At 49.0% G+C, this 71,565-nt stretch overlaps 2 long non-coding RNA genes across 2 annotated transcripts in view; both read left to right on the top strand.

Moving 5' to 3' along the window:
* LOC134470685 (uncharacterized) overlaps positions 1-3,925 on the top strand; it is a 6,089-nt gene extending 2,164 nt beyond the window's left edge. The window contains exons 1-2 of the long non-coding RNA XR_010039743.1: positions 1-2,663; positions 3,179-3,925. The exon at positions 1-2,663 is cut by the window's left edge and continues 2,164 nt beyond it. This is a non-coding gene — a long non-coding RNA (uncharacterized LOC134470685). The remainder of the gene's footprint in view (positions 2,664-3,178) is intronic.
* Positions 3,926-18,925: 15,000 nt separating this feature from the next.
* On the top strand, positions 18,926-30,459 carry LOC134470798 (uncharacterized). The gene is made up of 2 exons (XR_010039962.1): positions 18,926-19,064; positions 30,184-30,459. It is a non-coding gene; the product is annotated as an uncharacterized LOC134470798 (long non-coding RNA).
* Positions 30,460-71,565: the final 41,106 nt, after the last annotated feature.

Below are 71,565 nucleotides of genomic sequence, written 5' to 3'. Positions count from 1 at the left end.
TGCCATGTTTGAAGGGATGAGGTCTTAGGGGAGCACCTTGCATGGTGATGGCAGTGCAAGGGCTATGCCCCCCCTCCAGTGTCACAACTGGCAGCGACCAGACGCATGAGGTGGGAGGATGGAGGAGAAACAACCCCAGCCTCGCCTGTCACCCCACAGGGCTGTGCCTTCCAGCCGGGCGCTCGACCCTGGAAAAAATTGACTGTGTTTCCGCCTGACTGGTTGAGAGTTACAGGCTGCGGGCTGGGGAGGAGGGGCAGGGTGGCGGGCAGCTGCCTCCTCATCAGGATGGATTTTTCTGCTTCTCTGCTTGTAGGAAGAGCAGGAACAGGCTACGGGAGGCTGCTCAAGGATCGCTGTTCAGGCGAGGGCATGTCAAGGGCTGGCTTTGTGATGGAGGACGGGAGGGAGTGGGGAGAGACGGGTGAGAGGCCGTGGGCAGGCGAAGGCCTCCAGCTGCAGGGCACCCAGAGCCTGCGGCATGAGAAAGGGTTTGCCTCCCCTTCATCTTCCCCTTTTCTCTTTCTTTTCCTTCCTCCCTCTCTCCTTCCTTCCCTCCTGCTTATCCACCCATCATCCACGTGTTCACCCACCAGCAGCCCCTTCCTTCCATCCTCTCATCCATCCACCTACCCATCTTTAACTGATTCACCCACACACTCCCATCCCATCCTTTCCTGACACCCAAGGCAGTCATTTCTTGGGGATCTGCCTGAGTCAGGCATGGCACTGGACCCTGCTGATGACCAAGTCCAGATCCTGCTCTCCTGGAACCTGCAGTCCTGAGGGACGTGATGGCTCCGCAGAAAGAACTCATTGTCCTCTCTCTGGGTGGCTCAACATTCTTGGGGAGCATCATGGTGTGTGGCAAAGTTGGAGACACTTGGTGGTGGCGGGGAGCAAAGGGACAGCTCTGGGAACAGGCACCTGCAGGGACAGAGACATGGAGAGCTGCGGGTCTGAGGCTGGCTAGGAATGCATTTGGCCTAAGGCTGGGTGCGAGTCTCTTCGAGGCCAAGGTGTGGACACTTAATGGAACCAGGGAAGTGGGATTGGTCTGGACCTTCCGGGGCCTTGAACATCAACTCCAAGACTTTGGACTCTTCTCTGGATTGAATGGGGTTTTCTTTTTATTTATTTGTATATGTCTGGACCACACGGTGTCTATAGTCACCTTTGAGGGTGGTTATGTATACCTCGATTCTTTTTATCCCCTTTCCCACTCCCTCCCTTCCTCCGTCTCTAGAGCCCCTTTTCTATTATTATCTTAGTGCTGTTATCATTATTTCCAGTTCATGTTTGTGACACACAAAGATTCCATTCGCGGAGAGTCACGTACGTGACGCATCTTGGGTCTTTTTATATCCCCTTCCCTTCCTCCTCCTCCCACCCTCAGACTCGGTCCCTGCCCATCCTAAGTGGCGTTTTCTTATTCAAGCAATAGGAACCACTTTTCATATCAAGTTATATATAGAACTCCAAAGTGCAATGAAATACAGCAGAGGAGCTGACGCAGAGGCGCATTCCAGAACATTGTGTGCCGAAGTCTTCTCACATCTTCCCCCCACTGTGATGTAGCTGGAAACACGGGCACAGCACCTCAGGCTCCCAGAAAACCCACCCTGAAAATGAAGGGAGGTTATAAAAGAGTTCTCTTTTGGAGAGACCCATCCGCAGCAGGTCCCAACTCTTGCAGGACAAAGAATCAGAGTGCTTGTGGAGGAGTAAAAGTGGCTTTTACTACAAATTAGAGTGATAGCTTTGATTCCAGAATGTCCTGCCCCGTCTCCAGGGCTTTGCCAGGCCACCATCAGTTCCATCTGAACCACATGCATGCCTGTGATTCCCTAGCGTGGGCTGACTCAGCTCACCCTCGTCCTAGTCCTTCCCAGCATCTGCATCGGCCTCCTCCTCTCTGGAGTGCCAGCCTGCAGCCCACTGCACCAGGGCCTCCCTCCCCTGCCACCCTCCTTCCAGCGGGGAGTCTTCCCTGTTTCTGAGTCTGACCCTGAGAGCTGAGATCCAGCCCCAGTCAGTCCACAGTGGAATTTGTCCCGAGCCATCCTACCAAGCCTTGTGGACCCTCCAGTTCATGGATGTCCATCCTCATTCTCTGGATTCAGCAGGTTCGCATGTGTGGAGATCAGAGTAGAGGCAGGTAGGACTGTGGAGCAGAAACCAGAGCATGAACCCCAGCACACAGCAGGTGCTCAGAGCATGTTGACAGCAAGACAGCAACAACTACATCGGAGTCTCCAGGAGGTGCCTAAGAAGGGACGCGGAGCTGGGTTTGGGAGGTGGTGGCTGAGGACAGTCTGAAGCGGTCTCCTGAGCCTCAGGACACACTGCTGCCAGGCTGCTTTGGCCGGCATGCCGAAGAAGGTGGTGCAGGACAATATGTGTGCACAGCCTCTGAATATGCACCCTCGTTCCCACTGTTTACATCATTAATTTGCACGGCCCCATTTGCATGTGCTCTTCCAACTCATACTTTTTACGATGCAATTACTACTCAGAGATGAATCTTTTATGAGTTTCTTTTTAATGTCTCCAGGGTCCTGTATTCTTGAGGAAATCTTGTGGAGGACAGCTAATTTCTCTTAGAGGGAGGATTTCAAGCCCAGGCGTCCTCCAGGGCTCCACCTGCAGGGCTCCTCTTCCAGGTATCCTTCTTTGTGGATGCAGTATACAAGGCGAAGTGGGAGACAGGGCCCTTAGGCGTCAGGCAGCAAAGTGGGTTGGTGGTTAAAAACACTAACTGTGGGCTCAGGGAGGTAGTCCAGATTCAGATTCCTACCCCAGCACTCAGGAGCTGTGCAGACCTGAGCAAGGGACTGGACTTCTCTGATCCCCAGGACCTCACCTCCTGAAAGGGATCAACAGCCAGGAAGTGACTCTCTTACACTTGTCTGGAGAGTAGAGTGGGGTTTTCTGTGCAGACTGCCAGCAGGATTAGCCCTCAGGGAAAACCTGCCCTTAGTCCTGATATTCCATACCTTAAGACAGCTGCTGGCCGCTGTCCTGGGCACACGCACTGCATTGACCTCCTGAGTCACCGCTTCCTGTGATGAGGAGAAAGGTGAAGGTGACGATTGTCCCTCAGGGAGCTGCGGAGTGTGGTGCCCTGAGCTTTGATTTACACTACATTTTCTTGCCTCTTTTCTCCATGATTGCACAGGGCTGAGCCGTGCTGTCTAGTTCATCTTTGAAGAGGAGCAGGAGGAGGCGGGCAGGGGCCCAAGGAAGCGACTCACACAGGGAGAGGTCACCGCAGCCCAGATGTGGGTGTGGCCTTGGCGTTTCCCAGTTCTCTAGACTCTGGGGTGGAAGATGTTTTGTGCCATTCCCCAGAGGGTAGCATTTGAGGTCCAGACAGAGGAGGGATGGATCTGAGTCCCACGGACCCTCACGGTGCCCAGAAGAGTCGGTGCCTTTTCCTCTGCTTGCATCACTGTGACACCCCCCCCTTCATTCCTCCTGTGCCAGGTCAAATGGCCCATTTTCAGAGAATTTTTCTCTGGATGCCCAAGAAAGCCTGAATTTCCCATTCAAAATACTCTCCCAACTTCTTGCAATGACCTTTTCTTTCTTCCCATAATTGATATTTTATTTTTTCTCTCTCTCCCTCTGCATCTTCTCTCTCTCTCTCTCTCTCTCTCTCTCTCTCTCTCTCTCTCTCTCTTTCTCTCCCAATCATATGTATGCCTATTTTTTCTTATTATCATTTTCACAGGTAATATTTGTACATATTTATGATATACAACATGATATCTTGAGATAACATGAAATCAAGCTAGTGGATTTATGTAATACTTCAATAGGAATCACTTATTTGTAGTGAAAACACTTGAATCTATTCTCTTAGCAATTTACAAGAATAAGATACACTGTTATTAACTACAGTCTGAAAAATAAATCTTTTGAATTTATTTTTCTTGTACAACAGAATGTAAAGACAGATGAGTGGAAAAGTGGAAAAGAAAAAGGAAAAAAGAGGAAGTTGTGAACTAATGGATGGATGGATGGATGGATGGGTGGGTGGTTGGATGGATGGATGGATGGATGGATGGGAGGGTGGATGGATGGATGGATGGATGGGAGGGTGGGTGGTTGGATGGATGGATGGATGGATGGATGGGAGGGTGGGTGGTTGGATGGATGGATGGATGGATGGATGGATGGATGGGAGGGTGGGTGGTTGGATGGATGGATGGATGGATGGATGGGAGGGTGGATGGATGGATGGATGGGAGGGTGGGTGGTTGGATGGATGGATGGATGGATGGGAGGGTGGATGGATGGATGGATGGGAGGGTGGGTGGTTGGATGGATGGATGGATGGATGGATGGATGGGAGGGTGGGTGGTTGGATGGATGGATGGATGGATGGATGGGAGGGTGGATGGATGGATGGATGGATGGGAGGGTGGGTGGTTGGATGGATGGATGGATGGGAGGGTGGATGGATGGATGGATGGGAGGGTGGGTGGTTGGATGGATGGATGGATGGATGGATGGATGGATGGGAGGGTGGGTGGATGGATGGATGGATGGATGGATGGATGGATGGATGGGAGGGTGGGTGGATGGATGAATGGGAGGGTGGGTGAGTGGATGGATGGGTGGATGGATGGGTGGGTAGGTGGATGAATGGATGGATGGGTAGATGGATGGTGGGATGGATGGATGGATGGATGGATGGATGGAGGGATGGAGGGATGGATAGATGAGTTAGCTGTAGAACCCAGGCTATGTCCCTTGATCTCCTGCCCTCTCTGTTCCCTGAAGCCCTTGCCCCTTTGATAGTTTCAGGAAGGTGGTTCCCAGTGGAGTGTCTCTGCCCCCAGGTAAAGCCACCACCGTGGTCATGAACACACACTGCTCTCTCCATGAACAACAGCAGGCTCCTCACTAAGCTGTTTGCTAGATTCTCACAGTGGCAGTTTCCCAAGGCCTGTGGATGCTGGGTGGAGCTGCACCATATTCTAGAAACTTCTATTTCTGTTCTATATAAACAAAGCAGGAAAAAAAAGCTGGTTTTGCCAAAGACACATGCTGGCCTGTGAATCATCTCTATCCAAGCAAGACGAGAAAACCTCCCAGGACCCGGCCTCCAACTGCACCTCCAGCCAACACAACTGCACCCCTCCCTTCCACCAGCACCCCGCTGATCTCTACATACCTGGTCTCACACTCAAACCTCAGGGTTCAGGCCAGAAATGTACAATAAAAAGTGGGTCAGCATATGGCTACACAACATACCTTTCTTGTCTACACCAGGAATCTGGATTTTGATGTGAAATCTCTCAAGTGTTAAATGTTAGAAGCCAACTCAGATTTTGTTTTTAAAATGCGGTACAAACTGCCAATTCATGGAGGATGGGCTTTGGTCTGGGGGCGCTGATGTAACCTCTGCTGGATGTTCTCCGGCAAGTCTGCAATAGTTCTGGGCCTTCTGAGCTCCTCCCTTGGATGGGGCCCCTCCTCGTGACTCTGCAACCCTGAGATGCCACAGAGTGGAGACAGAGCTGTTCCAATGTGCTATCTCTGCTTTTAATTAGAGCCTTGGTCATGCAGATCCAGTCATGGGGATACATGTCAGTCACTTGATGATGAGGCCATTTGCGTCTTTTTTTTCTTCTCTTTCTGTCCACTTGGATCCTGGGGTTATAAGCTCAGGCTCTGCTTTCAAGCTAGCCAAGTTCGAATCCTGTCTGGGTCACTTACGAGGTGATCTTGGACAAAGGATTTAGTTTCTCTTCAGCCTTACTTTGCTCACATGTGGAATGGGACTTGTGTTGCTCTCTCGCAGGATGGAGAAGAATGAACCGGCATAGCAATTGTTTAGAGCAATCCAGCTCCTCCTTCACCCTTTGATGTACGCGGCTACTCATGGTCACTCATTTGCTTGTGCTTGTTAACACACCCATTTGGTGTCAAGCTTTGTACTAGAAGTAAAACACAGCCTAGCCCCAGGAAGAATTCCAGTAAATTCTTTGAGATGCCCAAACTAAAAGACAGAAAGGGCAGATGATTCCCTAGCTCGCACAGCTGGTCAGGGCTTGAGATGCAATTCCAACCAATGGTGTGTGCCATTTCTACTGGAGCTGATGTTTCCCCAGGGATGAGAGGAGAGGATTCTCTTTGCTTGGAGGCTTCTCATGACAAGGAAGGAGTTGTCCTCTGTATCCGGTGTTGACTGTTTGCAAGTGGGCCCTGGAAGAAAGGAGCTTGAACACACTTGTGACCCAGTCCTGGTGCTCAGCACGAAGCCCTTGTTTATAGACACCTCTGACTTATATCCTGCTTTGGACCAAGCCATGTACACCAGAACCATGTGTGTCTCTGTGCATTGTGTTGGTCAGTGGTGCTGCTGAAGGTCACACATCTCACGTTCCCAGGCGCTCAGCCTCTATGGGGTACTGTACTCTCGCCCTGCCAAGAGTGACCAGTAAGTAGGTGGCCAACATTAACTACTGAGCACTTACTCTATGCCGGGCCCTGTTCTATGGGCTTTACACTCTGGGACTTCTCTTTGTCTCCACAGTCATCCTAGAGAGGAGATGCCATGGTGCTCACTCACTCCTTTCAGATAGGGACACTGAGGCCAGAGAATGGAAAGAACTTGCTGGAGGTCACAGCAAGAGTCATTGCCAGATACAGGCAGACTCAAAGGAGGAAGCCTCAGCATCTCTGGCATCTCCCACCTCACGCCACACACCTCTGCCCACTTATCCCGCTGCCCTCATGTGCTGTGAGACCCTGAGTGACCACATTCCCTCTGCCAGCTTCACATCTGAACTAAAGATCCCTGTTGCAGCAACCCTCTCAAAGGATGAGGACCAGAACACCCAAGCGATACGCTCCTGCTCTGGGCAGGTGGTACAGTGATTCCCTCAGGACAGACTCGCCCACTGGCTGCTGCATGACCTGGGGCCAGTCCTTTCCCTTCTGGGCTTCAGCAACTCTAGGATTTAATCCCATGAGTTCCAGGAAACTTCTAGGCTCAGACATTCAATAGAAAACTGAAAAGCCCCCCCACTCCCCAAGCACCTCCCTTAGGGAGTTCTTTGCTCCTGTTCTTGGAAACCTAGCAGCAAAGACACCATCTCTCCTGACTAATTTATATCCAGAGAAACCTCAGGAACAGTTCTGTTTCCATAGTAATGATGGAAGCATCTGCTGGATTAAGGGAATAGAGGAGAAGTCTATGCTGTAGGTTTACATGTGCTGTGTCACCTCTAGTCCCTCAAGCTTTCTTGCTGGAGATGGTGGCTCTCAGCAGATAAGAAAGGCACCTTCAGCTCAAAGGAGCTGGTTCTATAGCACAAGGTCACTCCTGGCACCGGCACAAGGAGACATCCCTGCCTCACTGGAGCGCTCACAGTCCACCCTCTCATGGGGCATAACCTGCACACACCCTGTGGGTTAGGAGCGGTCTCTCCATTCCCAGCTGGAAAGATCTCCAGCCTTGGCCACCAGCATGGAAATACTCTGAACCCAGATGGTGAGAAAGATGAAAGAGGAGAAAAGGAAACTAAAGAATGTTTTGATTCTTGAACTCTTCGCCACAAGGCGTCCTCTGCCAGGTACATGACTTCACTACCAGGTGACCGGAACCACCTGGCTGCCGGTGGGCCCTGGCAGCCCGGCCATCATGTGACACACACAGCCTGCTGGCTGTTTTAGTGCAGCCTGGACCTCTGCTCCCAGCACAGAGGAGCCCGGCCCCCAGCTGCACCCCACTCAGTCCCTCATTCACTCAGTCACTGGCGTGTCTGCTCACACAATCATTAATTCACTCATTCATTCCTTCCCTTATGCTTGGACTCATTCACACACTCATTGGTTCACTCATTCACTAATTTATTCATTTGCTAACTCATACATTAACTCACACGTTCATTCATTCACTCACTCCCAAGCACTCATTCACTACTGATTTACCCATTCATGTTTAAATACTGAGCAACCCTAGGTGCCTACCCCTCTCCCCAGCACCAGAAATATAGGAATGAGTAAAACATTTGTTGTTTTGAAGAACCTACCATCTAGCAGGGTAAATGACATTAACCTAGGAAGTCCCCAGTCAGTGATTCAGCAGTGATTGTGGTAAGTTTTAGAGAAGGTGGTGAAACATCTGATCACACATGATAGGGGTGCAGACCCCAACTACAGTGTAGCCCCTGCTTTTACTCTCTGTATTGCCAACCAGAGATGTGCGGGCGCTTCCGCTCCTGCAGCGCTAAAACAGTGCTTGGGCACCCATCAGCCACGTCTGGATCCTTGAGGCGCAGGCTGGGAGCAGTGAGACCAGGCTCAGATCTTCAAGCTGGTTCCAGCGTGGGTTCCGGCTCTCTGTCGGCTGTGTGCCCTTGTGCAAGTTAACAGGCAGTGTCCCAGGTGGAATGAACCAGTCAGGGCGATCTGACTGTGGACCAGAGTACATGAGTGAGGCCCTTAGCATGGTCAGCTCAAGGAGTGGGCAGTAGGTGTCTCCCACTATGATGGTGTCACTCCACAGAGCCTCTGAGGAGGGGACCACAGGTCCCAGTACCACCCACACCAGCCTGAACTTCAACCCAGCTGAATAGGGGTCTCTGACCCCAGTGCAGTGCTATTTCCAAGCAGAGACAAACCTTCGATACATTGAAGGAATCACCTTCTGTCTCCTCCTGCCAGCCATCAGCCTGTGTCTTGGACACCCAGATCAAGCCACGGGAAGCGAAGGCCCACGGCCGGTGCTGCACAGGAAACCTTCCCAGGCCTCTGACTCTGGGTGGGGGACATCCAGCACCGGCCTCCCTCCCCACAGCAGGAGCTCTAACTTCCCCTCATCTCTCCCTGGCTCCTGGCTTCATTATCAACCCCAGGATTAACTCAGATCCCTGCATTTATCCCCATCTGTCCCAGATTCGTCACCAAGACACTGCCGATGTTAATTTGGTAGGTTTTTGCTGGGAAGGATCACTGCTGAGTTAGAGTTGTTGCTCAGAGCGGGAGGGGCTCCAGCTCTTTTGGGTTTAAAACAAGGAAGAAAAGAAGCCCCTCCCCCCCACCAACCACACACACACACACACACACACACACACACACACACACGCACATGAAAGCCCCCAGACCCCTAAACCAGGCAGCTTGAGGGCCTGTGGGCAGATAACCTTCCACCCTGGCTTCAGCATCAGAGAAATTCCTTTTAAATGACTCTGCAGACTTCCCCACCCACTGAGCTCCCCTCTTTGGCTAACAGATGGGCTCAGCTAACCATTCCCAGCTTTCCGATGAAGCAGTGTCAGGCAGTGCGGCCCCTCAGAAAGTCATGCTTGGATAATAAATTCCAAGGCACCCCTGCCATCTGCAAGCTGCCAATCACGGGGGTGCTGGGCACTCCAGGGCTCTCAGCCTGCTGCTGCTAAGGTGCTGGGGTGGACTTCCGCGGGTGGGGACCCTGTCGCCCCGGCCCTGATTCTTACCCCAGCTGCCTTATCCCAGCTGGAACAACGGGGCCATGGATCCTGCCCTACCCCTCCTCCTACGCACAGCATCTTCTGGGATGCAGGGCACCGCACTCAGGGCGCACTGCGATTCAGGGATTACTCATGAGCTTCTGAGGCAGACGGTGCAAGCTGATCTGCTGCCGTGTCTGGCTCAGCAGTGTTCCAGTGGAGAAAGGCCTGGCTTTCCCCATAAGATCCCTATCTGGTCCTAATTTGTTTCTTTTTCTTTCTTTTTTCTTTTTTTCTGTGGTGCTGGAGACTGAACCCAGGGCCTGGCATACGCTAGGCCAGCACCCTGTCACTCAGCCATAGTCCCAACCATTTCCTTATCTGAAGGTGGGAGTTTGGGACATTCCCTCTGTGATAGTTTGTGTGAGGATGAAAGCAAAATGCATGACACTGTGCCTGGTCCAAGGATTTAAATGACAGCTGCTGTCATCACCGCCATCAACATTGTTACTATTATTAGTATCCTTGTTACCATTTACGATGCTATTTTTAGGCTGACAAATGGACTTCATGATGCTTTGTAAGACTCCCGTGTTGAAGACGTGATAAAATGTATGCAAATGTCTTAACCTGGCACAGAGCAGGCATTTGGGAAATGTTAGTCATTTCTGTCAATCTCTGACTCATAAATTCATTCATTCATGCATGCAAGAGACTTTTGATTTTTCTCTTTCTATTTTATGTTGGCTCTCCACAGAACATGTAGTCATTTGATGTAGGCTTTTTTCGAGCACCTTTGTGTGCCAGGTGCTGTGTTAGGGCTTGTCTTAGTCACTTTCCCAGTGCTGACACAGAGCATCAAATACACACTACTGAAGGGAGCAGGGTTTTATTTTGGCTCATCCTTTCAGTCCATGACCTACCGGCTTCCAGCAAAAAGCAGGATGGCAGAGGAGCATGATGGGAAACAGGTGCTCAGAACCATGGCAGCCAGGAAGTGAAAGAGAAGAGGAACCAGGTATGAGACCCATCCTTTCCAGTCCACGGCCCCAGGGGCCCACCTCCAGCCAGGCTCAGCTCCCAATAGCACATCCAGCTAGGAGCCCATCAGTGGATGAACCACCAGTGAGGACAGCACCCATGATCCTGTCACCTGCTGCACATGTGAGACCTTGGGTGCATCTTAGATGTAAACCACAGCAGGGCTACAGTGACAAGCAGGGAGCGCGGAATTGCTGAACTGATAAGATACTTGCAACTCATTGTGATGAGGCCAGGGCAGAGCCAGGGGACACCCTCAGCCAGGCTGGCAGAGCCCTGGTGATTTCCCACATCAGTGCTTCCTCCGGTCGGAACTCTGCCGTTGCCTGTGTGACGGCTCCTGAATCTCCCTCACCCTCTGTCTCTGCCTCCCTCACACTACCAGCTCCACAAGGCAAGTAGGGAGGGCATCTCTGTCTGTCCTCTTGCACCCTCCTTCCCAGTGCCCAGACAGGTGTCAGCGTTTCCCGCAAGCCAGATCCATTCTGGCTCCCTTGACCAGGAGATGGGGAACCTGGGATGAGATGGCGGCAGAAGGAGCTGGTCTTCTGAGTCACACAAAGGACCTTGTGTTTTGCCTTGAAGACAACGTGAAGCCTGTGGAAAGTTCTTTAATGGGATAAGATAAAGGAAAATGAAACAGGTCAGTGACGGTGCTATTGCAAAGCTTGAGCTAGGCATTCTGCTGTCCAGTTATGAGCAGCGTGATGCACACCCACACCTTGCCCCAGCTCTCTGAGAGCAAAGACACTGACCGCAGGGATATGACTATGGGTGGACAGGTCTGCACCTGGAGTGTCACACAGAGCATGCAGCCAGGCCTCCCACTGGACACTCCCCCCAGTGGTTCTGCTAGGATCAAAGGAGCAACATTTCCTGTTCATTGAAGGCTCAGAGGCCCAGAGTTTGCAAGGTGGGCAGTGTATACATGCAAAAGGGACCCCTTCTTGCCTGCCATGTAGAACCTGGTGGAGCCTCAGTTTCCCTTTCTGTGAATGAGGATCCAGTTAGAACAGTTATGAAGAGTAAGGTGCTCACCATAGACTAAAGACACTGTATCAGAAGAGTTGAGGAGAAGGATCAGGAAGCAGAGAAGAGGGAGGAGGAGGAAGAAGAAGGAGAGGAAGAAGTGGAGGAGAAGGAGGAAGAAGAGAAGGAGGAGGAGGAAAAGGATGCGATATGGGAGCTGGCAGAGGCAGAGGATGAGGTAAACGAAGGCTCCAGTGATGGCGTGTAACTGGCCCAGTGTTACACAGGAAATCACTCGCAGATCTAGGATTGGAGGGGAAATAGCAGGAACCCACTCACGTGCTCAATCTTTTTGGACTGCAATCCTTAAACTGTACCAAAGCACACTGGATCCCTGGGTGCATTCACAAGATGTTTTAAACAGCCATGGTTAGTCAGTGATATTTGACTGTGGAGAACACATGAACTGCTAATGTTGTGCACAGTTTCAGCATTAGATCACACTACATTCCTTCTGGTGACCTCGTATCTTTTGACTCTGAGTTTCCAGCTGCTGTGATAAAAAGGAAAAGACTGTGCCAAAATCAATGGCGACCAAGAAATGAGGGTGGTGGGGATAAATGGGATGCAGAGTCAGATGCTCACACTCCACTGCAAAAGAGTCACTGATACAAAGTGCATCAGTGACACAGCACAGGAGTGTTGCTGATGCTGCAGCTCCAGAGGCTTCACGGAGCCCAACGGGCACACACAGTTCAACCGGAAGTGATGACACTTCTTTAAGAAGAAAATCACAAGTGTGATTCTTTGACCAACCTACCACAGGGGTGTTATTTTTGCAAATCTACTATGACCTGAGTGCCTATTAATTTGTTTGCACATAAACACCTAGTCAGCAGCACAGTAGGGATCACTTTGGGTGGAACAGTGCTGGATTAAAGGTGCTGGAACCCTGCAGGTTTAGAAGCTCTGCTCCATGATCAGGGGTCCCCATGGGAAGGAAGGCGGCTCTGAGTCTGCAGCCACAATGGAGTTGTTTGAGAGAGCAGGCTGATGTCTTGCAAAGAGGAAAAAAGAAGGAAACTAGATGGATGTCTCAGGTGGTCATAAGTCACTGTTTATTTACATCAGTGGATGGTGACGTCTAGAGTCTTGTCCTCTGGCTTTATCCAGCAAGAGGGAACACTCCTTTATCCAGCTAGCACATGCTTAGCATGCACTCGGTGTCTGATGCTGAGCTGGGACAGTGACAAATGAGGCAGCCCTGTCTACACACGTAGGAGAGGAAAGATGGGAGGGAGACGGTGTGAAGGTACTGTTCTTATTTTTATTAATAAATCTCTGAGAACTGTAGGTTCAGAGAGGTTAATAATCCATAATCACACAGCATTGAAAGAGGTTAGATCTTGACTCCTGGCCGAGACAATAGCCTGTTGAGGCAGGAGGAAGGAGGAGAAGCAGGAAAAAAGAAGTGAAAATGATTAGGATGTGAAAATGATCAGGATGATTCCCCAAGGTGAACACAACTGTTAGGTATAACAAATGGAAACCAAAAAATTAGCTTTGAAAAGAGCCTTACTTGTAGATTATCAATAATGCTTAAGATTTAATAATAAAAACACAATTCAATTTAAAAATAAGCAGAAGGTTTGAATTGACATTTCCCTAAAGCACATGCACAAATGGCCATCAAGAACAGAAAAGGCCTCAGTTCTTAGTTACTAGGAAAATGCTTACCAAAAGCACAGTGAGGTATCTTTAGCCCAGCTAAGGTCATTATAATTAAAAGTTAGACAATAACAGCCAGGGATTTAGCTCAGCCGCATAAGCGCCTGCCTTGCAAGCAGTGGCCATGAGTTTGATCTCCGGTACAAGAAAAAAGTTAGACAATAATAAGTGTTGGTGAGGCAAAGGAAAAATTGAGAGCGTCACACATTGCCAGTGGGAATGTGAAATGGTACAGCCCTGGGAACACCATTTGGGAGTCCCCCCAAATACCCACTGTGGAATGCCTGCATGACTCAATGATTCCATTCTTAAGGTCCACATCCAAGAGCATCGGGGTGTGGCTGTCCTACAACTTTCACAAGAATGAACATGGCAGCGTGACTTGCCATAGCCCTAACGTGGAAACTATTCAAATGCCCGTCTGCTGGCGCGTGGATGAACAGGATGTAGTGATGATCGCCCTCCGTCAGTACACATGGGATGAACGAATGAGTGCTGCTCCTTCTAGAACTTACGTGGCATCTGGGGCTAGATGAGAGGTTCCCCGAGAAACGTCCTAAAACAGTAGCAAGCTCAGGTTGCAGATTCTGCAAGATCCTCAGTCCTGCATTCAGGTACCCCCACCCCATAGGGCCAGGAAACCAGAGACCTCCTGGGTGTCCCGTGTGATGGGAGGCGCTCATCTTGGTTTCTACAGCTCCTATATCTGCAGCCGGCCTGCAGTCAGCAGTTACTAGTGGCTCACACTGATGACCTATTGGAATGGCGTCACACATGGGAAGCGCTCCATTATGTAAACAGTACAGTCATTGCCACATTGCTAATGGAAAATCGAGGCGCCAGGAGGCTCGGGGACCGCTCCAAGGACTGGAAGATAGTGACTTCTAGAGTGAGAACTGAAAAAGGCAAGTTGGCTGAGAGCTGGAGTCAAAGGTCTCTGCTCACAAAGTTTATCCATGCACTTCTTTAATTTCAGGTTATGTATTGGGCTCTGTGGGTTCTCTGTGCAAAGTTCCTTGGTGTCCCCTTTCCAGGGCACCGCAGCCCACCTTCCAAGTGCCAGTGTGTCTGTCTCTCTTCCCAAGGGTTTTCCGGGCCTTGGGGCTTTGTCCACCAGACATGGAGAAATGAAAATCCAGAGGGTTTATGAGTCTCCACCTGCTGTATAAACCCCAGCTCCCTTTCCCATTCACTTTTCTGTTGGGCCAGAATCTCCCCAGTGATCTAGGGTGGCAATATCCTTGATAATGTGACACATGTTGATCATTTCCAGTGTGTCTCCCACCCATCCTTAGGTGGGGGCTTCCTAGGATTGCCCCCAGTCTATGTCTCGCAGCTGCTTCTGGGTAACCCAGACTCATACGGCACTGGGCTCTGGGAGAGGCTGGGGAGCACACTGGTGAGCTTTGATCTGCCAGGGCTCCCTGGCTCATGGGACTCCCAGGCAAGAGTAACACGCTGTGATGGGTAAGCACAGATGGCAAGCCAGCCTGTCCCTAAAGTCCTGCCCAGAAACGGAGTCCGCTTCTCTTTCTCCTTTTCAACCCAAACCCGATGAATCCCTTTTGACACCAAGATTGGTTGGGCAGCTCCACCCCTGGCTTTGCCACCTTCATGTGATAAAAGCAGATTCAGAAGCCAGGGTGACACCCAGAAGCCACTGGGAGTGAGAAATGGAAATGGGAGGGCTTCTCCCAACTCACCATCCTGCACAGCCCTCCTGCTCCCCACACCCCAGCTCCAGGCTAAAGCAATTAAGTCATTTACTGCCAGGACCTGGAGGTGGCAGTAACATATAATCACAAACATAAACAGTTTTATATGGTAATTATGAATTCTGCCTGTTTTTATCAGTGCAACCCAGACTGAAGATTATTTTCTGCTTGATATCATTCTAATTTTGATCCATCCTCCCCACCTCCACCCAACTTCAGAAGGATTAAGATGGGGCTACGGGTAATAATTTGGGATATGACAGAATTAAGGTGTCTATTTTCAGGGCTGTCGATTTGCCGCTTCACTCAAAAGTTCAGTTAAACAACAACAGGGTCCCAGCCCACCGTCCTGTGGTCTGGTTCTGGCCCTGCCACTCTCACGTCCTGTCTGGGTTTCAATTACTGCCTTTCCACTAGTCTTCCTGACTCTGGGGTCCACCTTCCAAACTGGTTGTGCCAGAGTTGCCCTTTTCAAAGCCACCAATCGACTACCCACTCTTTCATCTCCTGGTGGTTGTTATCTTTCCAAAGGGCTCCACCATCTTCCCAATGGCTTATACTCAAACCTAGGAGACTTCTCGTTCTTCGAATGAAGTCCTATTCCACCTGCTTCCCAAGGACACTCAGGAGTATCCCCAGTTCTCTATCCATGCCCTGGCAACCTGGTTCAAACCACTGCCTTTCACCTCAAGAGCAAGAGATGGACCCTCACTGGCTACTCATGTCCACCCCACCTGTTCTGTGAATCTCCTGGGGAAATGTAAAAGAAATGCCTCCTTCTGAACTAGGAAGTTAGCATTAGGCCAGAGAACGACTTGGCGAGTCAGCTTGGCTGCAAATGGCTTTCTAATCGCTTGCTTGCAGAGTGGTGGGCGGCTTCTGGGCAGCTGTACTAGCACGGTTGCCACCTCCTGCTTACCAAGCTCTGTTTTTATGGGGCTCTAAGTTACACAGAAAAAAGCAAAAGCAAGGACCAGAATCCCCGGGAAGAATGATGTGTTTATGAGCACTGCCTCCCTATCCTCACCGGGAATTCGCTGGTCTCAGCAAACGCAGCAATGGATGGCTCTGTTTTGCTGCAGTGTGTGCACAGCCTCCGGTACCTGGTGAGAAACCCTGCTGCGGTTACACAGTGCCCCGTGACAAGGCGCTGTTCCTTCAGCTGGCCTTGGAGGACTGGGCTCCCTACGGCACCCCACTCACCTGCACTCCACCAACAGAAGCCAGATCTGTTAAGACATAAATCATGCAGCGCCTTTCCATTGCACTTCGGAGAAACACTGGTGTCTCTTGCTGTGACCCTGCCTGTGTGCCCTGCCATCTCTGTGCCCCCTGCAAGCTCTCATCCTGTGCAGGCAGCCCTGGCGTGCTCTGCTCCTGGCAAGCTGGCCTGGTTCTGGTTCTCAAGTGAGGTCAGCTTTCTCCTATCTCAGTGTCCTAATCAAACGTCCCTGGCCCTGCCTCCAGCATCGTCGCCCTAACTCTTGCAGAGATAATTGCATGTGTGTTTCACCCAAATGCTGGTTCCTGGACAAACCCCAGACTACTCCCACCCAACCAAGCTCCTCCCAGCTCATCCCTGACCATCGCTGTTGACCTTTTTGCCCTCGTTCTTATTTGAAGTAATTTCATGTGCATGTATATTTTCTTATTTACAGACTGTCTATTCCTGCTACAATGCACATTCCACAAAGACAAGGATTTTGCCTGATTTATTTTCTACTCTATCTCCAGGGTCTCCTCACAGAGGATCTGGCACACAGTAGGTGTTCAAGAAACAATTCTAAGTAGGTGGGTAAATAGCATCTTTCATCATTGCTTGGAAGGCCTTTGGTGAGAAGTTACCAATCCCCTTCCTCCTGTGACTCCAATTATATATTTATGAGGTAATCAGCAATTGAAAAGTTCCCCGTAATAGTAACTGGAGCTTAACATACAAATAAACTGAACACCATTAAAGACGTTTTGTGGCCACTGGGGTGGATCAAGTGAACTAATCGCCCAACACACAGCAATTAAGTCAATTAACCATTTAGACATATGCTGAGCCATTTCCCGGCTTGAGTTTCCCAGGGCATCTGTGAAATTTGTGCAACTTATTTATGGCGTCGGCTTCTGGTCGCCATGACTGACTGGACTGATTGGGACCCAGGACAGCAGGCTGGTGAATAAGGAAAGTGTCCCAGGCAGAGGTGTGACAGAGGCTTTCCTCTCTGACACCTCTTCCTCCTCTCCCCGGAGGAGCCACGTGGATGGGAGAGGTGATTTTTCTCACTGTCGATTAGCTCCCTAAGCACCTCTGGGGCTGTGTTTAATACCTGTGTGATTCACTCAGGGAAGGATGAAAAGGAATCAGAAGGCCCTGGGTGCAAATCCTGACTTTACCAAGAAGTAACCAAGGGGAAACGTGCTCATCTGGAAAACAGGAGGGCGGAGCCTGTCTCCTTGGTTAAGGGCAACAGTTACTGGTTACAAAGAGTGTAAAGTCTTTAAAGCGTGCTCAGCCCAGGGAAAGTGTCAAATAAATGGTAGTTCTGATTTAAAGTCCAAAATGAGGGGGTAGAAGGCATGGGTACTGGAGTCAGGCCTCTTCCCCGCCTCCCCTCACCCTTACGCAACTGACTTCCCCTCCGTGGGCCTCAGTGTGCTCATCTGAGAAGTGGTCCCAAAGCCAGGAGAGTTCTCTCATCAGACAGCAACCGACAGAGGTGGAGCCCAGATGTCTGATTCCGGGTCTCTGATTCTGATTTAGAGCTGCTTCCGCCTTGCTCTGCTGTGGAGCTTTATAAATATCCCTTTGAGGAGGTACACGCCCCCGGGGGTCATCGGCATGTAGAGAAGAGGTGTTTTCTACTCATTCTGAGCACTACGTATAGCCTTTCACATACACTATGTGATTTAAACCTTACAGAGAAACTCTGGGGGGGGGCTCTCTTACTTCCAAGGAAAGAGCTCAGAAAGGGAAAGTGCCTGGCTCAGGGAACACTGCCCAGAAGTGACAGAATGGGGATTTGAAAAGCTCTGCCTACGTCCAGTGCTTTGACATCTCTGAGCTTCTTACTCCTGACGACGTATGCTGCGCTCTTCTCCACATGGAACAGCAGTTTGCAAGGAAAGGAAAGCATCTCAATTGCAAGCTGAATCTCTGGCTTGCAGGGAGGGGTCCTCTCACCCTGCTGCCTCCAGGGCCAGCTGTCCCCCTCTCCTGCTCTCCCTTCCAGCCTGCGGCTCCCGGAAGGCAGCAGGTCTCTGACTGAGGACGGAGAAGGGCCAGATGGAACAGGCCCTGAGAGAGAGATGGAGCCTCACTCAGCATCAGAGCATGGGGCGCCACGCCGGACCAGCCAACCACGTCCCATCCCGGTCCTTCCCACTGGGGCTCCAGGAAGCAGTGCAAGCTGACTTCCCTTAACCAGAGCCACACTCTGTTTGTGGCTGCGAGTGTGGCGGGGTTGCCGGAACAGTTTGTTTCTGGCAGCCATCAACACCAGCCAGGGCCAGAGAGGGGAAGTAATGTACTCCCAGCTGAGAACCTGCTCAGGTTCCAGCCAGGATGGGGCCCTGCCCTGGGCCACTGGGCCACTGCTGGGCAGAGCAGAGGGCGTCTTCCCACCTCCTCCTGCTGGACAGTGCTTTGCAGATTGCAAAACTCCTCAGTGGGATGCAACACAGCTTACTCAGCATGGTCACACTAATTCTGACACATATGCAAATACGCAATTCACCGGTGTGAATGTCTCTACATATCTACCGATCTATCTTTGTGCAGGTTCTCAGAGTCTAGGGACCACAAGTTAAAGATGTGCAAAGAGTCATTCACTAGCTGTTTCAATGCAACATGATTTTAAGGCTGTGATTATGAAACTTTGGTGTTTGTAGAAATTGCCTGGGAACTTGACTAAAAATGCAGATTGCTGGACCCATCAGAGCTTGCATAACTCAGAAATGTAGATGTTAAAAATCACCACTAACTCGTATATTGTATGTGGGTTAATTGCATGCTATGTAAATTGTGCTTCGATTAAAAATTAAAGGATGGCGACTCTGCTGCTAGTGGGCCCCAGATTATCCCCTGCCGAGCAGGGACTAGAAGAGTTTCAAGACCTACTCAGCACGGAGCACTAGGAAATGCTACCTAGAGGAGAAGCTACATGGAGACTTCCAGGTGGGCACGGCAGGGAAGGGTGTTCTGAGCCGCAGCTCACAGTCTGGCACAGAGACAAGGCGGGGAAGGAGGGAACCATGAGGGTTGGCTGGGAGAGTGGGAGGATCCGGGTCACATACAGGCTCTGCCTCCAGACCAAGCACTGGGCATCACCCTGAGCGTCCTGCACGTCCTGGAGGGCTGTGACGGGAGCTGTGCGTAGAAATAGTCACAGCCTACCTCGTAGGGGGTGACTGTGAGGCAGAGAAGCTGTTTCTATGGAAACAAACAGCCCTGTGTTACATAACGCAAGATGCAGAAATTGTTTTTAAAAAGATCATTTCCATAATATCACCCTTCTTTTCAGGCCTTAATACCATACATATTTTAATTTGCTACATAAATTGGACCACAATATAGGCATATTCTAGGAATCACTGCTCTCTCTTGATGATTTAATGTGGACACTTTCAAGAACAGCACTGCCACGGGTTACACTGCCTCACTCTTTAATGGCTGTATAGTATTCTGTCATATTAGGGTGAAGTTGTAGCCATTTTGATAACCACTTTTTTCTCTTTTGGTACCAAGGATCAAACTCACAGCCTTGCACCTGCCAGGGCAGTTGCTTACACTGCTAAGCTAAACCCTTGGCCCTTCCACTGCCTTCAGGATGGGTAATTAAGTCATCTCCAATTTCTTTCTGTTAGAGTTAATGATGTTGTAATGTTCTCCTTAAAAAATATTTTTTAATCACATATATAAATGTTGATGGATTTCCTTTTTTTTTTTTTTTTTGTCTTTTTTCTTTTTATCGATACCAGGGATCGAACTCACGACTGCCTGCTTGCAAGACAGGCGCTTATGCCACTGAGCTAAATCCCCAGCCTCTTGTTGATGGATTTCTGAAAACAGACTTTTTAGGTCAAAGGACGCGTTTAGAATAAAAAATTAGTGAACAAATTAAAGGCACAGCAGAAAAGCTGAGCAATCTGACAGCTCTTCCAAAAGAATAATACAATCAGTTGTTCAAGTTATAAAAAGTCAAATTGTGATGGGTCCTGTTAAGCCCTTGTTAAGGTGGAGAGGAGAATCCATGTGTTTATAATCGGGCTGGCAGGGAACTGACTTGGGGAAACTGTATTAAAACTGCATCTCTCAACTTTCACCCAAAGACACAACATAACAAATGGCTGCACACTTTCAAGGCAAAGAACAGAAATCATTTATTCTTATGCTCTCTGAACGTGGTAGTCAAACTGTCCAGTTGTATACCTGCTTTGCTGAGTCTTCGTAAGCAAGACATGGTCATCAAGCAAAAGTTTGCTGATCTGATGGTTTTATGCTGTACCTGTTTGAATGTGTTGTGCATTATCTTCATTGCCAGTGAAATTTAGCTTATGCTGTGTGCTTCTCTGACCTCTTCTTTATGTTAATGCTCACATATAGTTTTATTCTTTACTTATTATTTTTTATTTGCTTGATTTTTATTCTTTCCTTTCTTAATAGTATCCAAGAGCTCTTTCTTTATCATGTCTATTAACCTTTGTCCAGTGAAAAGGAAGAAAATCTTTTTTCCCAGTGTATTGTCTTTTGTATTTATTATTTTTATATTTTGTCTTTCATTTTAAAATCTGCAAATATTTTCATTTTATTTAGTCTAGGAAACTTTTTTTATAGAGCATTACTTTGTCTTTATACTAGAAACATTCTCAACGTGACAGGACATAAAATTCTGCAGTACAGTGTCACCTGAGGGTCATAGAGTTTTAGGGTTCACAGTTAGCACTAGCAAATTGGTTTCACTGCAGGACTGTAACGCAATGATTTAACTCTGCTTTCTTTCTTTAATAGTTAAGCAATAGTCCCAATGCTACTTGTGGGATAATCTTTTCCCAACTCAGTTGAAATGCTGCCTTTATTGCATGCCGATTTTTACAAATCCTTGAATCTGCTCCTAGACTGCCTTATTTTTGAATAATAAGCAAAAAGGCCTCTAATCTTTCCCCAGATTACATTTCCTGGAAGTAAATCCTTCTGAGGAAGAGCCTTCCTGAATTTCTATCCATACAGCTACCCATCCACCCACCTATTCATCTAACCATCCTTCCACCCATTCATCTATCCATGCACCCACTCACCCTCCACTCTTCCATCCATCCATCCATCCATCCATCCATCCATCCGTTCATCTACATGCTCATTCACCCCTCCCCACATTCACACTAGTATCAAAGACTTGTGTGACGTTTTGGGTTAATGATACAAAATTAGCTTATTCTATGTGCTTTCTGCACTGGGCACTGAGCTATACAAATCACCCAATGAGGAAACTGTAGCCCAGAGGGAGTAATTAACCTGAGGGTAAACTGAGGCTCAGAACAGGCATTCCCTATGTAATAAGCTCCAAAGGAGACACTCAAACTCAAATCAGCCTAATGCTAGTTCTAACTTTAACTCTGCTGTTTCTTGTGCATCTACCATGTGCCAGAAAGTATGTTAGGCAGTGCCGATTCCCTGGTGTCCTAGCTCCTGTCCCTGCCTAGAGGAGATGGGGGAGGCAGGTCACTGAACAGACTGTTAGAAGCCAGTGTAACTACCGCTAAAATAAGATGGTGAGGTGCAAAATCTGGCAAGGATTTCCCTAGGGAAGCACAGGTTTCCAGTCTCTGTCACACCAGAAAATTAAAAGACCCCTTTCCAGGTGACACCTACAAGTCCAGAATCAGAATTTTTCAGCCCCGCCAGCTCTACACTTCCAGTCTGGCTGGTAACTGTGCCAGGGATGGAGAACTCTGGACAGACTTCTTTCGAGAAGAGCAGGCAATAAGAGAGGAAGGGAAAGAAAATCAACACCCTTCAAATCGGCCTTCTGGGCCTCCTAGCTCCCGAAAACCTTACCATCTGTCCACATAAGCATGTTCCAGAGTTTTAAGAACCTTCTTTTCATGAACTCCATGAAAGTTAACCTGGCCTCACGATATATGGGGGAAATCTGCTATAAATAGAGGTAAATAGAGATTGTAAAGATAAATAACAATACCAGCACGTGAGGAGTGATAATGTACTCTATTTATGGCCTGACACTAAAAAGGGATGGCCGGCGACACGGCGTCTTTAATGACTCACTTTTGCACTGGCAGCCCGCACACCCTGTTAGAGCACTAAAGATTCAGTGACACAAAAAGCTTACAGATAATTAAATATTGATTTTTGTTTTCTAATCCTATATAAAAATTGTCCTGCGTCCCCCAGTGGTGGTTTAATCTCAGCAGGACACAGGAGAGGCCAGGGTGTCTTTTAACCCCTTTGCACTCTTTCTATGTGATGGAGGAGTGTCCGTCTCAAGTGTCCGTTTGTCCCTCAGAGGAGGCAGGGTGTCCAGGGCGCCACCTGTGTTTAATGACACCCCAGAGTCTGGGCACAAGGGACCCTGCGTTTTGCACCACACTGGCAGTTAGTTTCCCGCTGGTCGTGTGGGACGCTCAGCCTGAGGAAGCGAAGGAGAGCTTTCCGGCCCTCGGCTCCCCGCTGCTGCCTGGCACACTCGCTCCCTCTCCTGCCCGGATTCTTGCCAGGGCTGCCAGGAACTTCAAGTCTGGGAAGTGGGCCAGGGAGAAAATTGTGATGAGAACAGCTCTTCTCCCACCCTCTGCTCCCTTCTCTCTCTCTCTCTCTTTCTTAAAAAAAAAAGCACCTCATTGTCATTTTGCGTCTGGAGTGCAGCAAGGGACATCTGGCAGGGTGGCAGTTTCAGGCTGGCCAGCTGGGAGGGCGCAGAGAGTGTGGAGAGGAGAGAAGGCCAGATTTGGAGAGTCAGGCTCTGCCAGCCGTTTGATGTGGGGTTTTAAGCCTGTGAAATACACGTCTGTGCCTCAGTCTTCCCATCTGCAAAATGAAGATATCCATTGTGAGCTTCTGCCTCTTCCTTTCGCCTGCCAGGACTAAGCCATAAACGTAAACCATGAGTGATCGCAAAAGTCTAAGTATAGAGCAGATGCTGGCCCACCTGTGCTTACTAATGGATCTGCATACCTGAACCCGTTTAGACCCCATCACAAGGCCACGAGGCAGACATAATTATTAAGATCTCCATTTTACAGATGGGGAAATGGAGGCAGAGAGGAGTTGAATAACTTGGTCAAGGTTGCACAGCCAGACTACAGCAGAATGGGAGTTTAAATGCCATGCCCTGAAGGCTTGGTCTCAGCCACTATACTGAGTCATCTCTATTTCTAAGGTGCTGGCTTTTTCAGGAAATACAAACAGTGCATGCAACTAAAAGTGCCCCGTGTTTTACATTTTGCTTTTAACTGGTGAATAGTAGTTGTATATATTTAAGGGATAGCATGCAATATTTTGATACGTATTCATACAATGGGGTGATTGGATCTCAAACTAATAGCACCGCCTGCATCTCACACACCTCTCATTTGTCCAATTGCACTGAGTTTGAGATGAGTCGGTTGCCAGTGCTGCATTAAATGCCATTTCTGCACTAAAGCACAGATTTGCAGCACACATTAGCCTGGTAATAACGGGCTGCCATCTCCACATGGCAAAGGTCGGCTGGAGTGGTGCCACCTCATTCCGCCTGTCCCCACACTCCCACGGACCAGCTCCTTTTGCTTTGCTGCAACTGTTCACAGACCTCACACACATCACCCCCCTAGGAAGTCAGCTCCGCTTTCCACCGCAATAGTGACAGCTCCTGAGGGGACAGAAAGCTTTACAGTGGTGTCCCGGGGTCCCTCTGTGGACGGATCACACGTGGACAGAACAACCCCTTCTCCTGGTGAAGGGGTGAGATGGGATCCTGAGATAGGTCAGCTTCCAAACAGGGCTCAGCTTGGAGCCCTGAAGTCCTTTCTAAAACTAGCCTTCCCTCTTCCTTCACTTTGGTAATTTTATGTTTACAGAATAACAAGTTTGAAAAAAAGCTAGAGTTATAAAATCCTGTATTTTGTAATATAATTCTAAGACCCCATAGTTCTAGTGTCTCTTACTGCCAAAACTCAGACTCTTGATGATAAAGATTTTCTGATCCTCAAGTGTCACCAAAGGCAATTCCTCCCAGGAAAATGTGGTGCGATGAATGGAGAACGCTCAAAGCTGTGGCTCCCAGCTGCTAAGGGCTCCTGATGCCCTGATTTGGCTCCAGAAAGTCAGAGAGGAGCTGATCAGCAGTTAACGAAACAGAGACAAACAGCGCGCTTGGATTGCTTGCTGTCCTGTCGCCAGGGGAGGCTGGGATTTTCTCTGGACCATTTAATGTGGTGTGACTGTCTTTTCATTTTCTAATGAAATCAATGCCACCAAATCGGAGACGAGGAAGTCTGCATTGCAGTTTTACACAAAGCTAGTATTGAACACCCAGAGGCAAGTGACAGATCTTAGGAGCTCCATGCTTGTTATGAGAGTGTAACAGAGCCATGGAGCCCCTCAACACCCCTAACAGGTTGTACTTCCTGAGATGAAGGTGAAGTCTGAGGAGATTAAAAACAGTTTGTCCTATAAGGCAAGCAGGCTGCACGGATTTAGAATGGCTCAGAGTAGTCAGGTCAAAGAGGTATGTGTTCTGAGTTTGAACTTACGTTAGAAGACATTCTTCCCAAGTTTTTGAACCCAGCATAAATGGGCCACAAAAGCTGGTGCATTAGTGTTTTTTTCATTTCTATGCCAAAGGACCTGAGGCTGGGTAGTTATATAAGGAAAAGAGGGTTATTTAGCTCACAGTTCTGGAGGCTCAAGGGTCTTCATCTGGTGGGAGTCTTTTTGCTGGCAATATCCTGAGGTGGCAAAGACAGGGAGTGCACTGTGTGTCTTCTGGTTTTTCTCTTTTTACAAAGCCTCCAGGGTTCAGTCTTTACCTTGTCTAATCTTCATGGCTTTGGAGATGGGATCAAATATCAGCACATGAAGTCTTGGGAGGGGACTCATGCCACCTTCGAGCTACAGCAGCCAAGGACGCGTGCAGGGGGAGGGTGGCCGGGCCTGGGAGAGAGGGGGGTTGTCCCAGGGATTCGGGAGCAGACAGTCTGCATAACACACCTGAGGGAACAAATCTCACAGATAAGTCAGTGCACACATGTCACCGCTCGGTGATAACATTTGATGATTGTATCTGTAAACAGGGACATCTCACTGCATGTAAAAATGGGAATCCTGACACCAGGAAGTCACAGCCAGCACAGAAAACATGAGTGAGAAATCACAGCTTTTTGTCATTCTTTGTTGTGGGGGACTCTTCCTGTAAGGCAGATCTGTCAAAGGCCAGTGTGTGTGTGTGTGTGTGTGTGTGTGTGTGTGTAAGGCTTGCTATGGCGCTGTTGGAGGGTGGTGAAACCTTTAATAGATAAGGCCTGCTGGGAGACCTTGGGTCCCGGCAGTGTGACTCTGAAGGGACCAATGAGTGCCCAGCCCCTGCCACTCCGCTAGTGATACTGCTGTGCTGTGCTGCCTCTTACCTGCCCAGAGGCAATAGGGCCACACAACCTCCAAAACTCTGGGCCAAAACAAACCCTTCCTCCTTACAAATCAATAATCTCAGGAGTTTCTCTCCAGTGACAGCAAGCTGACCTCTAACACCATCCTGTAAGTTGTAGCAGGTCAGCCTGCCTGCTGCGATCTCTGACCTCTGCCTACCTGTGGCAAACAGCATCCCACCCCCAGTTCTGACTTTCAAAAGTGTCTCCAGCCATTTGTCACAAGTCCTCAGAGGGTAAACTCAAGACTAATCTGGAACATAAACAAAGAGGAGCTGAAGTTGGAAAAGAAAACTTCAGGTGGGGTCACCCTCAGATCCTGTGTGCGACTACAGCCGTGTCTAGATAAGGATTTCCATCACAGCCTTCATGGGGACAAGATTAGCAATTCATGTCAGAGTGCTGCTGTGCGCCATTCAGAGTCTGCTTTGTGTAATCGTGCTGAAATTACCAGTGCATTCTCCTTCTTGAGAAGGGATTCAGCCATTCTCAAAGAATACTTTGTGTTGATTTCATTAAATTTCAGTTAAAAGATTCCCCTAGGTCTTAGCACATCTGAGATGCAAGATGGTTCTTTTGAACAAAAACAAACATAAAGTGGGCCACAAAGGAGATTGCACTAACTGAATTTATTTGTCTCTGAAGATTCTATATGGCAAGGTAGTAGGATGCCTGATATATGATAAACAATAAACATGAGATAAATGATCAGATTGTTCTCACAGGTCATAGCTCAGGTATGGAACTTGCTCTTCAGGGAAGGATTGGAAAATTGGTTCCATCTCACCTGCCGACTCAGCAGTGTGAATGGTACAGTTCTGTCTCTATTTATTTATTTATTGGTACTGGAGATCAAACTCATGACTGTGTGCTTGCAAGGCAGGCACTTGTGCCGCTGAGCTAAATCCCCAGCCCAACGGTACAATTCCAAAGCATTTTGTCCAGAAGGGTTCTGAGGTGTGTCCATGCTCCAAGATTGCCAGATGCCTGCTCTGGGTGGGGCCAAAAGGGCAGGTGGTCACCCTTTCCAGGCAGTGACCTGGTCAATCGGAGCATCAGAGAGATGGGGGCTGGATTAGAAGAGATGAGACCCAGAGTAAGAGGCAGAAACCACACGAGGTGTTTTAACAGGGGGAATTTAATACAGTGAACCTGAAGTACCTGATGGTACTGATGAAACAGGAAAGGTAAAAGGAGAAACTGAGGACATACAGAGCCCAAAACTGCAGGAAACAGCTACTTTGGGGGGCTGAGAGAGCAAATGAGAAATGCAGGAGAAAATTTGGACAAGAAGTCTGGAGTGCTCCCGAGCTGGAAGACAGAGTGGAGTCCAGGGGCAGGAGTGTGCAGAGGAGCACCGGGAAGAGCCTGGTCACCCTTGTGAGGACAATCTGCCCTGAAACCACTGTCCCTGGAAGGCTGAAACGCACTGCTGGGGATGCCGCCTAACTGCGCAGAGGAAGCAGGGGCAAGCCTCCCTGGAGGCTGCTGCAAGACTCCCTCTAGCGCCCCCTAGGAACGGAGGCTCGCATGCAGTAGAGACCCAGGGCACCGAATCCCGCTTCCAGCCTCAGCCCCAGAAGGAAAGCCTAGAAACCTGCACGATGAGGAGGGCTCCCAGAGATGTGCCACCTCACCCATGTGACAAGGGCAGAGCGGGACAAAGGCCACCCCCTCCTAACCCGAGGCCCCAGTCTCAGGGCTTCCACTCACAAGGCTTGCAAGCTGCTTTGAGAATCCGAGGATGGTTTCCACCTTACTCTTTTGCAGGACACTTTCCCTTCTCCCGATGCTTAGAGTCCCCTCTTTACTTCCCAGTGCCAGGAGTGGACCTTCAAGCAAACACTATTTCCTCCCTCTGCACTGGGTTGTTCCCACCATTCCTGGCATCGTAATGATCCTGGGTTTGCAATGATTTGCTTTGCAAGTTGCTTACGAGGTCCCCAGTGCAAGTACTTGGATGTGACCAGGGCTCAGCAGGCAAGCGAGGTAGTGCAAGAGAATCCGAGTGCTTGTGAAGGGTGGCAGGCCTGCCCACGTCTCCGGGCCCTGCATCCCAACGGCCTCCACAAGCAGCCCAGACTTCAGCTGCACAACGAGCCACGTGACTCTGCATCTGTCTCTTTATTCGGCGAGGGGTCTCTCTCCCGAGGGAGCGGTCTTTCTCTTCTGTCACTTCTGAGGCCGCGCAGAGTGAATGCACTGTCTCTCCATGGCACTGGCTAAAACTGTTCATGCACGAGCTATGTCCTGCTCTCCCACCTGAACCAGCAGTTGTGAAGAAACCTCAAATATTTTACCCAGGGAAAAAAAAGCAGAGTGATTTCTTGCAAAGTGAGTTTTGTCTCCTCTTTAGAGCTTTATTTGCACCGAACCATACAAACCCTTTTGTGAAGGCAGAGCCAGTGAAAACCCTGGGAATGAAAGTGGGGCTTGATTTTATGCTAATATATGTAAAGAACGTGATGATAGAGTCATAGGTAACACAATGAACTTAACTTTTTTCTCCTTTTTTATTGAATTATAATGACTGGTTTCCATAGCAATTATTGCATCACCTCGTACATTACCAGAAAGATCTACTGCACTATTTTCCAGTCATCCTTGTAAACATTTCTACTTTTTTACGATGTTCCAGGAGAAAACACAAGCCCTTTCGGCTTGGCAGCAATTGGGGAGCATATTTCAGGAGATTAATAAAGCCGACCGGGGTGTTTTTATTTTCTAGGTTCGGCAGTTGGTTTTCCATCTACACCCTCACCGGCTCCTTGTCAGGCAGACAAAGACGCGAGGAGGCAGGAGGCGAGGGGCAGCGCCAGGAGGGAGGCGGGACGCGGGAGGCGGGGCCTGCAGCCCGTGCTTGAGTCTCAGGCTTCTGGAATAGTTTGGAGAGCAATTCTCTTGGGGACAATGGTTTCTTTACACCAGGCTTGAGCTCAGAGGGAGAACGGGGGACTTAGAACTCTCCAAGTGTCAGGCAGGGGGACTCACAGAGCTGTGTCCTCTGTTGCCTGGACACTGTGTATTCTAGAATCCTGCTGCTCCCTGGGTCCTTGAGAATGGGTGGTGAGGTGGAAATGTGGGTGTCCTTCACCCGGAATCCCCACTTCTATCCGTGGTTTGCAGTGACAAGCATTTCCTTTTGCTTCCCACGGGCTTTAGATAGTGACAGGTATTTGCAAATCGTTTTCCAAGTAGGAGGGGAGGAGAGGGTGACAGAGCCTGGTGTGGACACCATGAGAGCCCATTATCTGGCACCAGACTCACCCCACCGCACCTTTGGGTCAGGAGGAGATGTCATTGTCATTGGCTCTGGGAGAACAGAGACCCTGAATCAGGCTGGGGGAGCTCCACGCAGGGGTTTCCGAGTTACCAGCCAGGAAGAGAAGTGGGATGCGCCTGTCCTGGGCTGGATAAGGAATTGCACTGCTCCCGTGTTGCTTTTGACCCTGAGGGACCCACAAGAGGAAGATGACCAGGCCTGGTGCAGAGGATCTGGGGTTTGGAAGCTCAGTCTCCAAAATCAGAACACTCGATCCCATTCTGTGTCTGAGGGTGAATAATTTACCCTCCTGCCTCAATTTTCCAATCTCCAAAATAAAATTCTGAACCCACTCAGAGGAGTTTATGAGGATTAGATATGATGCAGGTCAGGCTTAAGAGCTTACACCTCTATGGGGCTTTAGTGCAGACTCACTGGTCTTGCTGGGGTGACTTTGAACAAGCTGATTGATGCCCGGGAGCCCTGGCTTCCTCAGCTGTAAAGAGACAAATGTACACTGGCTGATCCAGTAGGTTCCTGCTAGCTGTGAAATTCAAGGGTTATTGGATTCTAAAGGCATAGATGGAGATGGAGGAAGAGCAGAAAGGGGAGGGGAGAGAGAAAGAGGGGGTGAGGGAGAGAGAGGGAGGGAGAGCCAGGAGAGCCAGAGCAAGAGCAAGAGCCAGAGAGAGAGAGAGAGAGAGAGAGAGAGAGAGAGAGAGAGAGAGAGAGAGAGAGACTATGTAAGAGCAAATGCCTAAAGCAGAAGGAAGAGGTCCCTAAGTGACAAGAAGCTCTGAGTTCACCAAAATGCTTAACCAAGATAAGAAGGATGTAACTGATGTTGGAAAGATTGTTATGAGATTAATAAAAGTGATTAAGGGATTAAGACTTCTCAGAAGAGATCGTGAAGGGACCACCGACGGGAAAATCCTGTCTCCCCTTCTGTACTCAGACTCCCTTCCTGATTTTTAAGTCCTTGGTCACGCAGACATTGAACAAAACAGTCTCAGCAGATGCTCAAATAGAATCCTGGCTTAAACCCATCTCTGACACGGGGGAGGGCTCTGTGCCACACACATGCTTGCACATACACACACGACCTCACTCACTGTCACACGCAGTCTCTCTCTGGGAGTGCCCAGGGGAGTTATGGTTCCCCTGAGCCTGGGTTTGGGGTGGGGTGCACTGACCAGCCCTGTGGGACGTAGGACTCCCGAATAGAGTCCACTGTGAGCCCTAAGAGAAGGGGAGTGTGGGGGAGACGGGCATGTGCTCACTGGCAAAGTCCTGGGGCAGAGCCTCGGGAGCTGAGTCTCGGGGCTTTCTCCTGTTGGGGGGACACAGATCCTCCTCATATCTCACACCAGACTCTCCCCATTGCACCCCACAGAAGAGTTGAGCTCCTTCCTGACAAGGTTGGAACACGCGGTGGAGGGCAAAGCACTTCTCAGGGAATCACCAGGGATCCCTGCAAAACGCTTTCCAGAGACCCCACTGAAGAGCTGCACCAACCTCACTTGCTGCCAGAAACCTGCCTGGGGTTGGAGCACTGTGGTGACCCCGCAGGGCCGCAAACTCAGAGCCAGTTGCTCATTTCTAGGTTCAATGGTGACTTTTCTCCCTCCCGGTGGATCTGCAAGGATAAAATAAAAAATATATGAAAATAGCTTGGCGTACTGGTTAGCATATGGGAGGTGCCAAAAAAAACCCTTAAAAGCCAAAAGCAAAGAGACTCTTCCCTCTAACTCACACCTCTAACTGGTTACTTTTGATACGGTTGCCCTTTACTTTTGCCTTTTGTATTCTACGCTTGACACTCCATAAGGCACCGTGTGGCAGCCGGATGACCTGTCGGCACCCAAGGACCTCATCTCCTGGCACCACATTTTCCCAGGATGCATGGGGACTGCACCGAGTGGCCACAGAACATGGAGAACATGACAATGGGCCATTTAAGCGATTTCCATCGCCCCCTGTCTGTCTCTGTCTCTCTCTTGTCAGAACAGGTCTGGGGAGAAGCTCACATAACATAGAACTGAAGCCAACAGCTGCCCAAATGCGCTCGAGTCCCTTGACCCCAGTCAAGTCCTCAGAGGCCGCAGCTTCAGCCAGTTGCTGAATTGCAACTTCATGAGTACAGGAGCCACAGCCATCTAACATGGCCACTGCTAGAAATCTAACCCTCAGAAACTGAGATACTGCAAGGTTGCTCTTGGAGAATGCTAAACACCAGGGCTATTTGTTATGCAGCATTGGTAACAGTGCAAGGGGGAGAGCCGGTTTAAAATGAGCCTTTCTGGAGTCAAAGGTAATGGAGCTGCCATGCTGTAGATGAAGTTAGGTGGTACAACTGTGATTCCCTGGTTCATTTTACAAGGATAATTTCAACTACAGCTCCTCCTTCCACCCCAAATACCTCTGCCTTGTTTTGAGATGAACACACGTGCAGTAAGTGCTGAGCTCCATGGCACAGGTCAGGACCCTGAGGCCTCCTCAGAGTCACACACCAACCCCAGCGCATTGATAATCAGGCCCCACAACATGCATGCATGCATTCCCCACTCGCTGGGAAGTTTATACCAGACTCTGCTCTGGGGGGATCCCCACTGCCCTGGTTGAGAGAAGCAGCCTCAGGCAAACCTGGCCTCCAAGGACTCATGGGAAAAATTATTGTGCACCAGTTCTGGAACTGTTGTATCTCTAGCAAGGTTCACACACAGGAGGCTAGCCATGAAGTTTCCCACTCTGAGGGAGATGTTGAACACCCTTCTAGGGTAGACGAAACCTCTCAGGTTTTTAGGTTGTCTGCATGAGCCCAGTACTGGTGGGGTACTGAGAAGAACTAAGGAGGCCTGGAAGGGACGAAGAGACTCCCCGTGCCTGCAGGTGAGCACTCAGTTCCCCAGCCCCCAGGAGCCACAGCCAGCCCCCACCACCAGCCGGGCAGCCTTTGTTGGGGTGGAGGTGACCATCATATTGCTGGTGCTGGCAGCTGCCCACCAATTGGGTGGGACAGTTCATGCTAGTTCACCTTTCCTGACTGGTTCCCAGGAAGGACCAGAGGGGAGGCACCCTAGCCACTGCCCCAAGATAGGTGAGTGCACGCGATATGGGCCAGGGCAGAGACCTGACCCTGGCAGGGTGGGGTGAGCTGAGAAAATATGGCCAGGGACAGCAGGAAGGGACGGAGAAAGGGAAGGCAGGGAGGGAATCTCCTTAGAAATGGGGGCGCTCTGCCCTCTGCCTATACAACGAAGCCACCTGGCCTGGCCTGGAGGGTCATGGGCACCTCTACCCTTGGCAGCTCAGGCTGCTCCCTGTACTGGTGGCTGAGCTCTGGGACCCTGGCTTCCCTCTTCAGCCTAGTGAAGGTGGGGTCCCGCCCTTTGTCAGCCCCTAAATCTTCTAAGTGACCTGGGCTTTGCTGCAGTAAAATGATCCTGGGACTGGATGATTCTCTGCAGTTGAGGAGAGCTGCCCCATGCACTGGAGGAGGCTCAGCTTGGCAGTACATTGGCATTGCCCATTAGATGCCAGCAGCATATGAAAGAGGGCCGTCCAGCAGGTCTGGGTTGGCAGCAGAGCTAAAGAGTGCATAGAATGTGTCAGACTTGGCTTCTAAGCCTGAGAGAATTGCAGTGAAGCTGTGTGATGTGGGCCAGGTTACTCCACCTCTCTGAGCATGTTATGACTTTTCCATAATGAAGATTAAACAGTGGAAACAACTGACTTCCCATTTCAGTGGGGAGAACAAAGCACAATGTTATCAGCAGCTGTATAATCACAGCTTGGGGTCCTCGGTGAGTGCTCACTAATAATAATGGCAAAAACTTAAGAACCCTTTGATTCTCCTAACTTTCCGGCAAGAGGATGTTGTTGCTACTTGGAATTAAAGATAAGGAAATTGGGGACAAAGGGACTTGTCCAAGGGGGCTCAGCACTGACCTAACTCAGGACCACCCGACTGCTCCTCTGCAGGGCAATACCTAGCCCTTCCCCCCAGAGAAAGCTGGGAAGTGGGACACATTGTCCCCAGGGGCCACCCTGGAACTCTGACCTTGGCACTTCACGTCTCCCATATTCACAGCTGTGTCTGAGCAATGCAGAATCGGGCAGCAAGGAGGTCGATTGCTCCCGGACTGCAAAAACAAAGTCCTCACCAAGCACCCGGAAGTCCCTGGCACCAGCTCCTCTGGGAAGCAGCAAATGCCCTGAGACAGGGCAGCCGGGCCAGAGTCCTGCCACTTAGAGGGAGATTTAGGGGGCGACAAGTGGGGAAGCCAGACATCCTGGCTGCTGAATTTACTGAGCTTTTCATCGAGGTCGGCAGGAGGGCCTTCTGTGCAGAGTGCTGTCGGCAGCTCAGATCGCAGGGCTGGTGACAGTGTCCAGGGTCTCCCTCACGATGGTCTGGGCAGGCAGAGCTGACTGGTTCATCTGAGAGCCTGAGGTGATTCATGGTTATTACCCGGCGGGATTCCAAAGCGTGGCTGTCCGCCAGGGATCTGACTTTGAAAGTAAGCAGAGCAGGGAGTGCCTGCCCAGATGTTGGCCGAGAGCTTGCCAGGTACCAGGTACCAGGATCCCAGTGAATACTAAGCAGGTGTGACATGGGCATGCATCTGTCCCGCAGGGAGGAAGTCTCAGAGACAGGCTGAAGACAGGTTTGCATGCTTGGACAGCTAAATCCTCTCAATCTGAAGAGTCAGAGTGTCGTGCGGGGGTGCAGAAAGGCAGCCAGTTTGCATGGGCCCAAGACTCACCCAAGCGCCCAGTGTGCTCACCCACAGAATCAGTCTGTTGCTATAGGGGCTGCCAGGATTGTTGATGGCATCCACCGAGATAATGCATGCAGATCCTTAGCAATGTCCTATGCATGCAGCAGCTTTTCACTAAATGCCAGCAGTTGCTATGATCTCTGTTTTGAAGGAACTAACAAAAGGAAAACACAGGTAAGGATTTTCCCAGAATCTGACCGTTAAAATAATTCATTTATCCATTTAGGCATCAAATATCTATGAGCAATAGCTCTAAGCTAAGCTCTAGCCTGAGGGGTAAGGAGAGAAGTAAACCATGAATGTGATCGACTTCATGACATGAGGAATGAATTGCCTAAGTAGATCAGTCAACTATGATACAAAGTGCTAGAAGAGTGAAGGAGTATGTGTGTGTGCGTGTGTGCGTGTGTGTGTGTGTGTGTGTGTGTGTGTGTGTGTATCTGTCTGTCTCTCTCCCATTCAACAGGACATGCATGAGCCAAGGTCCTGAGGCAGGAAGGGATTTGGTGTACGACAATCATTCAAAGAAGGCCAGAATGACAAAGCTAAGAAATCGGCTGGCCTTTGAAAAGCAGGCAGAGGCTAAGCCCCCAGGTGGTATCTGCAACTCTGCCCCATTGCAAACCTGCTCTCCTGACACCCACAGAGTGCATCACCATTCCCCAATGCCAGTGCATCACTCACCTCTGTGATCATGGCACCCTCAGATAAGTGTCAGCTCAAATGTCAGAGTAAGACCAAAGATATTCAGAGATGGGAGTCACTTCATGTGTTAAATAGCAGTGCTGGGTCTATAACACGGCAGCTGATTAAGGCTGTGTGCTTCAGGGGAGGGGTGCAGCTCTGCGGTAGAACAAATACCTGGCATGGGGCTCTGGGTTCCATCTCCAGCACCAAAACCAAACCAAGCCTGTGTGAGCGTGGGGCTGAGTGGAGGATGAAGGATGAGGGGTTACACGGCCTCCTGCAGATGCCTGCAGTAGGCATCAGGGGTGTAGCTGCATGTTCCATCCCAACAGCAGTAACTAGGCACATGGGGATTAGAAAATAGAGATGCAATGAGGAAAATATCATGGCCCCACTTTCCAGGGATACAAATATTGTTTGCTATATATATAATTATTTTTACCAATGCGGGATGGAAACACCCACCAGGCTTTCCGTCCTGCATTTTCAGTCTCCTGTCTCCTCTCTAGGTGCCTTTATCTAACACCTAGTTCTCCTTGCCCACAAACACCCCTCCGAGTTGGTGCCGCAGCATGCCCCCAGGATGCGTCTTATTTATTCCCTGCTGCGTTGCTGGGGGACTCCTGTCCCCCTCTCCCCCGAAGGCTGGACATTGGTCCAGACGCTGGGTGGAGCCAAAGTCACCGGTGGCTGTGAAGGGTGGACTTTGCCTCTTCGCTTCTCTGTCTTGCTATATGTACTCTCAGTTTCTGCACAGCCCACCTGGCTTCTGTGCAGTGACACTGCTCAGCTCAGGGTGACATTGCTGTGACTTCAATTCTTGTCCCCATCAAGACCCATGTGAAAATTTCATTCCCAAATTTACATGCTGGTAGTGTCTGGAGGTGGGGGCTTTGGGAGGTGATTAGCGTTAGATGATGTCACAGGGAGGCCCCCTTGACGTCACGAGTGGTTTTCTAATAGGAGGAATAAGAAGCCGAGCTGCCACACCTGTCCCCTCTCCTTGTGGTGCCCTCTGCCTTGCTATCTTACAGCACAAGGCCTCTGCCAGGTCCTGGCATCATGCTCTTGGTCTTTCAGCCTCCATAAATAAACCTCTACTCATTACAAACCTTCCAGCCTCAGGTATTTTGTTACAGCAACAGAAATCAGACTAAGACAGATATCCAACACATGCTTACATGTTTCCCCTTAAGACAACCAAGTGACATACATGAAAGTCTATTTTCCTCCCAAACAGACACCTAATGGTTTGAACACCAAAGAGTAATCTGACTTCAACCAGTTATTTACCTGCAAGGCAGCTGAATGCTGGCTTCTTAATCTGATGTTATTCCTTCTGCATCGGTAGCTGGCATTCTCTAGGGAAGGAGGGAGGCGGCTGCTCTGTGGGACAGGAGCTGCTGTGCAATGCAGTCAGAATAACTCCTGGCTTTTTACCAGTGCACCGACTGGAGCATGACCTCACTTCACTGCCAGGGTGGGGTGTTTACAACTAAAGGCTGAACGTCCCGAGATGAGCTCCCCGGTGGTGTTCTTGTGGGGACTTCTGAGGCAAGTGCTCTGAGGAGGAGGTGAATAGAAGGGGGAGGAGAGTTAAAGGGGCAGAGATCTCAGGACCTGTAAAGTCCTTTCTCCTCCTCCTCCTCCTCCTCCCTCCTCCTCCTCCTCCTCCTCCTCCTCTTCCTCCTCTTCTTCTTCTTCTTCTTCTTCTTCTTCTTCTTCTTCTTCTTCTTCTTCTTCTTCTTCTTCTTCTTCTTCTCCTCCTCCTTCTTCTTTTCACACAGAGTCTCACTATGTAGCCCACCCAGGCTGGCCTTGAACTCATGGATCCTCCTGCCTCAGCCTCCTGAGTGCTGGGATTACAGACTTGTGCCACCATGCCTGGCTCCCATTCTTTTTACTGGCTGATGTGAAAATATCCGAGAGATCATTGCCATCCAACCAGAAATCCGTGCATAGAGCTTCCTGGGGTCTTAGAAGAACAAAGAAGCAGATCCTGTACACCTTGAACTGTGCAGTGGGGGTTCCTGGGTGTTTCTGCTGCAGATCCACGCATAGCACTTTGAGTAGCACAATCCAGCATTCGAAGCCATCCTCCTCTAAACCGTGGCACGGTCTTCCCAGACCCACATCATCCGGCTCCACGCACCATTGCAGCCGTGGAATCAGTGCTTCATGGTGCACTTAATGAATGAAAACCACAGCTAAGCCATTTGGACAGGGAGGAGAGCTCAGTGACGAGCACCCACCGAGCATGCGCAGATCCCCAGAACTACAAACAAAATAAAATTTTGAAGGTTGATACCCATTTTATAAGGATCTGCTAATTTTTGCTCACATGTGCACATCGAATGCTGCAGACGGAAAGAAGTGAGAACCTGAGCACCCGCCCACATGTGACCCTGAAGCCCTTCAGGTGAAGACGGCTTCTCGGGTTCCCTCAGACACAAGCTTCTCCCACTTCCCTTCTGCAGGAAGCTTGGCGTCTCCTCCCTGGAGATGCTCGCACTGAGCCCGAGTCTTACGTCCATGAACATTTGCCTTACAAGAGAAAATAACAAGCCTGCTTCTGCTGGGCCTTTGCTACTTGAATCACTTCACAAGCATTTTCAGAGGAGATTTTCAGGGAATCCCAAAGGAACCCCAAAGTCATCTTTGGAAAACAGAAGATGGAGTCAGGGGGGCGTCAGGCTGTGGCGTGGGCACTGGGTGCCAGTCTTGGTTGGCCACTTTCTGCGGGTAACTTCACAGTCTCCCCTGCTACCTGACCCCCCTGCCTTTCTTTTGTCATTCAACAACTCCCACTGTGCGCCAGACCCAACAGAAGGGGTTGCAGGGAAGAAACAGGAGTAGTGGCGATCCACTCCAGAGGGAGATGCAATGGCCAGATGTGCTCTTTGGTCTTCTGGACAATGGAACTCAATTTTGATTGCTCTGACCAGGGACCAAGATGGGCAGTAGAGGGGTACAGAGGGAGAAAGTGGAGGTGTCAAACAGATAAGGTGGATGAGCCAAGCATGGGGGAATGAAAGCCTTACAAGGCGGGCACAGACCCCATTCGGCATCTTCCAGGACCCGTGGAGGGAGCCTCCACCCTGCTCCTCCGTGCTCAGTGCCCGGGATAATGGCCACGTGTTAGCAGCACTGATGGCCCCAGGGTGGGTACAGTCACCAGGGAGTCAGCAAGTGGACTGAGATTGTCCCCTCGATTCCTTCCCGCGGGGACACTGCATGCAAGCTGCTGTCTCAGGACTCGTCAGGGACCTCCCCCCAAACACAGCCCGTTCTCCAGGCTCTGCTGACCGCTCCCTCCTTTGTCCTTCCAGCCTGGGGCAGAATCCTCCACGCTGCCACTCTCGCTGTGGTCCCTTATCAAAGTCTCCTAAGTGCTCCCATCTGGGGCTTCCCTCTTACAGCATCCAAGTCACAGAGCAGGTGGCGACTTATCTTAAGGATAGCAGACTTTCTCTGAGATCTCCAGGGACAGAGGCATCATCCAATTTGCATTTTTATAACTTTTTGTGTGGACATAATTTCACCTCTACTGTGAAGTTGCCACAGGACTGTTATAGGTTGAGTTATGCCCCTCCCCTTATAGGTATTGAAGCCATAACCCAGAACCTTGAAATGTGACCTTTCAAATTGTCCCCTACATCTGATCGTTCAGCTTAAGATTTTTTGATTTTACAATGGTGTGAAAGTGATATGCATTTTGTAGAGGCCATACTTTGATTTTTTGACCTCAGATGTTTTCCCCAGCTAGCAATATGTGTCAGGATTTGTTCCCTTGATGCTTGGCAAAGGCACCAAGCTCCAGCACCTAGTACTAAGGGAAGTAATTGATGCTCTGTGGGGGACTGTGTTACCAAGGGGTACTTGGTAGGTCAGACATACCCAACTACTCTCAGTTAGGGTATTTTCAATTTATTCTGGCTTCTTGAGACAACCCTGTTACAAGAGTTAACCTTGATAATCAATGTGATTTGTTTGAGAGACACCTAGATTACTAAAGTGTACTTCTTGGTGTGCCCAGGTGGGTCATGGGGCATAACCTTGATGGCAATATCTGGTCCCTAGTGTGACTGGGGTCTGATAGAAAGAGGAACTGTGGTGGACACGGTAGCACATGTCTATAATCCCAGAACTCTGGGGGCTGAGTCAGGAAGATGGCAAGTTTGAGTCCAACCTGGGCACTTGGTGACTTAGTGAAACCCTATCTTAAAATTAAAAACAAATAAAAGAAAGTCTGAGGCTGTAGCTCAGAGTGAAAGATTGGAGTTCAATGCCTAGAGAGTGAGACAGAGAGTCAGAGACAGGGAGAGACAAATGGAAACACACACAGAGAGAGATAGAGACAGAGAGGAAGAGAGGAAATACGGGAAGAGAGACGGGCAGTGAAGGAAGGGGTGTGAGCTCACACTGGGAGGATACCGTGATCCTGGTGTGACACTGGGGCCTTCGGATGCTAGCGGGGGTAAGGAAGGATCTTCCTTGCATGTAAGGGGTGCACACTCCTGCTGGCCCCATGTTTTGACTACCAGCCTCCAGAGCTGTGATGCAATCCGCTTCCCTTGTTCTGTTATTTGCTCTTGGTTTCTCTGAGCAGCCTCTGGGACTGTGTGTTTCTCAGATTCACCAATTATAATCATTTTGTCACATTTCTTAATCATTTCTTGCTCAAACTGATCATTAATCAGACACACTCTGTATATCTATTAAATCAGACCAGGGCTTTTCTGGAGTTCCTGGTTAGAATGCAATGATGATGTTTCTTTTCTGCAGTGACTGTTCTGGTTTGCCTGGCAGATTCCTGGTTCTGACACCGAAAACCCCACACAGCTGAGGTGGTTGGTCACGTCCTATTGAATGCTGTGTGTTTCATCGAAGTACAGGAGGGATCTCATGCATGGAGCCATGGTAGCGTGGCCCGTAGCAGGGAGTCCACCCTTCCCGTCACCCCTTAGCTGGACCCACAGGTCCTGTCCGACTCCCCCTTTGGTCCCAGCATCGTCCTTTGTAACTATTTCCTCCCCCACAGTTTTCAGTCCAAGCCGAGTTCAAGATCACACATGGCGTCTGCTGTCAGGTATCCTGAGTTATTTCTGAGAATCCAACTGAGTTTCCTAGACCAGTTTCTTGGTTCAGAAGCAAATCCTCAGTTTCTCAGTCTCTGTCTCTGAAGTTTTTAGTGACCTCAGGAATGGATGACAGACTACTGCCTAAAGCAGAACCTGTGTTCCTAACAAATAAATAGATGCATAAAAGAGAAGGCTTGGCTGTTCTCTGAGCAGGCAGCCAACTGATAGACGTGGAGAAAACAAAGAGTTAGAAAATTAACATTTTTCAGCCACAATGGTGTTAGCGACTATCAGCAATGAATGCTAAAGCCAGGGAATCAAAAAGCAGGGAAGCTGAGGATGTGAGGTTTTACGATTTTCCTGGTAGGGATGTGGATTGGGGCTCAGGCCAGAGTACAGCTTACTCACTTTCACTGATCCTGTGTCATCAGAGACCAACTCCAGGAGGCAGGGCACTATTTCGCTTACTGCTTTGACCGCAGCACATAGACATGGACATGAGACATAGTAGTTGCTCAATAAACACTTGAGAATTGTGTGGAAGGGATGGGCTGGCAAAAGACTAAAAGGTTCCCCTGGCCCTGATTTTCTTTCCACATGGGAGGATTTATCTCTGGATCAGGACCCCCAGCAAATATGACTGTGAGGTTCCACCTTTAAATGTTAACAGTGTAATAAACATGAATCACTGAAAAGCACTTTTAAATAAGGTTAATGGAGCCGAGTTTATTTCATTTTGTTCCATAGTTAACTAGATCTAAATAATTTCCAGCTCCACATTTATGGACGCCCATTTTAAGATTATTTTTCTGTGGCCCTGTGAGGTGAGGGCTATGTTTCTTCTCTTGGTTTTATATACTGACATGGAGCAGAATGCACACCAAGGGCCAGCTGCAGAGGGGCTGCCGTCCCAGGGGGAGTTCCCAGTGCCCAGGCCCACTGTGCAAGGCATGCCCGGTGGCCACTCCATCCCACACTGCACCATCCTTTCCCAGTCCTGCAAGTGAGTCCAGTCACTAAACCATAAGCCTGGTCCTAGAATGCTTCAGGTGAGCAGAAGAGTCAGGGACAGCTGGCCAGCCAGCGTGGCTCCCACAGTGTCACTGCTATCATTCTGGAGTTAGGGACTAGACCAGCCCACACCCCTTCCTTGTTCTGTGTAGCATGCAGACCTGAGTGCTTAATTGATGCTTGCGTAAAATGCCATAAATCATAGAATCTTAAGGCTGCGAGAAAGCTCTCAGATTAGCGCCACACAGGGAACAGCGAGGCCTGAACCGAAATGAAAACGAGAGATTTAAGAAAAGGGGCAGCAGGCTGACCGTGCCCAGGGCAGTGAGGCCCGATTTATAGGTCTGGCCTCATTTAATACTCTGTGACCTGGCAGAGTCAGGGCTGGCATGCCCACTGGACATGGGAGGGAGCAGACACAGAGCTGGACTGACCCGGGCCCTAGCTGGGATTTGCAGCTGGACCTGACTCACCTGACTCAGGGTTTGTGATCTGTCCACTGGACCCCCCAGCGGAGCCAGCCATTGGCAGGCTAGTGACTGAGATGCCGTCTGTCCGTCTGTGAAGACTGGAAGTGCAGAGAAGCATCCGTGCTGTCTGTTAGGGTGCAGACCTAGGATGCCCTCCCCAGAGTCTTACACACTTGGAGGTGGGATTCCTGAAGGGTGACTGGATTGTGGGGTGCTGTATTCATGGGTGGATTTATCCACTGATGACTTCAGAGCTGAATGTGTTGTTAGGATCTGGGGCCTGGTCAGAGGTGGGCACTGGGGTTTGACCTGGCCTAATGTGTCTCTCCCAGGCCCCTCCCCTCTTTCTCTGTTTCCTGGCCCCGTGATGTGAGGAACTCTCCCGTGCCATTCCTTTCTGCCTTGGAGCCAGCTAATTATGGACCGAATCCTCTAAAACCATGAGCCAAAATAAACTTCTCTAAATTGTGGGTGGTGGGTATTGTGTCCCAGTAAGACACCATCCTTGGTCTGCAGGCTTCGGGCAATGAGAAATATGAGAGTGGATGCAGAAGTGGTCTGCTAATAAAGAGAAATGAAGTACACTAATAGAATCACCCACTCCTCAGCGCCTTCCAGAGGCCCGGGCAGGCAGAGTCCTGGCTTTGATCTTAGGAATGATCAGAACAGAGAAAAGCTATCTGGGCCTGAAGTTTGGGCAGACCTAGGTTCAAAGCCTACCTCTTCCACTTGGTCAGAGCGTGGCTGTGGGCAGGTAGCTCTCTGAGCCTCCTGCCTTCCTTTGTAAATGTTCACAAATGTAGGTCAAGAGCAAGATTCAGGAACCAGACTGGGTTGGAACAGGCTGTGCACAATGTGTAGGGCTCTGCACAGTGCCGGGGTGCTGTCACCACAGTTATCTTTGTTGAGATAGAGCACATGTGATACTGACTATATCCTCCGCCTCGTGTCTGAACCCTGCGTCTTTGCTCTTTCATTCTTCTTCATTGCTGTATAAAATTCCAGTCTTCCACATTTTCCTGTCTTTACACATTTGAGTTATTACTAAGTTTCAGTTCTTTTCACTAAACCTCATGTGGGTCTTCTTGAGCACATCTTTAGTGGTCCTGCATGTTTATTTCTCTTGGGTGTGCAAAGACCCTCAGTATCTGGGGGTCTCTCAGACATCCAGATCAGAGGATGCAAAAATCTTATATGAAGTAGCATGCTATTTTCATATAGCCACATACTAAATCACCTCTAGATACTTCCTAAGATCTAATCCAATACCAATGCTACAGAAATAGTTGCTGTATTGTTTAGAGAATAACAATAGCGATATAGTGTGTACATGCTAGGTACAGACACAATGTTTTAAACTATATTCAGGGGTGCGTGCTTGAATATGTGGAAGCAGAACTGTGGGCGTGGAGAACAGACCATGTACTCAGCACTAATCACCGAGTCCTGGCTGAGCTGTGTGTCTTGCTTTAGCAAATGTTCCAGCCGGTGTTTTAGACTCTGCCACAGCTTTTTCGTCTGTGAAACAGTGCCTGCCACCTACGGCTGCTTGTGAGGTTTGCATGTGATCAACTATGTAAAGTGGGAAGAAAAAAACAAGATCCAGCATAGTATCTACAGCCAAATACCATTCATAGAAAGTTTAAAAACCTGCGTGAGCAACACGACATAATGTTTATGGATACATAATCGTGTAATAAACATTTAAAAACATCGATTGGCATAATAAACTCCGCGTTGAGGCTCCCGGTGGGAGGGTGGGGGAACCGCGGTGGGGGCTGGCATGGGAGGCTCAGCTCTGTCTGTAATGTCTTGTTGGGGAAGAAAAATCTGGAGGAAACAGACCATAAGGTTAAGATTTGTCAAAGCTGGTGTTTATGATATGTTTCCTATTCTTGTCTGTCTGTTTGAAACATTTTCCATTAAAAGATAAAGATTACTAAATATATATCAACCTACAAAATATTAATACTATGTAACGATTTGCATACTGCTAGGATACAATATGCAAATGAGCACCAGCTATTGTTATTATGAATATTGATTGCCTATTGTGAGCTGGATGCTTTCTCCTGGGGTGCTGGGGTGCTGGGTAGATCTCTTCTGGGAAACCAGGCCTCATCCAGCCAGTGCAGACCCACGTCGCACCTTGGTGCTGCACCTTCGTAGGTGGCCAGGAAATGTGAGCTTTTCCACTTCCTTAGAACGGCCGGAAGTCACCAAGCCTGGGGGATTTGGCTAAGCACGTCGACCCTTCTAGGTGTCCAGTTGCAACCGCACCAGGAGACAAAGAGACCCGGGAAAGGCTGGCATTGCAGGGAGAGGAGGATTGCGCCACCGAGAACCTGGCTGGGTGAATTATTCCGTTTCTCCCGACACCCGTGCAGGGTACCCAGCAGCCAGGCTGCTCCTGACAACACGCTCGGCTTTAACAAATGGGGCTCGAGTGCTATTTATTTTCCAAACGGGGTTGAATTTCGACTCATTGTGGGAATACAGTTAGGAAAAATAATGACCAGGAAACGCACATACACACATGGCTGCGCACAGCACACGCGCAGTAGCACACACAATACAAAAACAGCAACCAACCTGGGGGGGGGGTGGAAAAGATAAACAAAAGGAGCCCTTTGTGTCAGTCCCAGGCTGCTTGTGCGTGTGTGTGAGTGCGTGTGTGTGTGTGTGTGTGTGTGTGTGTGTGTGTGTGTGTGTCTGCTGAGGGAAAAGATTGAGTTGCAAGCAGACAGGAGTGCCTTGCTTAGGAGCTGAGAGGGATTCCCTGACCCCAGCCTTAATTCAGTTACCAAGATGATGCTTCTTTTGCGTTGCACAAACTGACTGGGCAGAATCAACATGCGTTTTATTTTCATAGTGCCTTGGGTAAGAGCCAGGGATCCTGAGCCACTGTAACACAGAGTCCCTGGCCTGGTGTGGATGTGGGGTGGGAGGCTGTCTCTGGGCCCTGGTGAGGTGACAGGGGCAGGGACAGAGCAATCGTGCCACTATTTCTCCATCACGGGCTAGGTCTGCAGTGACATGAATGTCCAGGGCTCCAGTAGCTCAGCATTATAAAGAGAGCAATAGCTGACTGCTAGGGCCAGAAGAGGGGATGGAGGGCACAGGCAGAGGGAGTCCCCTGCCGCGGTCTGCTTCCCGGGCTGAATTTCTCCTGTGAGACCTTGGGGCTGCCAAGGGTGCTCCTTGTACAGCAAATGGCATTAGGAGCCTCTGGGTTGGAAACAGAGGTGCTGCTTCTAACCTGGGGGCGGGTCCCTGCAGAAGCTCAGTTTGTTCATCTGCAAAGTGGAGCAAGCCATCTGTCCTAGGTTTAAAGTGACAATGACAATCCAGAATGCCTGGACTGGTGCCTGGGCATACTGGCCGGTCTAAGTTTTAAAGGGGAAAAGAATTAGACCTTTTGAAGGCAGGAGCACAGTAGACAAAGCTCAGACTGGAAGACTGAAGGGTTGTGGCCGGTGGAGGCTCTGAGAGGGAGCACGGATGAGGGGAAAGATGCTATGTGATCTCCTGAGAGCATCTGCCTCGTTACAGGAGCCTTAGTGCTTTTTCTTGGGCCACATTTGGTTCTTCAGAAGCTGTTTTCATGTGTTCATTCTGCCTGCTCAGTTTCCAATCTTCCCTCTTTTTGCCAAAGACACACTAATTTTCACCCAGAAAAAATAATCTCCTGTGCTCCTAACTGGGCCGTACTCTGGCTGCCGTGGCCTGACAATCCCTGGAATCCGTCCTCTGGCCTCAGTGACCTAGAGAGACAGGCATGTGATGTATGCTGGAAATGACACGTGAGCAAGGACTTCAACTGTGGGACTAGTCAGTGGTGATGGCTAAACTCTTTTTGCTACCATGAGGCAAGGTCTTGTGCAAAAATGAAACCAGCACGAATACATCACAGTGAAGAAAGACAGAGTTCCATGAACACTGCTTGGAACACCTAGATCCAGCCATGCCTGAAACTGACATTGGACTCCACAGCACTGTGATCAAATGCATCCTGTCTCTCCAGTGGATGTGTATGCTGCCGTCCCTTGAGTCTGAAAGGACCCTGATGCATCCCAGTTTGATACTGACAATGCGTCACTCAGAAAAGCCAGGAAGGCAGCCTGTGTGAGGCCACAGGACTGCACAGGGAGCAGAGCCAGGCTCCACTCAGAGCTCCCTAATCTCAACCACCTGGCCCTTCTGCTGTTGACATCAGCTCCAGAGAGATGCCGGGCTGTTTTCCTGTGTCTGGGAGATTTAAGGAAGTAGCAGCCCCACTAAGAGAATAACCAGTTGGCGACCCTGCTGCCGCCACAGCCGTTGTACCCTGAGACTCTTCCAGCCCCACTGGCTCCCAAGGTGCTGGCTGCTGACTGTGGCCATGGCCGTGTGGCACGGGCTGATGAACGCCCCTTGTGCTTCCTTGGAACCCTCTTCATCTGCCTCTGCACCCTCATCTGCCACTGCTACAGGCCATCTGGGTTTTCTGTTTTTGATGTCATTTTCCTTTTAAATAGTTTCCAGTTCCCAAGAAGCGCCAAAGTAGTCAGAAGGGTCTCGCCCAGGTTCCCCTAGTGATGGTATCTTACGGAGACAGAAGGAAATGATCAGCGCCAGGAGAAACACCCCTCAGCAAAGCACTGGGAGCTTGACTACAACCTAATTTGGCTTTCACTGGTTTTACATGACTTATCATTTTTTCTTTTTTTTCTCAGTTTTTGCATAGAGATTGAATCCAGTGCCTCTGCAGGGAGCTACATCTTCAGCCCTTTTAGTGTATTTATTTATTGCAATTTGATACAGGGTCTCTCTAAGTTGCTGAATTACTCAGGCTGAGCTCAAAATTTTGACCCCCTGGACTCTCTCATTGGTTCTCTGTCCCTATACACTGCACCACTTTGGAAAACTTATACGAATAAAATGCATGTGCATAATCTTTTGAGATTCTCTCTCACCCAGTGTAGTTTCTTTGAGATCTGCCTAAAGGTCGTGTGTATCAATGGTTTGTTCCATCTTGTAACGGAGTGGTGTCCACACACGGAGCTGCACCTGTGTGGTTAACCATTTCCCTGTGCAGGGATCGTAGGTTATTCCCTATTTGAGACAATCATGGGTAAAACTGCATGTACAAGTTTTCATGTATAAGAAATTGTCAGCCTTTATTCCAGAGAAGTGTTCCAGAGCATCCCCCAGCAGTGAACTATGGGATGCAAGACCTTCTCACCCATCTTCTCTTCTTGAGGGACTCCATGTTTGGAGAATGTTCCAGAATCACAAAAAACACAATCACACTTCAGTGAGAATTTTGTTTGTTTTGTTTTTTAAAGCAGTCCATGAAAGGTGTGGCAATATATTGTTTGTTTATTTTCATAGAGTGAGGGATTGAACCCAGGGTCTCATACATGCAAGGCAAGAACTCTACTACTGAACCAAATCCCAGCCCCAGTAAGAGTTCTTAAAAAACAAACATGAAATAAACCTTGAATTTGCATTGAGAGAACGTCATGATCTCTAGTTGCAGCCATCTTGTCACAGGATGGGCTCTCTCCCTTTTCATGACTGAGTAGTATCCCGCTGTGTGCGTGCGTCACCTTCCCCTTACATTACGGCAAGGCAGGCTGATTTCACGCCCGGCAGCCTGACTCAAGCTGCCATGACCGTGTGAGTGCAGACGTCTCCGCCACACACTGACGTCATTTCCTGCATATGATGTCATCTCCAACTAGGAGTGCGGTTGTATCTGTCAAAAAAAAAAAAAAAAAATAACAGTGATGCCAGCAAAGAGCTTCCTGTTCCCAGGCAATGCTACGGTTCCCTGGTTAGAAACACTGGGCCAGTCAAGACCGCGGGGGATGTTTGAGCACAGTGTAGAGATGAACAAACCCCTCCTGCTGCCTGGGCCCCGCTGGAGCTGAGTTCATTTTCACGGCTCCTTTCCACCCGTCCTCCCAGACTCCCGCAGTGCTTAGTCCCTCTTTAAGAAGATGGTGATGTGACACCGAACAAAACCAAACAAAAGCCTGAATCCACCCAAGACTGGCCTGCTTTTCTCCCTCCAGCGCCTCCTCAGTGAGCCCTCCCAGGGAGACCGAGCTGTCTCCTAGTCCTGCCTGCAGGTTGAGAGCTTATCAACGCCTGGCACAGTGCATTGTGGGTGCAGGCTGGCCCCCCACTCCCCCTCCTCCCCACTCCCCTCTCCGTAGGAACCCGTGCACCAGGGGGAGCACTCAGCACTCTGAGCCTGGGCCTGGAGCTACAGGACGCTCTGAGGAGAAAGCTCACTCTGGCAGCCTGGGGATGCACGGAGACACCCTGTGTCCTCAGACCTGAAACTTCCTTCTGCAACCGATCCTGTGGGTGGTGTGACCTTCCTGGTCCCAGCCCGCTGGTAACTGTCATTTGTATTTTACACACACATACAGACACACACACACACATGCACATGTATTATGTATAGTACTTATATATGTGGACTTACTACATATATTTTATGTTATATACAGGTATATAACATATACACTAAATAATATGTATATGGTATAATCTAAATTATTAATATATTTTATATATAACACATTATTAAATATTTATGTATTTACATATTATGTGTTTGCACATGTATACATTATAGTATATAGCACATACAGTATAAAAAGTACACACAATATAGTATATTAAATACTATATATCATTGTTCTTTCATATGAGATATTTACATATTTGGTGTATTTTATTAAATATATCAGCACATAGAGCTGTATACATATATATGTTATATACATACACACAGAGTTCATACCATGGGAGATTAACTTACGACTCTTCATAGATAACAAAATCTGTGGGTGCTCAAGTCTCTCATAACAATAGCCCAGGGTTTGTGTACACCCCATGCACCACCTCCTGTATGTGTACAATCATTTCTAAGTTACTTATTGTACAAAGTACAATACCTATCATTTCATTTATTGAGACTTTTTAAAAAGTATGTTTGGTCCAGAATTGGCTGAATCCATGGGTACAGAACTCATAGATATAGAAGATCAGCTATGTGTGGGTCTGTCCATTATCTATCTATCTATCTATCTATCTATCTATCATCTATCTATTTATTATCTATCTGATCCATCTCAGGGTTGGACTAATTGGTATAGTTTTGATCTTCAGATATTTTTCCACTTTCAAAAGTTCAGGTCCATCCACTCTCCCATGTTGTTCTGGCGTGACTCGTAGCCAGAGTTGCTATTATTTTTTGTCTTATAGATGAGTTGGAGGAGGCAAGGACAGAGAGTGGGCAGGCTGGCTTCCAGAAAGTGGCAGAGCCGGTGTTCTGACCCAGCACATATGGCTCTGGCTTTGTGCAACTTCCAGCATCTATTGGACTTTATTTTCCCGATCATCAGAGAAAGCGACTGGCTTTAGATTCCCTCTATGACTCCTCCGCTTTGTAACTTTTGACGTTTCTGTCTCAGGGTCAGATATTTGTAAAATCTAGCTCGATAAAGGGCCCTGACTCTTGCAGCTAAAAACAAACAGGATCAAGGATGACTTTGTCTCGAAGGAGACACCAGCCCTGACTCAGTCCTTCACATGCTGAGTGTAGCTGAGGGAATCTCAGGGCACAGACAGGAGGGGAGGGGAGAAGCAGGACCCCGGGCAGTTTGTTGACAGTCGCTTTATTGATCTAGAGGAAAAAGATCACAATTAATAATAAAGATCCCAAAAGAAAGGGCCCTCACAAAGCAAAGCCAGCAGGCAGCCCACTGTCTGCAAGATCCTTCCTAACATCTAGCAGAAATGGCTGCACACCCTCTGTCCATATGCATCTACAGTCTGCTCACTTGGCAACACCTCCGCGACTGACTGTGGCTTGACTTAGACCCTCAAAAGGGTTCTTCTTCCCTGCCCATAGATAGGCACCCGTGTGTTCGTGCTCTTAGAATCTTTCAGTGACTAAATACTCTGTAGGTTTTGGACCTTACACCCCCATGATGGGTCATTCTTTAGCTTCCAAATGCTTGCTGTTCTGATCAGCCCAAAATTGAGAATAGTTTTGAATGAAAGACATTGTAGCTGTGAACATGTAATGCAGATATGGTGATACATATCGATATCTATATAGGTGTTTGTGTTAGTTCTCACTGGTATGATAAAATATCTGAGATTGGGTGGTTTATAGAGAAGTTTAGTTGGGCATAGTAGTGCATATACCTGTAATCCTTGAACTCTGGAAAGCTGAGGCAGGAGGATCACAAGTTCAAGCCCAGTATTGGGCAATTTAGCAATTTAGTGAGATCTTGTCTCAAAATAAAGAATGAAAAGGGCTGGGTACGTAGCCCCGTGCAGAGGCCCTGGGTTAGAACCTTAGTATTGAGAAAGAAAAAAAGTTGACTCTCAGTGCTAGAAGCTTGGGAGTCCTAGGCATGGTGCCACATCTGGGGAGGCCTCTGCAGCAGCCTGGCATGGCAGAGGGCATCACTCTGCAAGACACAGTGAGCTTGCCCTCTGGGGCCCCTCCTCCTTGTCTCACAGGCCATCGTGCCCATCCTCGTGCCTTAGCCACCCTGAGTCACCTTCTCAAGGTCCTCCAGGCCACACATGTGACCATCAGCATAGTCTCAGGATTTGGTTTTCAACACGTGAAGACTCATTCCGAATGCAGTAACATTTGAGGAGGAGTTTAACCCCTGCTCTCAGGTATTATTTTATGATGATCGTTGGTTTGGGGGCCCCTTAATGAGACAGTGGGACATGGAGGTGGGGGTAGAGGCTGTGTTTTCTCTCTCTCTGGAGCCAGTGGCAGGCACCGCCTAGTTTCTCAGGGGTTGTTACCTCCCTTCTCTCTCCCATTCCAGCCTCTTTTAGGCGATAACAGAGAGGCAGCTCTCCTTGAATAATTCATTCAAAAATTCAAACAAGGACTTCACACCTCCCGTGTGCCAGATTCTATGCCAGGCAGTTGGGCGGCAGCCATGGTGATGGCAGGGACCTTCCTTCCAAAGGGCTGGCAGGCCAGGGAGGCTGCTCAGGTTCCCACCAGCGCAGCAGGGGGCAGGGCTGTGAAAAGCACACAGAGACCACATGCAATTGGGCGCTGCTGTTTGGAGGAGACTGGGGAAAAGGATATGACCAGGGAACACTTTCTGGTGGAGGAGCCATCAAAGTTGGGACCAAGAGGGGAACCTCTGAGTCATTTGCACCGGGGGAGGGAATCAGGATGGAGTATCCAGAAGGCTGGGCCAGGAGCAGTGTGGGGACAACAGGACTCATCTGTTCACGCTGTCTGGATGATCTGCAGGTACCTGGGACGGTGTGGGTCATACGCTCTCCTGTCTCTTTCAGGAAGAGACAAAGCTCACATCTCTGCTAGAAACACCTCTTGGTTTCTAAGTATGACCGAAAAACCTGATATAAAAACTGAAGAAAAGAACAACCACCATCAAAAAAGATCCCAGACCCTCTGCCTACCCCAAAATGACCCTTGTCTACACTGATGGCAACCAGGTGACAGAATCCTGCCCCCAGGGCCCTACTTGGTCAGCTCTTCCCTTGACCCTCTCCAGGAATACGTGACCTTAAAAGACACTCTCCAAATGCTTAAGCTTCAGAAAAGAGACCCCCTCCCTTCCACGTGGCTGGGTTTATTTTTAAAACTAGGCTTCCTTGTCTGCCTTCAACTGGATGGGTGGAGAAAATAATTAGAATTGATTTCTCCGCACCCACCCTGCAACAGAATGGGCAATGACATTAGTCTCTACACACAAGAGAAGAGAAGGAGAAAAAGAAAGAAACTTCCCTCCAATCCCTGTCTGATTCCACGGGTCGTCTTCTCCCTTCTTGGACTGTTTCGGTGGCGTCTTTTGATTACAACATTGGTTTGAAGAGACACTAATTGTAGCCTGCTTACAATGCTTGTAATTATGCGTATTACATTTTGATTCATTTCCATATGTCAACACCACCACGAGATGGGGGGGGGGTTGAGAACCGCTTTTATAATCGGTTATTGTCTATGGGGAAAAAAAATCCCCACAGAACATGAGTGAAGTGTTCTTTGTTGAAATTGGAAATAAGATTATACATAAAAGTCGTCCTCTGACATCCAGAAAATGGACAGTTTAAAATAAATTGCTGCTGCTGATCAACAAGATTGCTAGCTCCCCTTGTCCCTTTTACACTAATGAGGGAAATACTTTCCAAGTCTCTAATAGCAATATGTTCAAGGGTGTCATTTCAATAGCTTTCTTCTTAATAAAAGATGACCCCAATATTCCCCCCTTAGCTGAAGACATTGTCCTATCTCAATGTGTTTGTGATTCGAGGCTCCTTGTGGAAAAGAAAAGAAACAGAGGAAGGAAAGGAGGGGGTGGTGGGGAGAGAGGATGCCAAGATGGCCTGAGCGTGCACAGAACGGAGTGGCCGGGCGACAGGCAGGCTCGGAGACCTTCTGGTCCGTAGAGAGATGACTGGGAGCCAAATAATAAATAAATAACCCAACAAAATAGCGGCCTCCAAGTGTGAGTGTGCAAACATGGTTTCCTGCTGGAGACTTTCAGAGCACCAGCATCCTTCACGCTGAAGATCCAAGGTTTCTCCTCTCGGCCAGCGTTTCCATGTGGAGGCCTGAGCAGCTTGTCCTCTGCAGTTCTGGATGCTGGCAGGTACTGAAGATTCCTTCAGGATCGCAAGGGGATGGTTTCCGTGGATGGAGCCACCAGTGCTTTGGAGTAGAAATGCCGCCCGTTGTGTAGGCAGTGGGTTACAGCCCACTGTGCCTTTCCCTGCTCAAAATTGAGGTCCTGCCTGAATTTGGAAGCAGGGTCTTGAAAGAGATGATTAAATTAAATGAGGGTTTCAGGTGGGCCCTCAGCTACTCTGACTGGTGTTGTTTTGAGGGATTAGGATACTCAGGGTCCCGGGGAGCTCTGACACGCAGAGGACTGGCCCCAGGAGCACCCAGGGTGGTGGAGGCTGGCTGCACGCCCAGGAGGAAGCCCTCAGAGAAACCGGCCTGCAGCACCTCGATCTGGCACTTTTCAGCCATCGGATTAGTAAGCAGACACTCTCACTATTCATGCCACCCGGTCTAAGGGACTTTGCTTCCGCAGTGCTTTGTCTCGTTGTGACTTGGTTGCTCCATGTGGAAATGAAGAGGATGGTTAGGAGACCAGGCTCCTAACACAGGGACGGGGCCCTGTGTCACTGCCAGTAAACACGTCCAGTGCTGGTAGTCATAGGAAGTAGGGTCCCCTGGGTCTTCAGTGTCGGCTTGGTGCCGCTGCAGGGTCAGGGGTCCCTCCCTTCTGCCCTCCACAGGCAAGAGGATCCTCTTCTTCCAAGTCAACAACAGGATTTGAACTCATTCTGATCTACACTGGCTGGCTCCCTGGGTCTTCTGTGCGCATTCAGATTTCACCTGTCAGTTGGGAGACACCAAGTGTGTAATGGGATGTTCCTCTCCTGGCCATCCTCCCTACCCCTGGCTCCCACCTGCAAGGCTGGGTTTGGGTGGCTACCCTTTGACCTCTAAGCAACCTCATGGCAATCACTTCCTCTCCAGGCTGGGATTTGGGGTCCAGTTCCGACCACAGATTAGTTGTCACTGTGCAATATTCTGGAGAATTTTGTGTTTTGCATAGCCTGGCTATACAACACACATCTGCAGTGCACTTTACGCTCTCTAGGGGGCACTAACAAGGCTTGTTGGGGCTTCACCTCTCATCTTATCACTGTGTGGGTAGCCTGTGAGGGGTTGCTCTTCCCTGGGACCAGCTGGCTCCGCTGTGGACCCCAGCTCAGAACACAGGAAAATGGGTGTAAAGGGAGAGGTGCCTCGAGATGCAGCCGACAGGCATCAAAACAACGGAGGAAAACAGCCACTGGCCACAGACTGACCTGGGAGACTTCCCAGCCACCTGAGCTCCTCTCCTGTGACTCTGCTCATGGCTAGCAACACTCACTAGTGATAGCAGGTGGTCTTTGCTGAGACTATACTGTGGATAGTCTCTTGAACTCAGCAATCAGAGGCCAAGACTTCCATTTACATCTCTGTCTTAGTCCTTTTCCTCTTGCTGAGACAACATACCCAACACCCACAACTTAAGGGAGGAGGGCTTTATTTGGATTCCTGGTTCTGAGGTCTCAGTCCCTTTCAGCAGGCTCACAAACCCAGAAGCAGCGTGGTGGGAGGGCTGGCTGCAGGAAAGTGCTCATGTCACAGCAGCCAGGGAGCAGCCAGGGAGGGAGATGCCCACTCAGGTCACCGCCCTGCCAACCCGCCCCTTCCAGCCAGGCCTTCCTCCTCACAGCATATTCAGCTATGAAGCTTATCACATAGCACCCCATGACTGACAGTCACCTTCCAAATACATGAAGCTTTGGGGGACACTCCTGATCTAAACTGAATGGCTCGGAGACTCCAAGCAACCTGTGAAACATCATACAGGAGCAGGGTGGAGCAGAGGCAGGACTGGAAGACAGGGCCTTGTGATCCAAAAGCCGTGTTCCTTCCCGAGTTTCCCAGGACACCCGTGCAAACCCTGCCTGGGCAGGATGCTCCTGCCCGCTCTCTGGTTCGAAGTCAGCTCTGGCCCTTCCACCAGCTTCCCACACACCTCGGGCTTGTCCCAGGACTTGATTTTGTTGCCGCTACCATTTTGGTCTTGATGTGACCAGGACATCTCTGGTCTGTGGAGTCCTTGTCACCTCCAGATCTGGATAAGGACTCCAGCAGTGGCCTGTGCTCACTGTTTTGTTTTTTTTTTTTTTTTTTTTTCCTTGTCTTTTCATCATCTCCATGTCTTTTTCAACTTGTGCTCCTCCTTGGTTTGCTTTCTCCAGCGCCATGGACTGGTGAAGCTGTGTCCTCTCAGGTCCACATGCCGGAAGCTTGGTCCTGGTGTGGCCCAGATGAGGTGGTGAAGCCACTATGATGCAGGAACTGCAGAAGGTGGTTGAGTCCTGGGCCCTGCCTTGGGGAAGAGACAGCTGCTGTCTTGTGGGATGAAGTTAGTTCCCTGCAGGGTAGGTTGTGTTAAGCAAGGCTGGCATTTGTTTCTTACCATGCTAGAACATAGGATACCATGTGATCCTGTCTGCTCTGAGGCCCTCACCAGAGCCCAGATGATGCCCAGGACATGCCCTGTGTTAGGACTGAGATCTAAAAGGTCCCTCATTGGTCAGAAGTGAAACTGGGAAACTGACTGGATGACAAGCACTCTAATGTCATTGGAGGATTGATCCATTGTGGAGATTGCTGAGATCATGATTTGATTGCATTTTGGGATGTGGGGCTTAGTGGAAGGGGGTGGGTTGGAGCTGTGATCTTGAGGCCATAGCTTAGTCTTGGCCCTTTCTTCTCCAGCTGTTGCTCTTTCTGCTTGCCTGGCACCATGAGATGGGCCACCTTCCTCTACCACATCCTTCTGCAATGATGTGCATGCCTCGGAACCAGCCAACCATGGAACAAAACTAAAACCATAAGCCAAAATAAACACTTCTAAATTTTTTTTTCTTAGGTATTTGGTCACAGCACTGAAGAGTTGACTAACATTCTCTTGGACCTTCATGACTGTGAGCTAAATAAGTAAACCTTTTTCTTATTAAAGTGCTTATCTTCTGACATTTTGTTACAGCAATAGAAAATAGATGGTGCCTGGTGTCTGCCACCTCCAGGCATTGATGAGGAGGAAGAGTAATCCTGGTTACACTTTGGGCTACTTAAGCACAGGTCCCATCCATCTTGCACATCCCTGGCACTCCCTGCCTTCCATGGGTCCGGGCTCACCATCAGTGCCCAGCCAACTGTAGCTCAGCTCCTGTGATTACTAGTCCTTCCCCACGCAGGTGTTGGGTAGATGCTTGGGATCCAGCCATGAGCAGAAAAGACAGTGAGTAGTGCCCTCCTGGAATGGACACTCTAGGGAAAGATGGGGATGAGGGGGAAAAGGTAATGATGAGGGATGGAAGGGAGAGAAAGGGGAGACGGGGGGTCCTAGCCACTTTCATCATGGAGACAAAATGCCTGATGCCTATGACTTAAAGGAGGAGAGGGTTAATCTGGTTTGTGTTTCAGACCATGGGCAGCTGGCCCCAAGACAAAGCAGCATGGCGGGAGTAGCCAGTGGAAGAAACTTACAGCAGCCAGAAAGAGAGAGAGAAGGGAAAAGGGGGGACATGATGCACCCTGCCAGAGCCTGAATCCAGTAGCCCACTCCAGTGAGGCCCCATATCCTGACAGCCCACTCAGCTGCTGAATAAATCCCCGGATGAGTCCGCTGCTGTGCACAGTGAAGCCCAGAGCTGACTACCTTCTAAACACGTGAGACTTCTGGGGACATTGTAGGTCTAAACCATGACAAGAAAAAGAAAGGAAGAGGGGAGGGAGGGTGAGGAGGGAGCAGGAGAAGGAGGGACATTCATGCACAGAAATATTACCAGACTTCAAAAATTCAATGGATTCCAAAGATCAATCGCCTGACTTGTTCTTCAGCAATTTTTCTTTTCTGTTGCTTTGTCATACTGATTTTTCTTACAGGCCTGAGGCCATATGATGTGTTTAGTGAATTTTAAAAATGAGAGTTTTGGTAGCTTGACAAGGTGGAAACCGTGATCTAGTCCAACGTGCGCATTCTAGTGACAGGGAAACTGGGCCCAGAGAGCGTGAGTGAGCTACCCAAGGTCCCCGTGAAGGAGTCAGAGTGCAAGAGGGGATTCTGGACCACCTTTTCTCTCTCACAACCGCACATCCTCAGGGAGGGCTCCCACAGCAATGTCATGCAGTTAGTCAAGACCTGAGGTCACCTTCCAACCACAGCCCACCTGGGGTCTGAGCTGGGGCTCTGGAGAATCAGGCTCAGGTCCTGATGCCCACTTCACGCATGGGTTGTGAGGCCACTTGCTCTCTGCCTGGACTAACCATGGGAGAATCAGCCCCAAGGTCAGGCCCTGATGGCAGGTGCTGGCGGCGTCAACAACTCACCAAGGTCTGATCTTGCATAAGCAATTCTGAGAGGTCCCAAGGATGGAACCTACTCACAGAATGGCTACAACTGCCACACCGAGGAATGGGCCCTTCCTCTTTTCTGCCTCGTTCCCTCTTTCTTATACTCAGCATCTGCTAGAAAGGACTCACTTGCATGCAAGGCCAAGGCTGAAGCCAAGATCACTCATGTGGCAGATATGTGCTTACTGTAGACACGACTGTCTTTGTGGTTGCACAGCTACTGTAGGAGACAATGGAGGTGAAGATCCTGCCAAGTGGACAAGAGTCTCGATCACTGTCCTTCAAGCAAATAATATATGTGGGGTACCAGAAAGTGCTACCAGCTAAGAGTCAAATAAAACCCAGTTCAGAGGTGGAGAGAAATAGGCGATCCTATTTTGGAGAGGTAGTCAGGGAAGTCCTCTCTGATGAAAAGGTGTTTGGACAGAGTCCAGAGAACAGGGATGGAGCCACAAGAATCTTTCTAGCATGTTCTAAGCAGAGGACAAGGGGTGCAAAAAACAATCACCCCAAAGTAGAAGGGTGCATACATAGGCCATGGGGAGGACAGCCAGGAAGCTGGGAGGAGGGAGAGCTGGAGGGGAAGAGGCGAGGGGAAGGGTGACGGGGCAGGCGAGGAGACCTCGCACTGGGGAAGGGAAGCGACTCCCAGGTCGCAAGGCGGAGCCAGGACTGGAAGCTCATTCCCCCAGTCGCTCCTCAGCAGTGCACCAAGGGTGGCTGTCAGAAATGGTGAGTGGACAGGAGAAGGAGCAAGAGATGAGGCAGGACAGGAGGGAGGGAGCAAGGGACGGGGCGAGAGCACGCAGAGGGAGAGTGAGTGATGACCATACGATGATGGATGGTGGATGGACAGATGGAAGACGGATGGTGGGTACATGGGTGGGTGAGTGGATGCATGGGTGGATGGACAGACGGGTAGATGGATAGATGAAGGGAAGGAAGGAAAGAAGGAAGGAAGAAAACAAGAAAAGAAAGGGAGAAGGAGGGAGGAGGGAAGGATTCCAAGTGTATTTACTCTCCATAATTTCTGAGCCGCGTCTGGCCCCGAGTGTCGGGGCTGCACTCACAGTGGCCGGCCCCTTTCTGTTCCCCTGGCCTCCCCACCCGCTCCTTGCTGCTGGGATCACTGAGCCCTCCCCCAGAGAGGTAATTCTGCCCTCTAATTACAGCACTTGTAGGAGAGTGGCTCATTCTTCAGAAATAAATCAATCCCAGCTAAAAGGCCACCCTGTTTGTTTCTGTACTAATGCTCTTTAGGAGATTGGGTGCCACACCCTCTGCTGATGGACCCCCCATCCGTCATCACAGCACAAGCCACATCACATTATGCTGCCAAACATAGCATAGCACAGTCAGGATGATGCTTCACATTGGGGATTGGCAGGGAGATGGATTTCAGCTGGGCGATCTCACCTGAAGAAGTACAGGAAGCCAAGGAAGAAAAACAGCTCAGAGACGGGTGGAGAAAGCTCAACAGCACAGGAATCCTGAGAAGGAAAGTCACAAGTGAAAGAAAGGGGTGGAAAAACTCTGTGAAGTGTCCCCTCCACTGAGACATTCAACAGCTGCGTGAAAGTTTTGTTATCTCCTTTCTATGGAAAGGAAACTGAGGCTCAGAGAGGTTAGGTGGCTTCCCCAATGCCACACAGCTACCAAGCAGCTGAACCAGGATTTGAAGTCAGATCTTTTCTGGATGCTGGAACCAGGTGCTCCATGGCCCCAGCTCTGCTCAGGACAGGTTTCAGGGAGTGACAGCAGCTGCCAGAGGACTCTGCTCTCCCTGTCACCCAGCTTTCCTCTCCTGGCTGGTTGGCCTCTTCCACAGAGTCAGCTGATCTCTTTCCTGGCTCATTTAGTCTGGAGAAATGGATAGTGTGAATTTCAATCCCTCCAGGCTGAGCCGTTTGTATTACCGAAAGCTCTCAAAGGTTCGCTGTCACTGACCAGGCAGAAAGAACCCTGGCATCTGCCCTGCAGGGGCACTAGGGAAAGTACCGATGGACAGCTACAGTTTGCTTTCAGTCTCTGTAAACTCGATACCTCCTACAGAATGCACCTCCAAACTCAGTGGGGTTCCAACAACTGGCAGCTCCGATCATGACAGGATGCAAAAAAAAGTGCGTTATTAACAGAGAGCGGAGATTCAAGTTGGGTTTTGAGATATGTGTAAGAGCTTGGTGACAGGTAAACCTTCTAGAGGTAAAGACATTCCTGGAAAAGAAGCTAATGGGAATAAAGCGGGAAGTAGTGACAATTTGGAGAATAATGTAATTTAGGAAGTGGGTGCTCTCCAGTTTGTTGAGAGGCGACAGAGGAGGAATGAGGGATGTATTAGAAAGCCTTCTTACAATTATATCCTTTGGTGATTCTAAAGACGGGGTCCAAATTCCTTTGCTAAGCACATTTGCATTCCCCAAATTTGAAGCTAATTGATTAGGGTACGCAAGCATGTGGGATCTTAATGGTTATTTCCTTTTCTTCTTTCCTCCTTTCTTTCAAATGAAAAGAATTGGATTCTATACCTTGAAGGACATAAAAATGTCCTGTGGCACTTGTGGAAATACAGACCCGTGGGCCCGAGTTGTGCTCAGCCCACACCGGGGAAACTCCACTCTCTGTAGACCTTGAGGAAGGGCCCTGGGAGAGAGGAAATATCCTTGCTGTGGAAGCAGCCACCCCAGGGCTTCCGCCCGCTCACAGACATGTCCCAGAAGATGTGCAGCTGTTTCAAGTCTAGTGGAGGCAGGAGAAGGGGTGGGCTGGGGGGGGCTCTTGATTTCACAGCAAGAACCTTGCGGAATCACAACAGTATCTTCGCTGTGGAGCCACTGCAGCATCTTATTAAAAAAAGATCAGTGGGGCCCTCCGAATTGATCACAAACTATTTCCGTCAATGTCACGCACAAGCGTGTTGGGGGAAGTTTGGAGGCACATCTGCTAAACTGAAAGGCTCTGGGGCTCGAGAACAAACAAATAATAAATAAATGAATATGTAATAAAATGGAGAGAGGGGAAATTTCTCTTTGAGTTGGGAAGCAAGAAATCCTAGGAGGAGGGGAAATGGTGTACCCGTGTGGCACAAGCTCAGTGTCAAACTGGAAGGGTGTGCTCAGTGGGAGCTGAGAGAAAGAAAGGAAGGAAGAAAGAAGAAAGAGAGAGAGAGAGAGAGAGAGAGAGAGAGAGAGAGAGAGAGAGAAAGAAAGAAAGAAAGAAAGAAAGAAAGAAAGAAAGAAAGAAAGAGTTGTGTGCTTCAGGAGCAGTCCAACAGCAGCAGAGCTTCTATCGGGGTTGGAAAGAACCCCATTTCTGGTCCTCTCAGCAGTGGGGAGATGCTTTTGCTGGAATGAGTTTCCACTCCAGGCAGCCTAGACTTCCCAAGCAGCTGTCTGCTTGTGGAGGAAAGAGAAGGGTCTGGAAATAAGAAAACAGACTGAAGGAAGCCATTTCCTCTGGGCACAGCAGGAAGGCCTGGACAAGGGATTCATTTGCTCTGCGAGTGGGGCAGGGAGGACGCTGAGAGGCCAATGTGCAGCCAAGGTTGCCCCGTGCCAGGTCCCCGAACTCCGAATGCAGTAGATCATTTTCTGCTTCATGCAACAAGGACCTGATGCAGAAAAGGTTCCAGATCAGGTGTCAGGGACTCTTTGGAGCTGAGAGCTAGCCGAGCAACTTGTGATACCTTAGGTGAAGCGGGATGCCGTGTAACCTGATCTCACGTTTTCTTGGTGGCTGAAAAATAGAGGGAGGGCCTTGTGCAACGAGCTGGATGAATCTAAGAGAACACAGACACCTGTGGGCCCCGCGAAGGAAGATCAGACTGGCCCTGCCCTCCTGCACTTCTCCTACCTCACCCCTGGCAGCCCTCTCCTCTGCCAGTGTGACTTTGCCTCTTCTTGTCCCTGCAGAGGCTCAGCAGCGCTCCAGGCCTTCTCACACGTCCCCTACCCTGGAGAGCTGGTGTCTCCTGCTCATCTTGTGCTGCTGCGGTGCCCATTCACATATGGATGAGGGTGTTTCTACTCCAACCATAACCAACCTGGCACGTCTGGCCCACCTCCAATCTGTGGGCATCTCAGGCTGAATTCTGGTGTCTGTTGTGCCAGGTATTCTTAGCCTAGAGCAAGATTCAGGATGTGGGAGGTGCTCTTTGCAGGCACTCTGTGCTTGTCGCATGAATAGCATTCACAGTTACCTGTGGGGTAGCGTTACTGTTTGTGTTTGGATGTCCCCCAAAGCCTCATGCAGGCATGGAGGTGGCTGAGTCTAGTGTTTGTGATTGGTTCATAGCTGTACTCATCAGGGGTGGGTAGCCAGCATACATAAGAGACAGAAGGAGACATGCTTTTCTCTTTTGCCCTTTTTTACCCGTGTTGCTTGTGACTGCCATGAATGGTTGCCCATTATCCATGCCACTCTGTCTTGGAGCTAGCTGAATATGGACTGAAACATCCAAAAACTGTTAGTTAAATAAACCTATCCTTCCTTAATTTTGGGGGTCAGGTATTTTGTCCCAGCAACAAGAAAAAATAACTTAAAAAGATCAATAGAATCATAAGCTATGGTCTGTCTGTCTGTCTGCCTCTCTCTGTCTTTCTCAACCTCATGTGCTTTACTATGGAACTGTATCCCTAGCACTAAGGAAACCATGTCTTAATTGAGGATCTCACAAACTTCCTAGTGGCTCCTAGCGTTAGCCACAAACATCTAGTCAGCAGAGCAAGTTTTTGCCCTGAGGAACTTTGTAGTCAGGGGTTGTGAGGAGAACAGTTAGAATTAGGACATAGAATTTTTAATATTATTTTATGATGGTCACCCAGAGCTGACAAAACAAAGTGCAAAAAATCTGTCCACAGCACTAAAGACATAGAATATTCAGTCAAGTGCCTGAATCCCACAACAATGTGCCACATGGGTCCAGATGAAAACCTAGAGCTCATGACAATGTCTCCCACAAGTCCAACTGAAGGTCTAGAGCCCACACGAAGGACTCATACCAGTCTCTTTTATGCCAGGGAGGCCCAAAGGTCAGCGATGGAAGTCAGAAATGCAAGTGGGGTGAAGGAGCTGTGCTGGTGAGTTGAGGGTCCTGTGTCCAAGCCGAGAAGTCACACTCAAAACAAAGACCAGGGCTGCCCTGAAAAGCACCACAGCCATCCTCAGCTACATGAAGGTCCAGAGCTCCTCCGATGATAAGCGCAGTCAAGTACATGCCAGGAAGCCAGCTTGCTGAGTTTGTCCTGGAGATTAATATCTTCCCCTCTGGAGCCAGAAAGTGATGGTTGATGTGAGGACCAGAGCTCCTCCAGGAGAACCAATGGCTCAAACAGCAACACTAAGTGAAACCCACAGTGCCACAACACTTCCTTCTCTATGTCTCCATTTATGCTGGCAACTTTCATCAGGTGGAACATCTATGCTCAGCACCATGCTAATTTAATTCCGCTGGTGTTAAGTTGACCACCAGTTTCTAATCCACAACAGGGACCATCCAGCCATGGGGTGGGGTGGGCAGAAAAAACGGCTACAGAGCTCAGGCTGGGAGACAAGAGTTTCCTCCCTCTTTCACAGAGAAGGCTGAAGAGGAGTATTTCCACTGGGGAAACAGAGATTCGCAGGAATTAAACAACTGCTTGGCGTCACATATAGGAGAATCGATGGAGCTGGAAGCCAGCCTCTGTTTAATTCCAACCTACACTCCTTGGGCAACACGCTGCAGTGGGCCACCGCAGTCAGCAGGCAGTGGCCCACGCCATGAAGTGGCTCTTCGTGGAGCTTGGACGCAGTGGTCCCAAGGAACCTTTTCAGCTGCTTTTCCTGCAGCAGTCTCAGAATCTCCACAGTGGTGTTTCCAAAGCTGCAGGCCTTCCAGGTATTTTCAATGCACTCACCTCTAGAATCTTGGACTTGCTCATCTGTGGGAATCTTCGTTTTTTCCTATTGGACAAAGATTCCTATCCTCTACCCATCCTGTAAGACCCAGGCCAGCCAGCCATGAAGCCTCCCCAGCACCACTTAAAGCTGTAGTCCCACATATGTGTCAAATGCCGGTCACTCTTCTTCGTGGTTCTCAGAGAGATGGTACTTTCTGCACCTGACGTTCACGTGGGTGTCCCTCTGCTGGTTAGGCTCTTTCTTTTTCATCCACCTACTTTCTCTGACTATCTGGATGTTGTCACAAATGCCACTCTCCTCCCAGCTCCCAACTTTTGCTATGAATCTCATCATGGTGTATTGTTCTTCTTTGTGTCATTTGTATTCATTATCATTGTATATGTGTTTATATAGTTATCTGAAGAATCTGCCTCCTCTGCAGCACTGGAATCATTTTAAGTACAGAGACCAGTATAGTAAGTGACACACAGTAGGACTTAATAAGCATGTGTTTGCAGGTGGGAGAGTGAGGGTGGGTGGATGGGTGGGTGGGTGAGTGGCTGGTGGGTGAATGAACAGATGGATGGATGAGTGGGGGAGTTCATTAGAAGATAGATGGAAGGGTAGGTGGGTGGGTGGATACAAATAGGTGCTTAAATGGGTGGGTTTATAGACGAATGAGTGGATTTTTGGGTGCATGGATAGTTTTATGTGTGGCTGTGTGGGTAGATGGATAGTTGGGTAAATAAATGGTTGCTTTGCTGGGTGGATGGATGTATGGGTAGTTGATGGGTGAGTGGATGAATAGATGAGTGAATACATGTGTGGGCATTTGGATGGGTGGGTTGCTGGGTGGGCAGTTAAAAGGTGGGTGAATGGATTGTTAAGTGAGTGTGTAGATGGATGGGTAGGTGGGTGGGTGAATTGTTGGGTAGATGCGTGGGTGGATGGATGGGTGGATTGTTTGGTGGATGGATAGATGATGGATGGATGGATGGATGGACAGATGGATGGACGGTTAGGTGGGTGAATGGATGCATGGATGGGTAGATGGGCTTTAGGGTAGGTGGATAGATGACTATATTGGTGGATAAATGACAAGTGATGTTACTTCCTAAGCTTTGTTTTTGTCTTCTTGAAACAGAGTCTCATTACGCAGTTCAGACTGTCCTTGAACTGACTTTGTAGCCCAGGCTGGCCTTGAACTTATAGTGACTCTCTTCCTTCAGCCTCCCAAATGCTGGGATTTCAAGCAGGCACCCCCATGCCCAGCACCATACTTTCTGAATGCAAAGGGAAGTGAATATTTTTCCTGACATTTTCTCTCTTTTAAAATCCCTCAAATAACCTGAGATGTGTCTTGCATTGGTCCAGACAGCTATTCACAGAGACCAGCACTTTACCTATGTTTAATTAGCACACCTGGGGTTTAAGAGGGACTTCTAGTGTAAGTTCCTTATGAGTATCAGTGATTGCACTGCCCTACTTCATTCCCCAGGACCAGCGGACCACAGGATGTTGAATCATTTTTCCCAACTTGACTCCCTGTAGTAGAGTGACACGTTCATACAATTGCAGTGCTCTCTCTGTGCCCCACCTCTTTACTTCAGGTTTGACCTTGTGCATTGGCCCATGATACACTAGCCCTAGGACCCTTGACTTACCCAGAAATAGTTGCTTGTCCACAGAAGATTGGAGCCATGTAGAGCAGACTTAGAGCTCAGCTAAGTCAAGGTCAGCCTCGATCCCCTCCACCCTCCTTCAGAAGCTTGGCGCTGCCACATCTGTGGTTGTTATGCAGCATTATTGTGGTCTTCTGTGGCTAATACACCAACTGTGTGGCTTCTGCTACATGCTTTATGCTTCCTATGCTTCTGTGTCCTCATTATTTAAAATAAAGAATATTACTCTTGCATTGAATTATCAGTCTTTCAAAGATGTTGGAGAATTACAAGTGGCAGAAAGTAGAGTTTAGAACAGCACCTGGCACATACATGTCCAGTGGCTTTGGGTTAATAGTATCATTACGATCATCCTCAGGGACTCCATAAAGTTGCTCACATGAAGCAGGAATCGGAGGCAGATGTCAGTTATAATCACAGACCAATAATGTTCTGGTTATGCGATAAATTTTCTTCATGTTTGCAAATAATCTTTGCATTTGCTGAGTTCTTACCTTATGGCTGGCCCTGATCTAAGGACTTCACAAGTTTGCATTTTGCTGAATCCTCAGAATTTGATTGTAAGGCTCACTCAACTGTTAACCCCAGCAATCAGGAGGCTGAGGTGCAGAGAGCTCATTTCCCCAGCTAAAACTGATGGGGTTGGGTTAGAGTCTGATGGAAACTTTAGTCTCCAGGTCTCCAAGCTCCAGGTCTCATGGCTAAGGACTTCTGATACAGTTTATAAATGGGGAAACTGTGGCTTGGAGAGGATGGATACCTGGCCTGAGGCCACAGAAGCAAGGACACCACCCTCTCAATTTCCCCATGATATTGTCAGCTCTGTGAAGTGAATGCAGTCTCAGAGATGGCTTGAGGACAGAGGGAGAATCTTTGTTCTCCAGCCCAATGTCTGAACGCCCAAGAATGTGTTCTTGGGGTTGGCTTTCAAAAAGAACTGCCCCGGACATCAGAGAGGCGGTGTGCGCCAAGGCTGGCTGGACATGCATTCCTGGACCAGTGGCTGGAAAATGTGCAAAGGCACAACTATTTCTCCTGCCAAGCTGGGTGGTGTGCAGCTGCAGAGTCCTGCGGAGCTTGGCTGTGTGACTCACCCCCTCCAGCAAGCCAGCCTGGTCATTTCGGGTGGGGATCAGGAGCACACAGGGTGAACCGGTGTTTATGCCTCCCAAAGGCTGCTTCCCAGTGCCATCAGACAGCCTCCATCCCCACCCCTGTCTTCTTTCTAGCAGAGGATTCAGAAATGTGACTAGGAGGAGTCCTGGAAGGAAGAATCGCGGAGCAAAGGAAGAAAAACCTGGACAGAGTTTTTCTGCTGCATGCCAATCCCTGACTGGGTCTTTCCACATGCTACAAACCTATGTTCTCCAAAGGATCTCGCCAGCGGCTCCCACACCCCAGACCTGGGGCCTGTCCCAGCTCTAGTGAGCCAGAAACCTCATTTTACACACCCAGGTGACTTGCGTATGCATCAGCTTTTACAGACCTTCTGATGTTGCATGCCAGACCTCATCTTATACAGGAAAACAGGCTTGGAGCAGCAAGATTCGCCAAGGGTCTCCCAGGAAGGACAAGTCTACACAGCCATCCTCAACTGATCCCAGAAGCTGTGACCTTTGGGTACATCACAAACAACATGCTCACGGTTCTGTAGTTTCAAGGCTTAGGTGGGGGCAGAGTGAGGAATCGGAAACACTTTTCCAGTCGCAGCTATATGAGGCAAGGAGGCATCAAAACACATGCTTTCCGCCATCATTTTGAGCTGGAAAATCCTGATTCCAAGATTCTGAGGGCTTAGCCCATCCCATCTCAGCAGGGGTTGGACTACACCCAACCTCCAACCCAGGGAGTGGTTCAGGAGCCTCACCCAACCCCAGTCCAACAGAACCACCCAGCTGCCTCAAACAGCACGCAAATCACAGGCAACAGGGCAGAAAACCCAATTATTCTCAGCTGTTACACTGCTTAATTTAATATTTCCAACGAGTTCCTTGAGCCTGCTTCTCCAGAATGAAATGCATATTTGGGCTCTGTCACAAAGCATTACATTTTGTCAAGGCAATCCATTTGGCCGCGGTAATTTGTAAGTGCATGCCAGTCCCACGAATGGTCTGCAGGCTTTGACAGCATCTTCTGGAGAAGGAAGCCCAGAGCTGGGCCTCTGCAATGACAGGCAGAGTGGGGAAGGCAGAGCAACAGGAAACAGGACCTGATATGGCATCTTTCTCTCTGTCTCTGAAACTCCAGGAAGAAAGAGTTTTGGGTAAGACCAATAGAAGCCTGAGCCCTCCTTCCCTGTGGAGCATAGAACTGGAATCTGGGCGGCTGTTTGCTGGCCCCAGATGATTCTGTTTCTAAACTTCTTAAAAAGATTGCAGGAGTTATCATTCAGAGCCACTGAAGAAAAAAATTAACTTAGAGACTGTGAAAAATATACCCGCCAACTTGCCCATAGCTAAAGATAAATGAATGTTGACATTTTGCTATCCCAAGTTGAGTATCCCTTATCCAAGATGCATGTTTAGGATTTGGAATTGTTTTAGATTTTGGAATATTTGCATCTATCTATCTAAACTCAGAATTCATTTATGTTCCCTAAATACATAGCTTAAAAATAATTTCACACAGTACTTGGGATACACTTCTGGGTTCACTGTCACTCCTGAAGTGTATGATGGGATTTTTCACTTGTGACATCATGTTAGTGCTCAGAGTTTCAGATTGTGGAACACTTTGGAACTTGCATTTTCAGATGAGGAGTTCTCAACTTGTACATCATTTTAAAGTGATTCATAAGCCCCCATGCAAATATATGCACACATAAATGGGATTTCACTATGTATTTTATTTTAAATTTTGCTTTGAAATAACGTCAGACACAAAAAGTTTTCAAGAAACTTATAGGGAGTTACCAAATGTCTTCCCACTTAACTTTCCCCTAAAATAACATCTTACCTTGGAATAGTGCTTTCTCTTGACCAGGGAATTGGCATGCTGAACGATTTTATATTTACATTTTCTACTCAATAACTAGGAGTATGGATGTGGGTTCTCACTTTAGTGGTTTATTTCTAATTCTTCCTCTTTCTGCCTGTGGGATTTTGGCCAAAAGGCTTTGGTTTCTCATCCATAAAATGGGAAAATGGGCTGATAAGTGTGGTACCCACCTCATGGTATTTTATGAAAGTTAACAGATATAATATGATATGCCTTACCCATATGAAGTGCTTAGAAGATGGATCCATAATTTATTTTGTATTAGCCCTTCAAATTCCACAGACTTGAGAAGGTGCCTAACAGGAAGTGGTCACTGGATGGGCAGGGACCAAGAGGCAGGTCTCCTGCTTCCTCAATTCCCTGTAACCAAGGCAACTGGTTCATTTTTTAGAACTCTACTTGATATATTTAGATATTATACACAAAATTTAGTTTAAGAAAAGTGAGAATTCCAGAGCGTTTTAAAAGTGGAAAGTTCCAAGAATTTTGGAAAGATGTTTCCTAACCTCACATGGCTGCATCCGATTTGGTTTTGTGGAATTCCCATTCTTTAGTCAGTCCCTTATTACTGGACACTAATTCAGCCATTCTATGAATATAATTGTCCATCTACTCTTGGGTACTTGTGCACTTATTTCTTACAATGAATTCTCATACGCAGACTTTAAAGTAAATCAAAGAGGGCTGATTGACCACAGTCTAGGAACCGCTCTCACAGATCACTCCACAGAGGTGTCCTGTTCACACGCTTTGAGCTTGACTATTCCATGATGCTGAGGCCTCCATAGCTGGGCATGGTGGGAACTTTCTATCCATTTTGCTCATGAGAGAACTACAGTTGCTTCTCTCAGCCCCTAAGACCACTAAGGAGCTGGAGCAATGGTTCTACGTCTTGTACCCATTTCTTTCCTGAGCCTGTTTCTTTCCCCATCTCCCTGACTCTCACACAGACAAGGACTCAGTTCATGAGTCTGTTGCAGGTTGGTTTTGAACAATCTTGGTGCATGAGTTCCCAAGTATGGGAAGTGGGAAATACATAAGAGAAAGTGTGTATTTCGGGGATATTTAAGCAAGCTTTTCTTACCTATAGGACTTCTCATAGCTTTTATTTTAATCATGCGTATTATGAGTCTGGAAGAAGGTGATTTGCTGGGCTCTTAGTTTTTACCAGGGTATCTCTTATCAAAAGATATCTCATGGGCAGTTGTTTCATGAGATTAATTTAAAGCAGGAAGTTGCCTCTGCTCACACATCCCCACCCCAATGGTCCCTAAATCCTAACTGTGTGCCTGGCTTTGAGGTGGGCACTGTATAAATATAGCATAAATTTTGGTTCTTGCAATCATCTTTGAAAGACCAAGTGATCATCTTGGAGGGAAAAAAAAAAAAAACAGGTAAAAGTGAGGAAGTACAGGGTAGGTATGGGCCAGGGTCCCAGCAGGGAACAAGTGACACCTGCACAAGACAGCTTGAAAGAGTAGAAGTAGCCACAGAGGATAAGAACAGAGCTGGCAGGAGAGGGGAGCTGTCCTGTCCTTGGGCCTCAGAGTGCAAGGCCAGCCGACCTTTTCAATGACCAGAGGAAGTAGTTGAGGATCGCTGTTTGGCCAGGGCTACGGCCTTCAGTGAAAGGACCCAGCCAGCCTACAGTCCAGCAAAGAAGAAGCCAGCATTTAACACCCCATGTCATCGCCTTCCCCACGCAGCAGGCATCTGCCATGACTGCTGGAGCTTGGAGGCTCAGTCCCCATGGCGCAGCGCAGGCTCCCTGGGCTAAGAGCGGAGAGTGAGCGGAGGGTGTGTGTGATTATGGAGAGAAAAGCAGGAGACCTGACATGCTGGAGAGGGAGCCGGGGCAGACTGTGTAAGATTGCCTGGGAGCTGGGGTGAGTGGTGAAGGAAAGCAGCTGTCTCCCCAGGTCCAGCCCCACCCCCAAAAGCCAGCCTCCTTTCCCCACCCCAAACACCACCCAGGACCCAGGCTGAGGGTCAGACCCTCCTTAGCTTCCCTCATTATCCCATCAGCTTGGGGCTGTCATTAGCCCCCGGCACAGAACAAAGGGCCCTCGCCCAGGCGGCCACATCCACAGGGCTAATTAATTGGATTAATGGCAGAGCAGCCCACACTGGGTCTGGCTCGGATAATTTCAATGAACGCTCAACACCAATCCCCAAAGTCATTGGAATATGGATGAGGCAAATTGAGTTAAAATTGAGGAGATTGCTGCATTCATTAGCCCGCCCACCCTCTGAAGTCGCTGGTTAATATGCAAACTATTAATATGCAAATCAGCACAAAATGCAAAAAAAAAAAAATGTGTGAGTCAACTCCCCCTCCCCATTTTTTTTTTTGGAAACTCAAGGGCAGCTGCTGCCTGGGAAGGGAAGAGGCTAGCTGAGGCACAGGTCTTCCAGGCTGGGGAAGGCCATGGGAGTTTTCGTGTCAGGAATTAATTAAACACAGTGATGGTGGCCCAGCACACCTTTATCAGGTGGGGTGCACATGTGAGAGGCTGGGAGTGGGCAAGGTGGGGCCATCAGACACCAGGAGAAGAGCACTGTCCTCCTGGGGCAAGTCCCAGGAGGGTGAGAAGTCTGGGCTTTTACAAAGTGTGTGTGTGTGTGTGTGTGTGTGTGTGTGTGTGTGTGTGTGTGTGAGAGAGAGAGAGAGAGAGAGAGAGAGAGAGAGAGAGAGAGTATATTTCACACATCCCTATCAGCAATACATGCTCCCTGTAGAAAGATTAGGATGCAGGTTGCATAAAAGCTTAGTTATCTAAGGTTAGAAACCCATCAGGAACAAAAGGGAAGTCACTGTACTTAAAAAGTTACTTCAAAGGAGGTATCTTTTTTTAGCAATGTGTTCACAGGCTAAATATTTTATTCATTTTAAATTATTTGATTTTTCAATTAGTGATTCTCACACAGTTCAAAATTCTTAAGGGAAAGTGAAAAGAGATAAAAGGAAAAGAGGACAGAAGGAAGGAGAAAGGAAGGAAGGAAGGAGGGAGGGAGGGAGGAAGACAGAGCGAGGCAGGGAGGGGGAGGGAGAGTCCCTCTGTCCTTTCTGTGTGTCCTGGCAACACAGCCCCTTCCCTAGAGACAGTACAGCTGTGGGCTCTTAAGGGCGCCTTCCTCTGCCTGTAATTCCTTGCACTCTGAGATGCTCAGGCAGGAGGATTGCAGCTCTGAGCCCAGCATGAGCAAATCAGCAAAACCCTGTTTCAAAATAAATAATAAAAAGGGCTAGGAATGAGCTCAGTTTGAAGGCCCTCTGTCAGTTCCTGGTCCTGGAGTGGAAAAAGACCTCCCGCCTAAACGCCCTGTGTATGTATTTCTTTTCCTTCCCTTCCCACCAGGGATGAGCTAACTCATCGTCCTCTCTTGAGTCTTTCTCCATTCGCTGCTGGACACATCTGGGCACTGATCTCCTCAGACCCGCAAGGCTGAAGACCTTCCTCTTCTTCATTTCTACGTACAAGCTCACGCTACATGCTGTGAACACGTAGAAGGGCCACTGTTCTGTGTCACCAGCACCCTGTGAATGGTTACTTAGGTTGTTTATTTAACTATTTTAGCCAATGAGATTGAAACATTGCACAGGGAACCTTCGGAATTCATGGCAGACTCCACAGCCCACGTGTCTGAGAGAATCCTGACACAGTGCTAGGTATGGGTGCAGCTGGGTCCCCATGGCCACTGCTCTGGAGACCCAGGCATCAAAGTCACCTTCCAGGGGACAGCGGTTCCTGTGTGTCCACTATCGCCAGCGCGGCAGACCAGCAAACTTTTAAGCCTTTGCCAGCTCCCTAGGTGAGAAGTGGGGTCTCCCTGCAGGTTTAATTTGGATTCCTCTTCTCAAAAGTGAGGCAGAGCGCTTTGTTTCCACACAGGTCAGTGCTGTTTGCCTTTTATTCCTATGAGCTGTTAGTGCCTTCGCCTATTTTTCCATTAAGTTGGTTTTTCTTTCTTATTGATCAGTAAGTAGAGCTTGTTAAGGACAAAGAAAGTAGCCTTTTGTCTGCGATATGAAATGCTACTGCTTCCCCCAGCTTTCTGCTTGTTTGGGCTCTGGGAAAAATAATTTAGTATTCTATTTTCATTTAAAGCATATAAACATCCCTTGTTCACTAAACCTTTAGGGCCTATGCAAGGTGCTGTGTTTGAATTTGGTGTTTGGCCTGGACATCACTTCTGGCCTGTGTTTCTTGAAGAAGCTCATTGATGTAAAACTCTCTAGTTCGTGACTGGGTTCTCACTTGATTTCTTTTCAGCAGGGCAGGAACTGAAAACATATAGCAAGTCACTCACATGCTGGATGGTTCTCCATCTTTTAGGATTGCCCCTAATCTCTTCCAGTTTCTTGCTTGTATGTAATGCATAGTTAAATATACATTAAGTTGAATCTTAAGTAGCTACTTCAAGCAGCACAACAATCAAAACCCTTGTACATAGGATATTTTGAATGTGCAAGAAATAATCTATCTATCATCTATCTACCTGATACATTTTTAGAAACTGTTTTGTTTTGTGGTGCTGAGGATAGAACCCAGGGCATCATGCACACTAACCAAGATCTCTGCCACTAAGACACAGCTTCAGCTCCTACTTTAATGTTTAAAAGCCACTCACCTGATTTTGTCTTTCCACAAATCCAGCTTCATGTTCACGGAAACCACAATTTTCCCTTGCTCTCATGAGGCATTGGCTTTCCTAAAGTTTAACTGGGTGATCTAATTGTGCTGACAACTGGAACAAGCTAGATTGGGAAGAGACGCCCCAATCTCATCGGTTACCTTAGAAGGTTAACTAGTGGAGGAGGGAGAAGGGCTCAGATGAAGAGCAGACCCTGGGCTAGGAGGCCTTCCAGGGCCCCGAGGTAGCACAGGAGGTAAGTTAGCCGGGCCAGGGCTGCCGTAAGGGGAAGTCACTTAAGAGAGAGGTGGGGGGGGGGGGCTGCTCTCAAGTCTCACAGGTGCCAGATTTTTGGACAGTTCATTCATTAAGCACTTGTTGATCACTAGGGACACAGTCAGCCCTTTTTAGGCACCTTTGTTCATTTCATACGGGAGAGAGCTGAGGTCCAGAGAAGAGGTCTGTTCTGCTGCCCCATCACGATGGAGAGGAGAGGCACTACCCTTTCACATGCTGGATGAACGAGGGAGAGGACGGTGGAAAGACAGATCCA

The sequence above is a fragment of the Cavia porcellus genome, unplaced genomic scaffold (genome assembly GCF_034190915.1).
Source record: "Cavia porcellus strain 051 isolate PalLab524CR breed Dunkin Hartley unplaced genomic scaffold, mCavPor4.1 scaffold_16, whole genome shotgun sequence".
Lineage (NCBI taxonomy): Eukaryota > Metazoa > Chordata > Mammalia > Rodentia > Caviidae > Cavia > Cavia porcellus.
The sequence above is the reverse complement of the archived record's forward strand: the minus strand, read 5'-3'. Positions and strand labels throughout refer to the sequence as shown.